General features: G+C 34.9%; 1 protein-coding gene and 1 long non-coding RNA gene across 5 annotated transcripts; both read left to right on the top strand.

The window, feature by feature from the left end:
* Positions 1-37,701: 37,701 nt before the first annotated feature.
* On the top strand, positions 37,702-38,696 carry LOC108330376 (citrate-binding protein). The gene is made up of 2 exons (XM_017564861.1): positions 37,702-37,956; positions 38,301-38,696. The coding sequence occupies exons 1-2, from the start codon at positions 37,702-37,704 to the stop codon at positions 38,694-38,696; spliced, it is 651 nt and encodes a 216-aa protein (XP_017420350.1).
* Positions 38,697-46,317: 7,621 nt separating this feature from the next.
* Positions 46,318-48,917, top strand: LOC108331371 (uncharacterized). 4 transcript variants are annotated; one of them, XR_008248405.1, is made up of 6 exons: positions 46,318-46,540; positions 46,706-46,822; positions 46,923-47,061; positions 47,822-48,001; positions 48,150-48,192; positions 48,624-48,917. It is a non-coding gene; the product is annotated as an uncharacterized LOC108331371 (long non-coding RNA). The 4 variants fall into 4 exon arrangements; XR_001832373.2 differs by lacking the exon at positions 47,822-48,001 and having other exon boundaries at positions 46,318-46,488; XR_001832372.2 differs by lacking the exon at positions 47,822-48,001 and having other exon boundaries at positions 46,318-46,532.
* The last annotated feature ends 23,172 nt before the right edge of the window (positions 48,918-72,089 follow it).

The raw sequence follows: 72,089 nt of genomic DNA, 5'->3' as shown, positions 1-72,089 counted from the left end.
CATGAACAATTTGGTCTTATAACAAGGGCTAATAGAGTTGTCCCTCATGGAATAGTTAATGTTGATGATTTCATTTTCGATGTATCCCATTTGCGTAGTGCTAGAACGAGACACTTACCAACTTTGCGAAGGATCCTGTACGAGTGAATGGCTCTGCCTCTACGCGTGAGAAAAGGAGATGAACGCTCTGCTAATACCCTCCAACAAACCATTGGTCTCGAACAAACCCTCCAACCAAGCGCCCCTATGCGAATCAAGTGACGATGGTGAGCCCCTGCAACCTAAAAACGAAGCGCCACTGAAGATGGCGTCTGCGAATGGCTGTGCGAAGGATGAAGGCGACGTCTGTCAATGAAAGTGTGCCAAGGAGCTTCGAAGCAACCAATTTGGGGGAAAACTGGCAAGGGTTCGCTAGCTCAAAGAAGAAAGAAAAATTATTTGGCTCAAAAAATGAAAGATGGGGAAGGGAAACCCGTTTTGGGGTTTAGTAATAGAGCATCTTACCGACGGTCATATATCCTTCGGTAACTTAATTCACCAAGCCAATACCAACGGCCTAAAAGCGTTCGGTAATATTTTGCCGGAAATCATGCGTTTTCCTATAGTGAATATTACTCAAAAATTGGCGTCCTCTTTGAATTTCGACGTGAACATTACGTCCATTATCTTCCGTATCGACGTTAAGTTTACGTCACTTCCCTCGTACATAAGATGACAAATCTTACTATAAATATAAATATTTATTCAAATATTGAACGTCAATCTCTTTACTAACTGACATAACCTCACTTCGTTGCATAATGTTGACGTTAAGTTTACGTCAGATCTCGATATAATCGACGTCAAATTGTCCTATTAACGTCACCTCGTGATATTCGACGTAAAAGTTACGTCACCCGCTATGATGTCGGTCATAAATTCGTCATTAAAAATAAAAAATAACCGACGTAATACGCTGGTTTTGCACTAGTGTGAACATTGAATGTTATAGAATAAGTTTATCAGTCCATGCGTGATTAGAGAGGGCAAGTTGAGATGATGATATTTTCAGAAAATATGTGAAGTGAGAAATAACATTGGATATTTTCTTATAAGAACGTCTCATAAACAAATGATAAGTCAGCTATTGGAAAAGAATGGGTTACAAAGATTGACCCTTTAACTTTGGTGTAGTTGAATTCAAAAACTGCTGCGTGCTTTAGTGCAGTGTCCCGAGAAGAAAGAGACTGTGTATATTTGTTTTTTTAATTAGATGAACAAATTGACATTCATAATTTTTTTACAGTTCTTCTAAATGTTTGATTTCATATACATGAAAATTGTCCCCGAGAAAATTTGCACTGAATAATTTATTTCTATGAAAAAACTAAAATATTTGAAGGATAAATATAATTCTTAAATAACTAAACAAGTTAAAAAAACTTGATAAAAAATAGTTTAAACACTAATAAATAATTTTAAAATTCAATTAAAATATAATTTAAAATTCAAAGGACTGTTATATATCCACTTTTTTATCGGATCTCAAATGAAATATTGTTGGAATATTTAGTTAAATCGGTTATTTGATGGCGGTTTAATCGCTATTATTCTATTTTCCGTCAGTTTACTCGCCGCCATAGAATTTGATTCAAAACAGTATAAATGTTAGAATAATCATCATTAAATTTGTAATTCTTGTTTTAACTGTCTCTAAATTAATTTATAAAAAAAAATTATCTAGAATTTAATAGCGGTTTCAACTATCGGAAAACCATATTTCTTTTAAAAAGATTATTCAAAATATTTAGTGGCAGTTTTAACGGCCTCTAAATTAATTTTTAAAAATTTCATGTTATGTTTAATGGCTGTTATATTTGTTAGAAAAATCATTATTTTTTTATTCAATATTAAGTGAGGAAGGTAAATGTTAATAAAAATAATAATTTTTATAGAATCAACCTAGATTGTATATTTATATTTTCATTAAAATGAAACTTATTTCAATATATAATAATATTTAATAATAGCATAATATGATATTGTTGTAATAAATAATAAGTTTTACATCTAATTATAAATAATAATCATTATATCAAACTATTTTGATAATTATGATATGTAAATATTGTTTTAATAAACATAAATTTAAGCTATTTAGAATGAAAAAACTTAGTAGAACTTATTCTACTCAATTTTTTAGTATATTTATTTTTTAGTAAACTTAATTACAAAGTTTTAAACTTTTTAAATGTTAATGGAAATAAATTTGATTCATCTTTATTAACATTAGTCATGTCCTTTTAGTTGATATTACTTTTTGTTGATTTAAGTAAGACTGTTTTTCAACAAACGCAATGAAAATATAGGTTAAAATTATTTCTGGACCAAGATTACATAAGCTTTTTTTAATAATATTGACATGACTATTTTAACTTAATAATGTGAACTAGATTTATTTTTTATCAAGATCAATACTAATTTTTTATCAATGCAAATTGATGATGCTATTGAGATTACTTATCTATAGATGTAGGTTAAAATTATTTTTGAGTTAACGTTTGTGAGAACTTTCTCAATTAATATAAGTAACACTATTCTCTTTTTATGAATGTCACCAAAATTTTTATTTTTGTTGTTTTAACTTTTGGTGATCATTTTATGTCTAATTATAATTAAAATATTTTAGCTTATGACATCCCAAAATACAGTGTCAAACCATATAATAGAATAATCACATATTAATAATATTACAATTCAGTTCTGCATTTAAGGAGTACGATTATGGTCGAACGGCCTTACAACATACTACAGAATTTTAAACCTTTATAACTGGAAACACCAGACCGAAAGGTTTCCAACACTAAGCCTAGACCGAACGGTTCTACAAAATAGAATCACTTCTAAAGACCGAACGGTCCTATGACTCAGCTTTGACTTCCACCTCTTCCAAGGCTTCCTCCAGCAAGCACTCTTCCCCCTCTGCTCACATCCACAGGATGATCATTGCAACATGAATAAAGACCACAAAATAGACAAAACAGACAAGACAGGAAACAGGGTAAGCTTATGTAATTTAATTAATGGAACAACATATATATCACATAAGTCTGATACAAATAAATAAGTCAATTGTACACAATCAATCATACATTATTGCATGCAATAATCAACCACTTGACTCTGACTTTCCAGACTGTATGAATTCTGTGTAGCTACGACGTTTGTGCACCCGGGTGATGTAGTAACTAGGATACCCTCCACAGCTGTCAACCGAGGTTAATCCATTCCGTCCAAGTTAACCTTATGGACTAGGACCTCTTGCCATTCCCACACATGAGTTACTCCTCTCTACGTGAGAATGAGTAATCACAGAATATCAGGATAAACGCCAACTAAGCTTTGCCCACATTCATACTTTACCATTCAATAACCACTTATGAGATATTCCTCCCTAGAATACTCTTTCATTTTCATTCTATTTCGTTCGCATCACATTTCAAATTCCAGCAAACTTCATCATCAATATATTCAACTGAAATAAGACCACACTTTCTCATCATAGAACAAGTGTGAATGGAATAACACTCCTTAGAAACTAACATGATCAAGCGCTATTTACCAATTGATCCGCTTCAATGAATTGACCCTTAAGAGTTCAAACCAAACACTACAAAGCCTAAGTCGAATACTAGGACTCTAGGCCGAACACCATTTAATGAGACCGAATACTGTTTGACACCGAATACTAATAACAAACCGAATACTATGAAGAAACCGAGAGATAGAAAGATGTTGAGTACTAATAATACTTAGTTTTTAGTCTTAAGACAGAACACTGAAGAGATCGAGTGCTAGTCTAAGACCGAGCACTATAGAAACCGAACACTATTGAGTTTGGCCGAACGTTCTTATTTTAAAAATGGTAATGATAGATTACTGAGACGAGACCGAGCGCTTGGTTTAAGACCAAGCACCACTTAGACCGAGTGTCGGGTTTAAGACCGAACACTACTTAGCTTATGAATGAAGAATTAAATACAGATACAATAGTGGATTCTTAATGGAAGATATATGTGTAAGTAATATTGAATACCAAATACAAGAGACAACTACACTTAGACAAGCACTTATTTACAAATATACTAAGATAAAACCGATCAGTCATCAACTGAAATTCTTCCCAAAGGAAGGATCCAGTACAAACCGAATGCTCAAAGGAAAAACCGAACGGTCAATAATGACTTTCGGTGACAACAACAGGATTACACAGAGAACTACAAACTTAAGATCAAACCTTATATCAACCCAATTCCTCATCATTTATACTCAAACATTCATACAACCAAAAATGCAGTAACAACCACACATCATATTCATCCAATAATCAAACAAACATGCAACCATTCAAAAAAATAATCATAATCAAATTATATAAGCTTCCCTTACCTCTAAACGTGACCTGACGCTCACAGGTGCAGAATACTGGTTCACCACTACAATTTCTTCTACCCTTAAAATTCACTGATTACAAAACTAGACCAAAATAAAGGACCAAAACACTATCAGAATCACATATAGAAAAGTGATCAATCCATGCAACCAGAATTTGGTTTGCATGTGCCAGAAAACCACACAACTGAGGAAGGAATGAACTTACCAGCTTAAACCCAAAACTTGATCGGTGCAAAGCGTAGCTCTTGGCACCAGGAATACTCAAGCGTGGTCTGAATGATGATCGAAAGAAGAAAAGAGTAAGATTTCTTAGAGAGAAGTAGTAGGTTTGTAGAGAGAAGGAGGAGAGAATGAAAACTCAGAAGGTTGAAGATGAAGGGTGCATGCAGAAAAGTGGCGTGAAATTTGAAAACTTAAGTTTTACTCCTACCGTCAAAACCGATCGACCACTCAGCTTCTCACACCTGTCTTCCACTTTCTAATTTTCAAATACCCCTTCACTAACACATGTAATCCACTAAGCTGGGGTTTTCAGGTTCCGACACTAAACATAAAAGTTAAAGTTAAAAGAAATTGAAGTCTTATTTGAATAAAAAATTAAAAAATGAAAAAATTAATTAAAGTTCAATATATTTAATATTTTAAAAATTTGTAAATTTTTATATTCAAATAAAAACTAACATTATAATAAAAACATTGAAAATTTAAATATGATATTTGAAAAACTTTTCAAGAATCACAATTTCAAGGCTTAATTTCATAAAGATATAAAATAGTAACTGTAAATATAAATGTAAATAACTTTTAAAAGTTTTTTTATAAATATTTCTTATTTATCATATATAATTATTTTACTTTAAAAATAATTAATTTTAAAAATTATTAAATAAATAAAAACAATTAAATTTTAAAAAATATCACTAAATGATAAAATAATTACTTTAGTTTAAAAAGAATTTAGTTATTAAAGAGTAAAATAATAAGTGGATTTCCTTTATATAATAACTAGTAAAAGTCTATGTAAAAAAATGAAATTATAATTATGTAAGCAAATATAAATAATTTTTATAATAAAATATAATTTTTATTTATTTAATATATATATATATATATATATTATAAATACTTATTTTAGTTTAAAGAAATAATTTAGTTTTAAAAGAGAATAATTCAATTGAAAAAAAACAATTAAATTAAAAAAAATCACTTGAAAGATATATAAAAAATAATTTCCTATCAATATATATATATATATATATATATATATATATATATATTATGTGCAGATTATTCTAAAACGTGTTACTCTAATTGGTGAGGCAAATAAATAGGCAATGGACCGACCATCAAGAAACTTTTAAGTACAATCTCGAATTAAGTTTACAAGTTAAGTATATTTATCAAGGTTGCAATTACGACTATAGTAATTGCAAGCCCACTTCGAATCCTATAAATATGAGTTTGAGGTAAGGAGGTAGGTGATTGCATTTATTATGAATTTAAGATATTACTTTGATAAGTAATTGGCTTATTTACTAACTTAAACCGTGAGAGTGCCTTTGATAGGTATTCGCCCATATGGTTTGGAGTTGAAGTATTAAGAACTTAGGAGAACTCAACATGAGAGATCTAGATTAACTTCGAACGAAATGGAAAAAGTGTGAAGGAGTGTTTAATAGTGATCCTCAGCCCCACACCTGAAACAATATATATTTATAATTATAATTATACTTTTATGACTACCTTTTAACTCTAAATAAATATAAAATATGAAATTAAATAATGTAAGATCTTAAAAAATCATGTTTTAGAAGTATGTGTTAAATAATGAGACTCAATTATTTTAATATTAAAAGTTTAAAATATAAATATAATTCTTATAAACGAGTTTAAAAATATAAAATCACATCATATCTCTAAACTTCTTTCTCTAAAGCTCTTTATCCTCTCTTTAAGTTCTCTATGCCTTGTTCATTTGTCTGAAAATCAGAGACTTCCTAAATAATCTTTAAGGTGAGCTCTTTAACTTAATCTGATCAATTTCTACCAAAGAGTAAGTTGGTTTCTATTTTTTTTTCTTAATTTGTATTCTTTTCCGTGCATGTGAGCTACTTTAGTTTCATGTGAGTTGCTTTAATTGCATAATTGGGCTTCTTAGCATACAACTTATTCTTCATAGAATCAACTATTGCATTATACAATCACTACAAAATTCTACAATTTTAGTAGGGGTTATTTTTAGCGTTACCAGATATTTCAAATGCCGAAAAATACAATTCTCGGGGTTGTAAAAACCCTGGGAAAAGTTGCGTCGGTAAATAATTACCGGCGGTTTTTTCAAAACCGCTGGAATTGGCGGGGGTTTTGCGAAAACCGCTGGGAATAGTAGGGGTTTTCCGAAAACCGCTAGAAATGACAGGGATTTTGCGAAAACCGTGGGGAATGACAGGGATTTTGCAACAACCGTCGGGAATGGAAAGAGTTTTGCAAAATCGAGGTTCCAAAACCGTTAAAAATTATACAAATTAATGTTTTTTTATTAATTATGATAAAATCTTCTTCTAGCCTGATTAATATCTTTGTGATACTATTGTTGGGATTAGGAGTCGTAAGAATGAAGCAATAGTGGCAAGAATGATGCAACTAACCCAAATCGAATCTTTGATACCAATAACCATTAAATTGGATTAGATTTTTCTACAATTCGTCCTTATCAAACAATAACACTTACTCTTTTCAATTCATTGATTAATGCATGATAATGAGAGATCACTAGTGCAGAAAGGGCATTTAACGTCTGTTATTTTGGCCTTTTAACGTCAGCTCCAGAACCGACGTCTTTGTGGGTGATGTTAATCAAACGTCGGACTCAACAGGTCCAACGTCTTTATAGACATCGGTTACTCCATGATCAGACGTCTAAAGCGCTCTATAGACGTCAGACATTGCATTAACCGACGTCTACGGTAGCTCGTGTCTTTGGGTAGCGTAGTAGCACCTTCTTCCTTCGCTAGTTTCGTCATAGAACAGGTTGCGTCTTTTGTAGCTCTTATGACATTTCAACCGAAAACCGAATCTGGGTCCTTGCCTAGTTCCATTAAAACCGCCAATGAAAACGAACAGTGACAATAGAACTAGGCAAGGACCGAAGTTTGGTTTTGGGTTGAAACTCTATAAGACATCCAAAAGACGCAAGCTTTTCTTACGAGGAAACTAGCAAAGGGAGAATGTGGTACTACGCTACCCAAAGACACGAGAAAAACTACCCCAAAACACAACAAAAACTCATTTTAACCGGTTCAAATGAAAGATAATCAACCAAAGACTAATATAATCGAAATAAAAGTACGTTTAAATAGTTCAAAAGAGACAAAAACGCACTTGGAAAAGCAATGCCGTGGAGAGAAAAGGCGAGAAGGAAGACGATGAAGTGCTCATAACTGCGGGTTTGATGTCTGATTTAACAGCAAATTAGACGTCGGTTCCCCAGGTAAAGCGACGTCTATTCTAGCCTAGACGTCGGGGCCCTCACTAATAGGACATCCAAAACATTTTTTCACCTACCCTGTCAGGCCATTTAGTCGTCGGATGGTGGGATCCGACGTTTGTACGGCGAAAAAAAATAACTTTTCATCCACCTGTCAGACATATACACGTCCGTTAGGAAGGGCACCGACGTCTATAATATTATAGACGTCGGGGACCTTCCTAACAGACGTCTATATACACACTTATTTACGAAAATGCCACCGGTCAATAATTTACGTTGGTTATTTTGTGGTCCAACGTCTACGGATGACGTTAAAGCCTAATTCTGCACTAGTGGATAAATGTAATAATACTACTCCTTCAAATTCACATATAAGAAATATTTAATCTTACAATCATTAAAGATGTGTGTTTTTTAAAGTATATATAGAAATATATATCTCACAATAGTTCTAATCATATTTTTAATCACATCACAAATATTGTTAGAATAATAACATTGAATTGAATTAATTAAAATTTTAAACCATCAAAAATGTATTTTTATTCTTTTGTTTAGTTGAGAAAAAAATATATGAAATAAAAAGAATTAGCTGACTTTTCAAAATTACCACTATATGAAAAAAATAATAAACCACTTTAGTTGTCATGAAAAAAAAATGAACCCATTCATATCAATAATAAAATAAAAAAAGTAAACAAGACCCAAGTGCATTTTTCTATCAAGGACAAACCAGACTATAAAAAAAATCACCAAAACTGAGAAAATAATGTTAGTTACATTGTAATTCAACGTCCAAAAAGTTTATCAGAATAAGGATAACTAAAATTCTGATAAATAAAAATCAACTCATAACACTAGAACTGATTGACCAAGCTAAACACCAAAAGAAAACAACCAAGTAAGCAACTTTGAGATGAATTCTCTCTTTTTTCGACAGTAATTTCTACTCTTTTTCTCACATATCTCCCTTCTGTTTTATTCTCTCTATTTCTTTCCTCTTTTTTTAGTAAAGGGAGCATAAAGAAATAAATCTAATGGATCTAGCAATTACCCTATGTAAAGCGTGCAAAGTATCTGCAGAATCAGGCATATCATAATTAATAACTATATTAACGTGTTATATGTCAATCCCCCTCCCTACTAAGTCAGTTGCCATGAGAATCCTTTGCTTCCTTTGCTTCCCTTATCTTAAAATAGAATGACTCAATTTCTCACACCAAGATGGGGTGAATTGGGAAAGTATAAAATTTAAAACTTTCAAAATCTTTTTCACCAAAAGAGATGCCTATATACTTTTCTTGAAACGCAAGTTAAAATATTTTCAATGCAGTGAAAATTTAATCGAATGCGTGTAAAGTATAATCGATTGAATGTAACAGAGTACGGATAAGAAAGATCAAACATTGAGTTTTTATATTGGTTCGGCCAAGCCTACATCCAGTGTCCTTCCAACCACAAGAAGTCAATACACTATAATGATCCAGGTTTTTACAACAAGGTTTTTAAAGAGACCCCACGTCAAAAATATAAAACACCTCTCTAACCCTCTAATCAAAATATAGGCAGTATACAAACAGACTAATAGCAAGAATCCCCTATCCTGCAGTCCAACCCCTTTGAGGCACCCTCAAAGTCAAGAACGCAGCACGTCCTTCTTCTTGTAATCACAACAGGGAACTCAACCCAATCTTCAACAGATTGTAGAACCTGATCTTGTAGTAGACACCCAATTGTGCAGATAGATCAGACTTTGAAAACTCAACAATTCTTGCTCTTCAAGAAATCACAATTAGTTGATCACCACGGTCAAACTAGTTTCTTGAAGCTTTTTCTCTTTCTATAAACTTATCATTTTTCTGCAAAAGAATATGAAAATTTTAGAATCACAAAAGTCTCTTACAAAAATCAAATCCGCGTCAATATATAGATGAACTCATATCAGACGCAACATAATCGACTTTGCTACTAATGTAGTCGAATATACCAATTCAGTTATAACAGATAGTAGCAGTCAAAGCACTTAATTGAATTCAAAATTAATGTAGTTGAATAGCATTTAATGCGTGGTCAACACATTTAAAAATATAGCAGTTGTAATCTTTAAACCCCTATTGATGTTTAATCGATTTGATCTCAGTCAAAGTCGATTTCTTGGTATAGCATATTTTAGATTATCCAGTTCCATCCAGTCAGCAAGTTATATTCCTGCAAAACCTTTGCAAGTCTTTCCAGATCAAGCATTTTAGAATCAATGTTATACAAGAATTAATGTGTGAGTATGCAAATGTATGAAAGTAACAGTAATCAATAATTCATTCACATACAAGCACAGTGTAATCGATTTAATCAAGTCAGTTTGGTTCAATTTACTGATATACTCTTTGAATCCCAAATTTGATTAACACTAAATTCTTATTTCATTGATATTAAATCAAAAGTATAATCAGATCAACCAAAAAACAAAGGACAATGGCATATAATGCAAACTACAAAAATCAAAACAGAAAAACATAAAGCTTTAGACTGTAATTGCATATTCATTAAACGTAGATCTTTTTCTTATTTTTCTTCAGATATGTCTTGAGAAGCATGTCACTATTACTTTCTTCAACGACATCTTCTTCCATACTTTTCTCTTCCTACAACTCTTCTGTATCGTTTTGTTTAGGTGTATTGCCTTCCCCACCTGATTCTCCTTCAGTTGCACCCTCTCCATCTTGATTTTTCAACTTCAGATGTTCTTTTATTTCAACAATGTCATTTCTGGTCTGCTGACACATGATCTTAAGAGATTTCATTTCTTTTAGTAGAGTCCTTTCAAACTCTGACCTAGCCCTATCTGGAATTGAAGGGGATCCTTCTACTTCTTCGTCTTCTTCAACAACCTCATTCTTGAACACTCAACCCTCTAGAGTATGCTGCATGCTGATTTTATGTAGAGCAGACTTGTTAATCAAGTTATTTCTGTTGTATGTTTGACATGATTCATCAACACAGTCAACTCCGAAATGAATGAGAATCTTGGAAATGAAAACACAATAAGGCAGCATTGTTGATTCTAGTTTGGTTACTTTTAACATGTCCGAAATAGTTGCAGGCTAGTTTACCTGGATATTTTCAGTTGTGGTCTATGCATGGTTACTTCTTCTAGGCATTAATATCCAAGAGATAACAAAAACATCTAGTCGATCATCCTTCTTCATTCCTCCATTCTTTTAATGAGAGTAATCACAAACATCTTCAGGGTTTCTTAAATTATCCTGATATATAGAGAATTTATGAAATCCATCCATACCCAAATGACACCTTTCTCCTTCTATTTTGAAACTTACTACATCACTCCATATTTCATCTGTAAGTTTGATGTCTACTTCTTTAATTCTTGAGCAGATCGTCCCTTCACTTATCTTTAGATTGCAATAGAACACCTTTACTAATTCTGGATACCAAGGATCGGCCATCTCAACAAATTTCTTCAGCCCTTGGCGTTTTAGCCAGCCTTGAAATTGGAAACCTTCGTTCCTAAAGAAGCTAAGTTTCAAGAATTTATGCGTAGTTAATTTCCTCATTTTCCAGCAATTAACAAACTTGGTTTGAGCTTCATCATCGCTAATCCATCCTTCCAGCTGTGATGGTCACCTCAAGATTTTTAGTGCCCAAGGTCTTTACTCTTTTCCTTTAAGGTGAACTAGACGCCATTTATGTTTAGAGAAACATATTGGTCATAGAATATTAGAAAGGCAGGATTCAAATTGTTAAAAAAGAATGGCTTTATAACTTTCTTGAAACTCAAGGTAAAAGACTTGTTTATGCAGCAGAAATTAAATCGATTGAGTAAAATGAGAAGTCGAGTGAATAAAAGAGTGTATGGATAGATAGATCAAACACTGAGTTTTTATACTACTTCGGTCAAGCCTACATCCAATGTCCTTCCAACCATAGGAAGCCAATGCACTATAATGATCAAGGTTTTTACAACAAAGCTTTTATAGCGACCTCACGTCAAAAATATAAAACATCTCTCTAACCCTCTAATCAAAATATAGGCAATATACAAACAGACTAGCAGCAAGAATCCCCTCTCTTGCCGTCCAAACCCTTTGAGCCACCTTCAAAGTCAAGAACGCAGTACGCTCTTCTTCCTGTAATCACAACAGGGAACCTCAGTCCAATGTACACAAGATTGTAGCCTCTGATCTCTCAGTTACATCCAATGTGCAGATATGACCAGTCTTTGTACGTGCAGTTAACTTGCTCTTCAAGAATCCACAAGTAGATGATCACCACGGTCACTTCTTGTTTCTTGAAGCTCTTTCTCTGTTTCTGTAAGAATGCACTTTCTGCAAAAGATATCACAAACTGTTAAAGTCACAAAAGTTCTTACAGAAATCAAATTCGCATCAATTTATAGATAAACACAACTCTGACGCATTTTAATCGACTAAGCTACTAATGCAGTCGAATGTAGCAATTCTGTTATTGTAGTTAGTAGCAATCAATGTAGTTAATTAAATGTACAATTAATGCAGTTGAATTTCATTTAATGCTTGGTCAGCATATTTAAAAATATAGCAGTTGTGACAATTATATCAAGCATTAACATTTATTCAAGACATAACAAACTAAATCGAATGCAATGCGCATGTAATCGACTTTATAATAGAGTAAAACAGTTTTGAAAACTTTTCTCTTTGAGAACCTCTCACAGCACACTTGAAAAAGTTTGTGCATTGACATGAGTTTTAATCGACTCACCCCATAATGAAATCGACTTAAAACTATTGTTTCGCCATGCAATTTAAGTTCAAAAAAAGTGCTTGTGGTTTTTCTTTTCCAAAAACATGTGTCATGCATTCATGTACAAAATCACATATATAATACAGTGAAAAGCAATGAACAACATAAACAACACAATCATGTTCTCAAAACGAATATAACATGTGAGCATAGAACATGTAACACCAACTACATATGTGTCATTAATTATGTGTTGTCATCATCAAAAACTCAGATATCACTAAGATTGTGGGTTCAGCTAAACCAATGCTCCCCCTATCAACAATCTCAACAATTTGCCTCTTTTTTTATGATGGAGAACCATGATTAATAATCAACCTTGTTGCATAACTCAATATAGATTATCAATCAATCAACCAAAAATTCTCCCCATTTGGGTATTAGCAAAAAAGGTAAGCACATAAAGGTATTGATAGACAGATAATCAAGCAAACAAAGATGCATCAGATAATCATAAAACAAGTAATGATGCTCCCCTGTCAAGAATGTTCACATGAAATTAAGATATTCTCCCCCTTAAATGAAGGCATGTGAAATATATCAATGATATGCAATGCTCCCCCTATCATTATGCATATTTCAATCTCAAAATCCAGATTCACAATGTAGTAAACAGAAATTGTCAGAGCATATATCAGTGTGAACAACACAATATCAGATCAGATAAATCACAGTAATAACATGTAGATACTGATTCAATCAATCAACACATTTCAAACTCTTACCATCTTAGATATTTTATGCAACAGATGAGCATAGAGATATAAGATTAAGTAATCAACATCAATTAAAGCAAGATTTAAAGATATCAAATATTCCAATTTTGGAATCTTTAAACTTCTGTTGATGTTTAATCAATTTGATCTCACTCAAAGTCGATTTCTTGCTATAGCATATGTCAGATTACCCAGTTCCATCCAGTCAGCAAGTGATATTCCTGCATAACCTTTCCAAGTCTTTCTAGATCAAGCATTTTAAAATCAATGTAATACAGGAATTAATATGTGCGTATGCAAATGTATGAATGTAACATTAATCAATAATCCATTCATATACAAGCACAGTGTAATCGATTTGATCTTTTCAGTTATCAATCACATATTTTTAACCCTAAATTCTGATTTCATTAATATGAAACAAGAAGTAGAATCAGATAGAGACAAAATAAAGATGACGTATAGAGTCATCAAATACAAGAGAACACAAGAGAATACACTAATAATAGAAAGAAAACTTCTACAACCAAAACAAACTAAGATTGTGATCACAAAACCCTTAATCTGTTTCATTTGACTCCACAATCTTCTTATCTGCACTATTCTTCTCATTTTCAGAATCATATTCATAGGTGTCACCAAATGCATTTATCCTTAGTGCATAATCCATTTTCATGTGCAGTTCAGTGAAGGATTATTGAAGCATTACCATTTTCTCATCAAGACGCTTAAATCTTTCATCTACAAACTCCTCAAATCTTATTTGAGGTTTGAACTTATATCTGGATGCATCAACATTTACAGGATTCATTTCATCAATACCAGGAATGTATTCATCCTTGAATAACCAATCATTTTTACCTCTTCTGAAACCCACAGAATTCAAGAACAATTTTTCTAAAACGTTTCTTTTGTTACAGCATATTGTCATTTCATTTTTGATATCCACGTTTTGGATTCTTAGTATCCTAGTAATGAAGACAACATATGGTAGATGATATTCCTTCTGCTTTGCACACTTTATCATATAGTCACATATTACTGATGAACAATCTGTTTTTGTTCTAGTTTGCAATGCATACAGTAAATGCACGTGTTCAGCATTCAGGAGAAACTAATCTTCACATCTTGGGAGTAAGATCCAGGTGATCACGTATGCACATAAGCTTTCTTCTTTGCTTAGATTCTCAATGTTGAAGGAGTCATATTTCCCTATGATGTCTAGACTATTTAAGAAGTTGTTGTAAATGTTAGTTTTGTTGAACCCTGGTATCCCTTGATGGGCCTTCGGTCTTTCAGGCTGAAATCCAACAACATATTTCCAAATGGAGTTGTCAATGTGAATAGTTAGACCCTTTACTCTGGATGAGAGATAGTTTCCTTCTATTTTTAAATTTTCATAGAATACCTTTACAAGATTTGGATAGTTTCCTTGGAGTTCAACAAATTTGGTCAGACTGGCTTTGACAAGCCATTCTTGAAACAAGAAACCCTCTGCACGAAAGAACATGATGCTTAGGCATTTGTGTCTGGTCACTTCTTTGAACCCCCACTAGCATATGAAGTCAGTTCGTTGATCATCATCACTAAACCAACCAAAAGGATTTTCTTCCTTGATCGAGGAAGCATGACTCTTTCCTAGGCGAGAAGATGAGGCGGCCAAATCCATAAATAGTTGAATGTGCAAAGACACTTGAAATTTATGCGGGTTTGTGTATCACAACTATGAAGCAGATACAGAGCATGCAACCATATATGTAAGGGCACGAACCACATTGGTTTGATCAGGCCCAATTTACATTTTCAAAACAAAAAAAAAATCCGAAATAGAGACTAACAATCGATTTTCTTAAAGATGAAGCCGATTTAATGTTCTAACAGAGTGTTACCAAAAATAGAGAAACACATAAACACAAATTATTCGACTCAACACTTAATACAATCGATTAAAATTCGCATAATATTGTTTTCACAGAAAACAAACAATTCAAGCATCATCTAGCAAGCATGCATATAGCAATCAGTCATTCAAACACTTATGATGTATGATGCATGAAAACGTTTAGATACAGTTACCACAACCAGTGACTCAAGAACTTGTTTATTTCATCATGATAGTTCATCATTGAGTTGAATACTGTGTTAGCAGCTACTACTCCTTTCCTGCATAATAGTTAAACGGTTATGACGCTGGTACCCATTTGAATTTGGGTCCTGCCTTGTTAGTAGCAGGAAGTTGTTCCTTGGGAATCCATTTGTATTTTCCCTTTGGAACACCAACATTTCTAAAATAGCAGTTTCTAATAGTGTGACAAATTATGTTGCAGTAAAAGCATGCATTAGTAGTAGGTTTACTCAGATCAATAAATTTCTTTGATTTTATCCTATTACTTTTGGCCATATAACCAATACCTTGTCTGTAGATAGCTCTTCAAGATGATCTTAACACAGCATCAAGATTTTCTTTGCCTTGAGTGAATTTTGCTAACGTGCTTGATAAGTACTCAATTTTCTCAACATGTAGAGGACAATTACCACATTCTTTCTCAACAACTTGTACCTCGGTCTTTACTATCTTTGCAGATTTCAAAGTTTGTTCAAGATCTTTTTCAAGCTTTTCATTATCCTGCACAAGATTATCAATTTTGTATTCATAATCTCTTCTCTCAGATGATAATTGATTCACTTTATAATGAAGTCGCATGGCCTCTGCATGAATTTACTGAAATGCATCCAGTTTCATGTGGTACTTGACTTCTATTGGTTCATTTTCAAATTCACGATCATTATCATCATCAGATTATGTAGAGCTTGCCATAAAGCATAAGTTTGACTCCACTTCAACATTACTGTCATCATCACTTGAAGAGTCTTCATCACTGTTTTCCCAAGTAATATAAGCTTTCCTCTACTTCTTAATCCTGTCTGAGGATACTTGGAGAATTCTTTCTGCTTGTTCTTCAAGTCTGGACAGTCAGGCTTGATATGACCATCCTTTCCACATTCATAGCATTGAACAGAGTTGCTTCTTGAGCTCTTGTTTCCTCCTCTTGAGAAACCTGCATTGTTAGTTGTAGAATTTTTATTTTTCATCAATCTGTTAAATTTTCTTACCATCATATTCATCATTTCCGTTTTTGGTATATTTTTATCTGATTCAGTTTTAGGTGTAGGAATCTTTGTAGCTTTCTTGCTTGTGGCCTTTAAAGCAATTGATTTCTTTTCTTCAATTCTTCTTCTTCCTTTAGCCTTCCAAGCTCTAATTCATGTTCTCTGAGTTTTCCAAACAATGTAGCATGTTTCATGCTGTCCAAGTCTCTTGATTCAGATATAGTAGTGACTTTCGGTTGCCAGCTTTTATTGAGGCTTTTCAAGATCTTTATGTTGATTTCTTCTTTATGAAACACTTTCCCGAGAGCTATGAGGTGATTGACTATGTGTGTGAATCGTTTTTGTACCTCATAGATCGTCTCTCCTGCTTTCATTCTAAACAGCTCATACTATTGTATAAGAGAGTTCTTTCTGGCCATTTTTACTTCATTTGTTCCTTCATGCGTGACCTTAAGAACCTCCCATATTTCCTTGGCAGTCTTGCATTGTGATATCCTGAAAAATTCATCCATTGTTAGTGCAGAAGCTATTACATTCCTAGCCTTAGCATCATATGTGCTCTACGGTTTTATCAACTTGAGTCCACAGAAAAGTTTTTCAAAACAATTTTTCCATCCACAATTTGAGTGGGTTCATATGGACCGTTTAGAGTTGCATCCCAAACTCCTTTATCCATGGATTCAAGAAAGATTTGCATCCTAATTTTCCAAAAAGCATATTTTTCTCCAGCAAATAGTGGTGGTCTATTTGTGGATGTAGCTTCACCAAAGGTTTGAAAATTGAAAGCCATTTTCCAGGATCAATCGATTTAATGAAAATAGTAATCGACTAAATTTTCAAATATTTTATGAAAACCAGCTTTTGTGCCAATTGTTAAAAAAGAATGACTCAATTTCTCACACCAAGAGGGGGGTGAATTGGTGAAGTATAAAATTTTAAACTTTCAAAATATTTTTCACCAAAAGTGATGCCTTTATAACTTTCTTGATGGTCAAAAATATAAAACACTTCTCTAACCCTCTAATAAAAATATAGGTAGTATACAAACAAACTAGTAGCAAGAATCCCCTCTCCTCAAGTTCAAACCATTTGAGCCACCCTCAAAGTCAAGAATGCAACACGCTCTTCTTCCTGTAATCACAATAGGGAACCTCAGTCCAATCTTCACAAGATTGTAGCCTCTGATCTCTCAATTAAACCCAATGTGCAGCTATGATCAGTCTTTGTACGTTCAGTTAACTTGCTCTTCAAGAATCCAAAAGTAAATGATCACCGCAGTCACTTCTTGTTTGTTGAAGCTCTTTCTCTGTTTCTGTAAGAATGCACTTTCTGCAAAAGATATCACAAACTCTTAGATTCAAAAAAGATCTTACAAAAATCAAATTCGCGAAAATTTATAGATAAACACAACTCTGACGCATTTTAATCGACTAAGCTACTAATGTAGTCGAATGTAGCAATTCTGTTATTGTAGTTAGCAGCAATCAATGCAGTTAATTGAATGTAATATTATTGCAGTGAAATTTCATTTAATTCTTTGTCAACATATTTAAAAATATAGCCATTGTGACAGTTATATTAAGCATTAACAGTTATTCAAAACATAACAAACTTAATCGAATGCAATGTGTATGTAATCGACTTTATAACAAAGTAAAACAATTTTGAAAACTTTTCTCTTTGAAAAGCTCTCACAGAACACTTGAAAATGTTTGTGCAAAGACACAAGTTTTAATCGACTCACCGCATAATGCAATCGATTTAAAACTGTTGTTTTGCCACACAATTTAAGTTCAACAAAAGTGCTTGTGGTTTTTCGTTTCCAAAAAAATGTGTCATGCATTCATGTATAAAATCACATATATAATACAGTGAAATGCAATGAACAACATAAACAACACAATCATGTTCTCAAAAACGCATATAACATGCTAGCATAGAACATGTAACACCAACTACATGGGTGTTATTAATTATGTGTATTCATCATCAAAAACTCATATATCACTGAGATTGTGGGTTCAGCTAAAGCAGTGCTCCCCCTATCAACAATCTCAAAACAAATGTATGCTAAGAAGGTTAATGACACGCTTCTGTGTTTTAGGTTTTAAATCTAAACAAAATTAAATTTGGAGGGAACATTAAGAATTCATTTTCGCTCTAAAATTCTAATCTTTATCGATTCAATTAGATGTTAAATTTTTCAAAATAGAGAACACACAAAACAGAGATTATTAATCGATTTCATTAAAAAAATGTTGACTTAATGTGTTAACAAAGTTTTACCAAAAACAGAGAAACACAATTAGAGATTATAATCGACCCAGTTAATAACATAATCGATTAAAATTCGCATAACAATGTTTTCACATAAAACAGTCAATCAAATACGATATAGCAAACATGCATATAAAAATCAATCATACAAATGCTTATAATGCATGAAAGAGTTTTGTTATAGTTACCACAATCAATGACTCAAGAATTTTTTATTTCATCATGGTAGTTCATCCTTAAGTTGAATAATGCTTCAACAGCTACTGCTCCTTTCCTACACAACAGTTAAAAGCTTTTGACGTTGGTACCCCTTTGTACTTGGGTCTTGTCTTGTTAGTAGCAGGAGATTGTTCCTTGAGAACCCCTTTGTATTTTCCTGTTGGAAAACCAATGTTTCTAAAATAGCAGTTTCTAACATTATGACCAATTGTGTTGTAGGAAAAACATGCATTAGTAGTAGGTTTACTCAGATCAATATATTTGTTTGAGTTTATCCTATTACTTTTGGCCTTATAACCAATACCTTGTTTGTAGATAGCTCTTCCAGATGATCTTAACAGAACATCAAGATTTTCTTTGCCTTGAGTAAATTTGGCTAATGTGTTGGTTAAGTAGTAAATTTTCTCAATGTGTACAGGACAATTACCACATTCTTTCTCAACAACTTATATTTCGGTCTTCACTGTCTTTGCAGATTTCAAAGCTTCTTCAAGATCTTTTTCAAGCTTTTCATTATCCTGTACTAGATTATCAATTTTGTATTCATAGTCTCTTCTCTTAGAAGATAATCGATGCACCTTATACTGAAGTCACATGGCTTCTGCATGTATCTCTTGAAATGCATCCAATAGCATGTGGTACTTGACCTCTATTGGTTCATTCTCAAATTCACGATCACTGTCATCATCGGATTTTGCAGAGCCTACCATGAAGCACAAATTTGACTCCTCTTCAACATTATAATCATCATCACTTAAGAGTCTCCCTCACTGTTTTCCTAGGCAATATAAGCTTTCCTTTGCTTCCTATTCTTGTCCTAAGGATACTTGGTGAATTCTTTCTGCTTGTTCTTCAAGTCTGGACATTACGGTTTGATATGTCCTTCTTTTCCACATTCATAGCACTGAACAACGTTGCTTCTTGAGCTTTTCTTTCCTCCTCTTGAGAAACATGCGTTGTTAGTTGCAGAATTTTTATTCTTCATGAATCTGTTAAATTTTCTCACCATCATATTCATCATTTCCTTTGCTGGTACATTTGCATCTGATTCAGTTTCAGGTTCAAGATTCTTTGTAACTTTATTGCTTGTGGCCTTTAGAGCAATTGATTTCTTCTCTTCAATTTCTTCTTCCTTATTTAGCCTTCCAAGCTCTAATTCATGTTCTCTGAGTTTTTGTTCTCTGAGTTTTCGAAATAATGTTGCCATGTTCATGTTGGTCAAGTCTCTTGATTCAGATATTGCAGTGACTTTCGGTTGCCAGCTTCTATTAAGGCTTTTCAGGATCTTTATGTTGATTTCCTCTTTGTCAAACACTTTTCCAAGAGCCATTAGATGGTTAACTATGTGTGTGAATCTCTTTTGTACTTCATAGATAGTCTCACCAGCTTTCATTCTGAACAGCTCATACTCTTGCATAAGAGACTTCTTTCTGGCCTTTTTCACTTCATCAGTTCCTTCATGTGTGACCTCAAGAACCTCCCACATTTCCTTGGCAGTCTTGCATTGTGATATTCTTAAAAATTCATCCATGTTTATCATAGAAGCAATAAAATTTCTAGCCTTAACATCATACTGAGTTCTTCGGTTCTCATCTTGATTCCACTCTGAAAAAAATTTCAAAACAAATTTTCCATTTAAAACATGAGTTGTCTCATATGAATCGTTTAGAGTTGAATTCCAAACTCCTTTATCCACGGATTCAAGAAAGATTTGCATCCTTATTTTCCAAAAAGGATAGTTTTCTACAGCAAATAGTGGTGGTCTATTTGTGGATGCACCTTCCCCAATGGTTTGAGAATTGAAAGTCATTTTCCAGGATCAGTCGATTGAATGAAAATCATAATTGATTATGTTAAAATAGAATGGCTTAATTTTCTACACCAAGAGGGGGGTGAATTGGTGAAATACAAAAACAATATTTTCTTTAAATCTTTTTCGCAAAGTAAATGACTTTAAAAACTTTATGAAACACAAAGAAAAAGATTTTTAAGTGCACCGGAAATAAAGTTCATTAAACGCAGTACAGAGTCGATTAAGTAAAAGTATAGGGATAGAAAAATCAAACACTGCTTTTTTACACTGGTTCGGCGGCCAAGCCTACATCCAGTGTCCTTCCTCACCAGGAAGCAAATGCACTATAATGATCAAGTTTTTACAACAAGCCTTTTATAGAAACCTCCACGTCAAAAATATAAAACACCTCTCTAACCCTCTAATAAAAATATAGGCATACAACACACAATGACCAGCAGCAAGATGTCCCCTCTCCTACCGTCTTCAACCCTCTGAGAAACCCCTCAAAGTCCAGAATGCAGCACGTCCTCTTCCTGTAGTCAGAACAGGGCAACAACAGCAATCTTCCTAAGATTGAATTCCTGATCACCAAAATAGACACCTTCAGTGCAGATTTGATCAGACACTCAAAGCACACAATCCTTGCTCTTCAAGCTATCTCCAAAGATGAACACCACGGTCTTCTTTAAGAGTTCTTGGAGGTTTTCCCAAATCTGTAAGAGAACACTAATCTGAAAATTATCACACAATTCGTTAGATTCTCAAAACTTCTTAATGAATTCAAATTTGCGTCAATATATAGATAAACACATCTCAGACGCATTTTAGTCGACATAGCTACTAATGTAGTGGAATATCACAATTCAGTTAAAGTAGTTAGCAGCAATCAATGCAGTTAATTGAATATAAAATTAATGTAGTCAAATCACAATAAATGTTTGGTCAAACATATTTAAAAATATAGTCGTTAGACACTTTAAGACAAGCATTAACAGAATTTCAAAACATAACAAACTTAGTCGAATGGCTTGCGCACATAATTGACTTTGTAACAGTTAAAAACATAGTTTTGAAAAACTTTCTCTTCAAAAATTCTCTAAGCACACTTTGAAAAAGTTTGTGCAAAGCCACGAGTTTGAATCGGCTTACTTTATAATGAAGTGGACTTAAAACTGTTGTTTTGCTACACAATTTAAGTTCAACTAAAGTGCATGTGGTTTTTATTTTCCAAAACAATTTGCATGCAATAACAAATTAAATCTCACATATATAACATAGTGAATTGCAATGATCAACACAACACAAACATGTTCTCATATAATCATAATATTGAAAGTAATGAACATGTAACACATAAACACGTGTTATTAATTATGTGTTGTCATAATAGAAAACCAGAAGCTTGGAGATTGTAGGTTCAATTAAACCAGTGCTCCCCTATCAACAATCTCAATAATCTTCCCCGTTTTTTATGATGCACAACCATGATTAATAAACAACCATTTTGTACACAACAATACAGATTATCAACCAAATATCAATCCATATATCAATATAATTCTCCCCCTTTGGGCATTAGCAAAAAAGGTATGCAAACAAGTATTGATATTCAGATAATCAATTATTTCAGAGATGCATCAGTAAATCATAAAGAAAACACAGATGCTCCCCCTATCACAGATAATCACATAAGAAAGAATGTACTATCCCCCTTAAGTATAGGCATGTGAAATATCTAAAAAATATGTAATGCTCCCCTTGTCATTATGCATGTTTCATATTCAAAACCCAGTGCACAATGTAGTATTCATGGAATATAACAGATCATTTATTGACATTTGATAGATTTGTATCAGTTAGAAAACATGTAAGCATATCAATGCAATATCAATACAACAATCTCAGTATAACCTCTCAAACATTTCAATCAATTATAACATAGAGATATAGCAGATATAAAACAATCAACAATATGTAATCAATAAAGAGATAACAATATTCCAACTCATGGAATTTTTTAACCCCTGTTAACCACAGTCAATTGTCCCAAATTCATAATCAACTTCATTGCTTTTTATTAGAGTTGAATCTCCAGTATTGTTTATCCAAAAGCAATGTTCCTACAAAAACCTTTCAAGATCCTTTCCAGATCAAGCATTTTAGAATCATTGTAATGCAAGAATTATTACAGTTATAATATGCATGTGAAAATGTATGAATGCAACAATAATCAGTAATAAATTCAACTTCATACATAACACAATTGATTATAATCAGATTAAGTCACTATTATAGTATTGATTTATGACAAACAAAATATTTGATTTCATTAATATTGATCTGTAATTACAATCAGATAACCAAAACACAATATGGCATAAGAAGTCAACTACAAATTAACACGAAAAACATTATGCAAGTATCTAGAAACACACAACCTAAACACAAGACAATCAAAATGTATGACACTAGACTGTAAACACAAGACCCCTATTCTGTTTCAGATGACTCTACAATCTTTTCTTCAACACTGTTCTTTCCACTTTCAGAATCAACAATAGAAGTATCTCCAAAAGCATTTATTCTCAAATTGCAGTAAAATACTCTGACAAGTACAGGATACCATTGATCAGCCAATTCCACAAACGTCTTTACACCCTGGCGTTTTAGCCAGTTTTAGAACTGAAAACCTTCTTTTCTGAAGAAACTTATCTTCAGAAATTTTTCTATAGTAAGACTCCTCATTTTCCAACAATCAATGAATTTTGATTGAATGTCGACATCGCTCATCCACCCATCAAGCTGTGAAGCTCTTCTTATGTTCTTGATACCCACGATTTTCACCCTTTTTCTCTAAGATGAGCTTGAAACCATTTGTGGACAGTGATAGCAAGAGCTTGCAGAAAATTTAGGAATAGAGGATTCGAATGCAGTAGAGAGAGTACATGACAAGTTATCTCGTTCTAGGTTTTAGTAAGCCGAAAACAATTTGGAGGGAACGCAGAAAGATTCATTTTTGCACCAAAACAGACATTATCAAATTTCAAATTTTCAAAACTAAAGAGAGCACCTAACAGAGAATTTTAGTTGATTTTATTTCTGCAAAAGTTGATTCCATGTTTCACTTGATATTTCAAAATAGAGAAACACAACACACAGAACATATTTGACTTTACAAATAATTGAATCGATTAAAAGTTGAGCAAACTCATTTTCATAAAGAATGGTTACTCAATCAAGACATGCAACACAAAATCATATTAACAATTATGATGCATGATGCAGTAAAATAAACACTTTTGTTACCCCTTGCAGAATCTCATTTTCATTTGATTTCTTTAATCCAGTTTCATCTTTGAGTTCTGCACTGCTCCATCTGTTACTACTTTCCTGCAAAACAATCATAAGGTTTTGATGATGGTACCCATTTGAACTTGGCTCCGGTCTGGTTAGTTGCAGATAGATGTTCCTTGGGAATCCACTTATATTTCCCTTTTGGAACTCTAACCTTTCTGTAGTAACAGTTTCCAACAGTGTGCTCTATGTTATTACAGTAAAAACATGCATGTGTAACAAGCTTACTGATATCTATAAATTTCTTTGTATATGTTCTGTTACTCTGAGCTATGTAGCCAATGCCTTGTTTGAATACAGCTCTTCCAGAGGCCTTCAGTACAGCATCTAAATTGTCTTTGCCCTGTGTGAATTTTGCTAACGTGCAGGTCAAGTAATGAATCTTTTCAACCAATACAGGATAGTTTTGGCATTCTTTTTCAACATGTTTTGACTTAGCATCACTCTTCTTTGCATACTCTAATGCATCATTTAATTTCTTTTCCAGTCTTTCATTCTCCTCAACCAGATTGTTGATTCTATGCTCAAAGTCTCTTCTTTCATATATAAGTCGATTGACCTTATATTGCAGTCGCACAACCTCTACATGAACCTCTTGAAACGCATCACGCAACATGTCATATTTGACTTCTATAGGTTTATTTTCGAATTCCTCATCATTGTCATAATCATTGATTGCAGATCTAGCCATGAAGAAGATGTTGGATTCTTCTTCAACATTACAGTCTTCATCACTTGAAGAATCTGAATCACTATTTTCCCAAGCAATATATTCACTCTTTTATTTCCTGCTTTTCTCTTAAACCAATCTTTTGTTCCCTTTCTGGTTGGCTTTCAGATATGGACACTCAGGCTTGATATGTCCTTCTTTTCCACATTCATAGCATTAGATGGCAGTGGTTCTGGACTCCTTTCTTCCTCTTGAGAAACCTGCATTGTTAGTGTAAGAACTATTATTTTTCATAAAATGATTGAATTTTCTTACCACCATACTCATCAATTCTTTGTTAGGCAAATCAGTCTCTGAGTCAGATTTTGGTTCAGTACTCATTGAAGCTTTTCAGCTTGTGGCTTTGAGAGCTATTGATTTTTTTTTTCAATTTCTTCTTCCTCCTTCAGCCTTCCAAGTTCTAACTCATGCTCTCTGACTTTTCCAAACAAGGTTGTCATGTTCATGCTGGTCAGATCTCTTGATTCTGATATAGCAGTAACTTTCGGTTGCCAGCTCCTATTGAGGCTTTTCAAAATTTTAATCTTGATTTATTCCTTGTCAAATACTTTTCCTAAAGCCATAAGATGGCTGACAATGTGTGTGAATCTTTTCTAGACTTTATAGATTGTCTCCCCTGCTTTCATTCTGAATAATTCGTACTCCTGAATGAGTGAATTTTTTCTGGCTCTTTTCACCTCATATGTTCCTTCATGAGTTACCTCCAAGACTTCCCACATTTCTTTTGCTGTCTTGCATTGTGATATCCTGAAAACTTCATCCATTGTTAGTGCTGAGGCTATTACACTCCTAGATTTAACATCATACTATGCTCTACGGTTCTCATCTTGATTCCACCCAAAAACATTTTTCAAAACAACTTTTCCATTCAAAACATGAGTGGGTTCATATGGACCATTTATGATTGCATCCCAAACACCTTTGTCCAAGGATTCTAGAAAGATTTGCATCTGATTTTTCCAAAAAGCATAGTTTTCACCAACAAATAGAGGTGGTCTATTTATTGATGCACCTTCACTAAAGGTTTGAAAATTAGAAGCCATTTTCCCGGATTAGTCGATTTAAAAGAAAACGTAATCGACTAGTTTTTCAAATATTTTATGAAAACCAGCTCTAATACCATTTGTTAAAAGAGAATGGCTTAATTTTCAACACCAAGAGGGGCGGTGAATTGGTGAAATACAAAAATAATGTTTTCTTTAAATCTTTTTCGCAAAGTAGATGACTTTAAAAACTTTCTTGAAACACAAAGAAAAAGATTTTTAAGTGCAGCGGAAATAAAGTTGATTAAACGTAGTACAGAGTCAATTTAGTAAAAGTGTACGGATAGAAAAATCAAACACTGATTTTTATCCTGGTTCGGCAAAGCCTACATCGAGTGTCCTTCCTCACCAGGATGCAAATGCACTATAATGATCAAGGTTTTTACAACAAGGCTTTTATAAAGACCTCCACGTCAAAAATATAAAACACCTCTCTAACCCTATAATCAAAATATAGGCATACAACACACAAAGACTAGTAGCAAGATGTCCCATCTCCTGCCGTCTTCAACCCTTTGAGAAACCCGTCAAAGTCTAGAACGCAGCACATCCTCTTCTTATAGTCACAACAGGCCAACAACACCAATCTTCATAGGATTGAATTCCTGATCACCAAAACAGACACCTTCAGTGCAGATTTGATCAGACAGTAAAAGCACACAATCCTTGCTCTTCAAGCTCAGTAGTAAAAAATTAATTTATTACAGCACACATTATGCATCGATTCACCAGAACCCGAAGCATAATATTGCGCGGTGGCATTTTTGAAATTATATCGACAGTTTAGGCCTCGATTTCAACAGAACCGCGACCGTATATGCCTTTCGGCCTCGGTTCTGAAAGGAACCGCGACCTATTGTCCCTGCAAAATTCTGACATTCCCACCAAGTCAGTCCTAAAATAAATTTGCAAGGGAATATGCCTCGAATTTGAGGGGAACGGCGACCTATTGTGCTTGCAAAATTCTGACATTCCCACCAAGTCAGTCCTGAAATAAATTTGGAGTCAGATCGTCATGGAATAGGCCGCGGTTTTAGGGGAACCGCGACATATTGTTCCTGCAAAATTCTGACATTCCCGCCAAGTCAGTCCTGAAGTAAAATTGGAGTCAGACCTTCACGGAATATGCCTCGGTTTTGGGGGGGAACTGCAACCTATTGTCCCTGCAAAATTCTGACATTTCCCCCAAGGCAGTCAGGTAATAGGCCTCGGTTCTCAGGGGAACCACGGCCTATTCCCTGATCTTAACAAATTTTAAATATTTAAGCGAATAGACCTCGGTTAGGCGGGGAACCGCGACATAAAGGTTGAAAAAAAAATTCAAAATTGTCATTTCAGATCAATTTTAATTTTTTTTAGGAGAATAGGCCTGGGTTATGTTGGGAACCGAGGCCATATCCCCTCTATTACCGCGGTTTTCTAATGACCCACGGTAGTAATATTTGATTAGGTTAAAAAAATATTACAGAGAGTGAACAGTTTCGTCTTCCTCGAACGCGAACAATTTTCTTCTCCAGCGATTTTCTCTAGAACTTCTTCTTGTCACCGCGATCTTTCTCCCTTCTTCCTTACGCCACTGTTGTGTCGCGGTCGTCACTGTAGAAGGACTTCCTTCCTCATTTTTCATCACCTACGTTTGTATTGGATCAAATTTAGCTTTGGTCGTCGGAGTTTTTTCGTTTTTTTTTAGTTTTTGGGCTGGTTTGATACATTTTTTTATTGATTCGAATTATCAAACTTACGTTTTGTGTTATTTTTTTGTAGGTATTGTGTTTTTTCTTTTAAATTTGTTCCGTTTCGGACCGCAGGTTGTTCCATCTTCTCCATTATTGTGTGGTTTTTCACGCCCCAGGTTCGTATTATTCTATTTATTAATTTTCATTTTTTTAATTTTTAACTTTTTATAGATTGAATATGAATAATTATGTATGATTGAATGTTTGAATTGATAATTTGAATGCTTATTAATTGTTTGATTGTATTATACTGTTTATTAATTTTTATTTTGTTAATTTTTAATTTTTTGTGTGTTGAATATGAATAATTATGTATGATTGAATGTTTGAATTGATAATTTGAATGTTTATTAATTGTTTGATTGTATGATTGAATTGATTGTATGTTGAATATATTGTATAATTGTATGATTGTAATTTTGTAGAATATTTACGTATGGATCGAAATTGGATTAATTTACAAGAGAGGGGTAGAGGAATTTATACAATTTGTGCAACGTAATGAGGGTAGAAGTGATGATGAAGTGAAGTTTAGATGTCCTTGTGTGAACTGTTTGAATGCGAGAAAGTTGAACCAACCCAAATTAGAGAACATCTTATCTATAATGGTTTCCTAAGATGCTATACAACATGGATATGGCACGACAAAGAAATGCAGTTTCCGACTGACTCCCAAACTGAAAATGTTAATGATTCCACCATGGAAGAAGATCGACCGGATGAAGACAAATTAAAGGACATGATCCGCGATGTTGGCGCAGAAAATTTTTCCAAAGCTCATGTGTATGAGACGATGTCGACTGATGCGGAAACACCTTTGTATGTCAGTTCAACTAAGTTCACATGTTTGTCAGCGGTGTTAAGGCTCATGAATTTGAAGGCGACTAATGGATGGATTGATAAGAGCTTCACATAATTGTTGACGTTGTTGAATGAAATGATGTCAGCTGGAAATACACTACCCATTCGTAATTATGATGCGAAGAAAATTCTTTGTCGATGGGTATGGAGTATAAAAAGATACATGCTGGTCCCAATGACTGCATTTTATATAGGAAAGAGTTTGAATTTTTAACAAAGTTTCCAAAATGTGGGTTATCACAATACAAGTCAAAAAACAATAGTGAAGATAATGGTCAAATAGAAAAAAAATGGATTTGCTTTGAAAGTTGTTTGGTACCTTCCAATTGTGCCCAGACTTAAGCGTTTGTTTGCGAATCCAAAAGATGCTAAAAACCTTAGATGGCATGCAGATGAGAGAAAAATTCACGGGCTGCTTCGTCATCCAGTTGATTCAAAGCAATGGAAAAATATTGATCAACAATTCCCCCAATTTGGTAGAGTGTAGAAATCTTAGGCTTGGTTTAGCCACTGATGGAATGAACCCATTTGGTAATCTAAGTACCAATCACAATTGTTGGCCAGTTATATTGATAATTTACAACTTATCTTCTGCATTGTGCATGAAGAGGAAGTACATGATGTTGTCTATGATGATATATGTTCCAAAGCAGCCTGGAAATGACTTAGATGTTTATCTAAGCCCACTAGTTGAAGACTTGAAGTTGTTGTGGATGGATGGGGTTGAAATATTTGATGCATTCACTTATGCAACTTTTGTGATGCGTGCAATGTTATTTTGCACCATTAATGACTTTCCAGCTTATGGTAATTTGTCAGGATACAGTGTCAAGGGTCATAAAGCATGTCCTATATGTGAAGAAAACACTACAGCTCATCAATTGAAACACGGAAGAAAGACGGTGTATCTGCGTCATCGGAGATTTCTAAAATGTAATCATCTATATCGAAGGTTAAAAAAAGCATTCAATGGATATAAAGAGAGGGACGAAGCACCAAATCCACTTACTAGCCTTCAAATTCTTGAAAAAGTTAATAAAATACATCATGTATTTTGGAAAACATCCAAAAAGTCATTTGTAACGACCCCTTGGAAGAAGAAATCAATATTCTTTTGATCTTCCATACTGGTCAAAGTTAGATGTTAGACATTGCATAGATGTGATGCATGTAGAGAAGAATGAGTATGATAACTTGATTGGTACACTACTCAACACTCAAGGAAAGACAAAAGATGGAGTGAATGCTCGTTTGGATTTGGTTGACATGAATATCCGAGAAGAGTTGGCACCTAGGGAGATTGGTAAACGTACTTATTTGCCCCCTGCGTGTTACACAATCTCTAGACAAGAGAAGATAAATTTTTGCCTTTGTTTAAAGAGTATCAAAGTACCACAAGGATACTCTTTAAATATGAAGAGTTTAGTGTCGATGCAGGACTTAAAGCTTGTTGGCATGAAGTCTCACGATTGCCAAGTCTTAATGCAACAATTGTTACCGGTGGCTATTCGTGGAATTTTGCCCAAAAATGTTAGGCAAACCATAAACATGTATCCATTTTTCTCATCAATTTGTAGTAAAGCCATCGATCCTACAAAGTTAGATGAACTTCAAGGCGAGATTGTTATCATCTTGTGTCAACTAGAGATGTTTTTCCCTCCATCTTTTTTTGACATCATGGTACATTTACTTATTCATTTGGTTAGAGAAATCAAGTTGTGTGGACCGATATACTTAAGATGGATGTATTATATTGAGCGTTATATGAAGATTTTGAAAGGGTACGTTAAAAATCCATATCGTCCTGAAGGTTCAATGATTGTAAGGTATGTTGCTGAAGAAAGTATTGAGTTTTGTTCAGATTACATGACATCAACAAATCCAATAGGAGTTCCTCGCACATCATGGTTGAATAAATGTTCTACAAGTAAAAGCATCTGAGGTGTGAATATGGTGACAAAAGATCGCGAAGAATTGTTGCAAGCATCTAAGTGTTTTATTAATATTACATGCTATTTATTTTGACAGATATATGGCTGACCATCCACATTCATCAGGGGATGAGGCTGCCCCATCTAGACCTACTAGAGGACCCACCAGAATGAAACATTTTTTGGTCAGAAAAAGTAGTGGTGAAAGAACACCCGTGAATGTTAATGTGATCACGAGTGTGGCATCTGGCCCAAATGCAGATGACTTCCGATCATACCTTGGAGTAGTGGCGCAATATAGGATTAATATTCTTATTCCATCTTTTGACCATGTGTCCTAGGTTGATCGGAACATTATATGGAACGATATATTGGTAAATTAATTAATATCATTTGAATAACAGTTTGTTTATATTGATAATTTTGTACTGATACAACTTTATTATGTTTATTTCAGATGACATTTGACATTCCAAATGTCACAACACTTAAAAGTAAGTGTTTATCAACTGTTGCTGAAAACTTCTGGGTGTTTTAAGAGTAAGTTGACCTCGAGATATATACTTGGAAGCAAAAAAAATAAGTCTCCATGTCAAACATATAAGGCCATTGATGAGGAGACTTAGCTCCTCTTTGTACAGAGTCGGACATCAGATGAATGGTAGTTTAGTATAGTTGATATTATTCAATTCCTCATTAACAAATATATATATCATATGAACTAATTAATTAAACATATGTGACAAGCAAAAAGAAGCAATGCACAAGGAATAAGTGCTCAAAATAAAAAACCCCCACCTATTATCTTGTGGTGGGTATAGGAAGCTTGAGGAGAAAATCCTCAAGCAAAAGGTAGAAGCTAGACCATCATCTGAGGGTGGTAGCCCTAGCCTCCTTCTCCACCTCCTCGGCATGAGAAATGGAAGTTGGCTCATTTAAGATCATCGAGCGCCTACTCTTCTGACACTGCACGGGAAATATCTAAAAGAATTTTAAGTTATCACTGTTCCTAAAATAATAATAATTTCATTATATATACTACCTTGAACTTTTTTAAGAATAATGGTGCTTTGTTATGTTACAGCACTCCTTGGTTGAGCAGAGCTCCCAAGGTCAATTCACTCTAGAGGGTCGCCAGGATATTCTTACCACTGCAATTAGACAACCTAAGCACCCTGGACGTGTGCGTGCTGCTGGAACTGGAGTACGCATTCGAGATTATTTTGGGAGTTCTTCTCGTCAAACTTCATATGCATACAACGAAGCATAAGAACGAAGGTTGACACAAGAGATCAAGAAAAAGCTTCGAGTGAACCTTAGGGAGGAGCTTAGAACGAAGCTTAGGACAGAGCTTAGGGATGAATTGTATAATGAGGTCACTATAGAAGTGACTGACAGAGTTATGCGCCACTTCCAGTAGCAATTTGAGAGTTATGGCATGCGTCTGATGCCATCTCCTATACAGGAACAGGAACATGTTGTGCCTCCCATAGGTAAAATTAATGAACATTATGTTCAATAATTTATATGTTTAGTATAATCTAACATTTACTCTAATAGGGAGAAGCGGGAAAGGAAGTTGTTCAACACCAACCGTCCCAGGGGATGACATGGACGATGCTAGTCCATGCCTACTATACATTTTAGATGGTACCGGGACGATGCTAGTAGCTCTTGGAACAGAGTTTCAGGCAGCGACTGTTGTTCATGGTATGGAGCTATCAGAGGATGAGGTGAAGGTCTTAGTAGACGACATTATCATACTAGATGCCTTAGTTCCTCTGTCCACAAATGAAATTTTCACTGTGGCACATGCATTCCAGTCTTTTATCGCTTGGCCTAAACACTTGGTTGGTTCGGTTTCTGACCCTCCGGTATGCAATTCTACTTTTCACTTCTCAATTTTAAAGTTTACATGTTATTGATGTCAAAACTTATCTTATTTTTCCATGTAACAACAAACGCATGCACAGGAGAAGATTCGTTTATCTGAGGACGATCCTCTTGGTGCATTGCAGCAACTTGCTGACATCATTGGAAATAAGCTTTTGGAGGTTAAATATGATGCTAATGTATTTTGGGAGAGGCTCTGAGGTCCCAATATACCTGCATAGCCAAGATGTTAGAGAGCTTGCGTCGGGAACAAAAGAGTTGAATATTACATTAGTTCAGCTATGGATGATGTAAGTCTATAAGCAATTATTTATATAAAATTGATTTATATATCAAGTATACTTATATCGAAGGTAATTTTTGATTTCAGGTATATGTTTGGTGTCAGTAACAACTTGGGGTACAATGATATCTATGGGTTCATTGATCCCAAAGTCATTCACGAAACAAATGATTTTGATGAGATCACAACATATCTCACAAGCAGATTTGCAAGCGGGAAGAAGATACCTTTTATTCCTTATATATCTGGGTAAGTGAACTTTGTTAACATAATAAAGTTCCATATGTGATTTTAATATATAATAATTAAGTTATTATGAATTTCAGGCGCCATTGGCAGCTACTTGTTATTTCTGTACAGGAGAGCTATGCTTTATGGTTTTGCTCATTGCACAAGTCTCCTCCCAAACATCTCAGACAAGCAGTTGATTGGTAAGAATCTCAATGTTTGGACTTTCTTTGTTATATAAATGAATGTTAAAACCTTTCTTTTATATATAGTTCTATTTCAGCAAGTATGATGTTGGTTGGGATATCAATTGCTAATAGTAGAAAGCTTGCATGGATTGCTCTCAAGGTTTGACATATGCTAAAGCCATACTTTCTTATAGTTGTTTTGTTTTAATGATTTTCACTAACTATTTACAACTGTGATGATATATTGTAGTGTAACAGACAGAATGGGTCATATGAGTGTGGATACTATGTAATGTATTGGATGGCCCACATTATTCGTGCCCATATCACAAGAGGCTAGGAAACGGTAATATTTAAATTTAATGAATTTTGATTTTCTCCAACATTTGGAATTCATATACACTAATTAAAAAAATTGTCTTATGCAGAGATTCAAGACTCCTACTCCAATTCCTGAGAAGTCACTTACATTCCTGAGGAAAGCAATTGCAAAACATTTAGTTAGATTATATAATAGTTCATAGTTATTAGATTTAAAATACATTAGAACATGTTGATTATAGTTAATAGACTTTGTACATTATGTTATGTAAATTTTGATTATTATGTTGAATCTGTGTTGTTATGATATTGATTGATATTCAGGTCTTTTTTTGTGATAGTGGATATCAATAAAACAGACCTGCTATTAAAAAAATAGCAGGAGAATAGGCCTCGGTTGTGCCAAAACTGAGGCCAAAGCTTACACGAAAATTTAAAATAAAAATAGGGTTTTGGCGGCGGTTCAAGCAGGAACCGATGTCATATCCCCAGGTTATTACCTCGGTTGTGGTAAACCCGAGGCCAAAGGTTACACGAAAGTTAAAAAATACAGGGTTTTGGCCGCGGTTCACGCAAGAACCGCTGTCATATCCCTAGGTTACTACCTCGGTTGGAACCGCGGCCTAATGTGTCAGACCTTTTTACCTCGCCTGTATATGTCGCGGTTCTAAAACCGAAGCATATATTAAAAAACAACCACTGTTGTTTCCCTTCGCTGCACTAGTGGCTATCTCCAAAGATGAACACCACAGTCTTCTTTAAGAGTTCTTAGAGTTTTTCCCAAATCTGCAAGACAACACTAATATGAAAATTATCACACAATTCGCTAGGAAAAACTTGGTTTCTAAGCATGTCCAATTGTGACTTACCTCTTCTTCCTGGGAGCTACTTGGAAACATTTTTTTACCTCTAGAATCTCTTTAGAAATCCTTCACCAAAAATAAAGAAAGATTGTGAAAACCTTTTCACTCATTACTTGTGCAAGTTTTTCAAAACCTTGTGAAAACCATTTTTACATACTTGACAAGGATGAGTCAATCTAGTGTTCAAGGAAGTGTGAGACCTAAAAGTGAGAGCTTACAACTAAGAGAGGAATTTAAGCAAAAGTTCCAACAAAGGGACAAAGAGATAAGTGAGCTCAAGGATATGATTGGTCAACTTTTGATCAATCAAGACAAGGGTAAAAGGAAAGAAGGGTCTACACATAGAAAAGGAGAATACCTTGGAGATACATCCTTTCCACCTAGTGAGCATGAGCAATATAGTATTCATCACAATGATGACCACTATCAAATACCTCCTAGGAGAAATCATAGAGAGAGAGAACATTACCCAAGGGAACCCAAGATTACTCTTCCTCCCTTCCATGGAAAAGATGATATGGAAGAATATCTGGAATGGGAGATGAAAGTTGAGCAGTTGTTTGAGTGTCACCAAATAGATGATGAGAGGAGAGTAACAATGGCCTATTTGAGCTTTCAAGGCTATGCCTTATATTGGTGGACTGCCTTGGTTAAAGACCTGAGATTGAGACACCTACCTTCCATTAGGTATTAGAATGAGTTGAGGTCTGCTTTAAGAAGAAGGCATGTACCAGCATATTATGATAGAGAGTTAGTGGACAAGCTCCATAAACTCCAACAGAGAAACATGAATGTTGAAGAATATAGGAAAAAAATGGAATTACTCATGTTGAGAGCTGGTATAAGAGAAGAGCCAAGGATAACAATTGTCAGGTTCCAAAGTGGACTCAACTATGACATAAGAGATAAGGTAGAACTTTTACCTTATAATGATCTCAATGAGTTAGTCCAACTTTGTGTTAGAGTAGAGCAATAATTGAAGATGAAAACTTCCTCTAAAAGAGACTACTCTGATTCTTCCTACCCTAGGAAAGAGTCCAAGAGGGAGGGTGAACCCTCCAAATCAAAAGAAGAGGGACCTAGGGAAAAGGAAAAGGAAAAATATTCCTCTAAAGAATCTTCTAAAAATGATAGGGTAAAAGAGACCAAGTGTTTTAGATGTGGTTACAAATGGCACTATGCTTCTAAGTGTCCTAATAAAAGGTCTACTTATATCCTAGAACATCAAGATGAAGAAGAAGATTCTTCTAGTGATTCAAATACTTCCATATCTGAGGAAGAAGCCTTACCTTGTGAAGGAGAGTTGTTATTGGTGAGAAGACTTCTTGGAAGTCAACATATAGAACTAGAACAATCACAAAGAATCTATTTCGCACAAGGTGCAAAGTTTTTGAAAACACTTGTTCATTAATTGTGGATAGTGGATCCTCTTTTAATTGTTGTAGTTCTAGAATGGTGGAAAAGGTTGCCTTAACTACTATTCCTCATCCCAAGCCTTACAAGCTTCAGTGGATAAAAGAGGATGAAGAAATAGTAGTCAAAACACAAGTAAACACACCTATCTCCATTGGAAACTATGAAGAAACAGTTTTATGTGATGTTGTGCCAATTGATGTTGGACATGTTCTACTAGGTAGGCCATGGCAATATGATCATAACTCCACTCATAATGGCTACACCAATAAGATAACTTTTCTCCACAAAGGAAGTAAAATAACTTTGATTCCTCTTACACCTCAACAAGTGAAAGAGGATGAAATAAAAATAAAAATGAAAATTGAAAAAGAAAGAAAAGAAGAAGAAAGGTTGGATAAACAACCTTCTAAAGGAGAAAAGAGAAAGGAGAAGAAGGTATGCATGCTTTTAAATTCTTCATCCAAAGGTAAATACCTTGAAAATTCTTCTCAAAAACATCACTTTGTTTCATTATATAATGAAGGGGAATGTTCAAAACAAAGTGAAAGAAAAAATAAAATAAAGGCCAAGGACACTTCTAAGAAAATCTTTTTCAAAGATAAAAGGCCTTCAATCTGTATTCTTTTATTTGGATACATCTTTGTTATTTGCTGTAGATATATCTTTGATCTAGGAGGAAAGTACTAAACAAAAGTTGTACTTATTTACCTTTCCGATTTGAGGACAAATCGTTCTTCAAGAGGGAGGGTATGATGGAAACCTAATTAGGCAAGTCATCCAAAGGAGTACTAACTCATGTTAAGCCTAGGAAAGGGAAGTTGAACAAGAACTTTTAAAGGATCTTTCTTGATTTTCTTTCTCTATATCTTAGAAGGATTCATCTTTTAATATTATATGGTTGTTTATTTTGTAGGATACAATAGAAGCAAGAGTCATGGTCAACCAATCAGATTTGGGAAAAGCACTTCAAGGGATCAGCACCAGGGCCGCTCCAGCGCCCTCAAACAGGGGCACTCCAGCTTAGATGCACCAAATGCACTTCCTAGCTCACGTGCGCTCCAACGCCCTCATACAGAGGGGGGGGGGGGGGGGGGGGGGGGGGGGGGGGGGGCTTCAGCCCCAGTGGAGCAGCCTGAAGTACGTTTTGGCAGCACTATCCATGTGACCCAGCATGCTTTCCGTGACCCAGTTGACTTGGCCTTCAAGCTCATCTTTTATTTTGAATTTTGGAGGGAATTTAGCTCAGGGAAAAAACTACTGATATGTAAAACAAGAAAAAAGTATCCCTAGATAGTTAGAGAGTGTCTAGTCTCTCCCAATTCCCAACCAATAGAGCCCTCTCCTCCACTATCTTTCCACGCCTTATACCCCTACAACAGAATTACTCCTTTCCAACTGTGCCAGCTCAGCAGTTTGTTACATGGAAGGATTTTTCTCATTCTCTCTCTTGCCATGTTGATCCCCTACTTTGATATTTCTTCTTTGTTTAACATACACCTTAGATATTTTGGGTTTGGACCTAAGTATTTTTGGGTTCCTATCATATCTACTTTATACTTCTTTTTCTTAATAAATACTACATATAATAAAATAATAATTGTACATTGAATGTAAAAAAATAGGAATTAATCATGATCCTTTTAAAAGGGATCACTATTCAAATGGTACGGAGGTCCAATAGTGCCTAACTTTTAAGAAAACAATTTGACATGCTTTGATACCAATGAAAAACAAAAGTGTGAAAATTGATAAGATAAAATTATCTCATAAAAAAAAATTTACACTTGTACTTTATTTTATTATAAGGCTCTTTAAGTGTAGTTTTCTTAGCTTTGAAATAGTATAAGATAAAATAAGAGATCCACGTGAATGACAAAAATTAATGTGTTTATGTCAACAATTTGAGTTTGAATCTTCTATAAATATTCATGTCTATTAAATCTTACTCCAATACTATATATCAAATGAACATTTATTGGAGGAAAAAGAACTAATCATCTTCATCTGCAGAAATGGTGTCCCAACCCATTTTCCATCAAGCCCTTTTGCCATTTCTTTTCTGTATCACAACTCTTTCCTTGGTTGTTGCCGATCCCACAGATGGCTTCACCCGTCTTCCATCACCTAGCTCCAACTTTCAGATCCAAAAGCATTACGATCTTCCACAAAACAAGTGTTACACCTTTTCAAATGGAGTGTACAGATTTTGGGTATACACGAACGACACGTCTAGCACCGGAACTAGAGCACGATGTGAGCTTCGTATCGTAAGACTCAACTTTGACCTTGTTTTAATAATTCATTCATTAGAAATACTGTTACTTTATTTCATACCCCTTTTTCTGTTTTCTTTCTTCCCCTATCCATTTCCACTTTTTCTATTTTTTTTCTATCAATTTCCATGAAGATATTGATTCTTGATAATCATGAATCATAAACATCTTGCAGGGATGTATATATATGTTGCAACCAATGCAGTGAGCTTCAACATTTTAGTGACTTTAATGTCATAGCAAATCGAGTTCTTTAGAAAATGTTTTATGAAGATAACTCGTCATTTACATTCATTTACGTTACAAAATAAAAACCCTAATTAGATTTGGCTTTGCAGGGGAACTATTATACATCTGGTGTGTTGCAATTTGAAGGGTATTTCTACATTCCCAATGGCACAACCGGGACGACCATCCATCAAGTAGTATCCAGTGGAGTCTCCGCTGCCGCTGCCACTGCCACAACCTCTCAGAGTACGGTCTATCATGGATCTCTCACTCATTTCTTATCACCTACTCTGGAAACAAACATCTACGATAAATGGTACCGTTTTAGTTTGATCCATGATGTGGGTGCCAACAACGTGAAGATTTTTATCAACGGGGTGCAGAAATTTAACGGAAATGGTCAAGTAGCCGGCTCTCACTACATGAAGATAGGGGTTTACGCACATGAGGGTGCTTCCCACTACGTGGAATCTCGATGGAGGAATATCAAGCTTTTTACAAGATAATAGAGATTGAACGAGCTTTTCTTCTGTTCCAAGTTCTATAATAAGGCAAGTAATAAAGAGCTTGTTTAATTAGCTATATGATCCTGAATAATTTACTTGGACTCAGAGAAGCAATGTCTAGAAATCTACATCCTATTCCTAGGTTACCCCTCTCTACCCAGTCATTGGTTGTTTTCTTGTATTGTGTCTGTCATTTCAAGCTTATATATTTCATAATTAACCGTTCCAGAGAAGTATGTGCTTGTCATTCAAAACTTTCTCAATGAACATTTACATTTTCCAACACTGAAAACAAAACAAAAAAAAAACTGACACACACAATCGTATTATAAAAATAAATTATACTTTTATTAATAATAATTTTACGATCATATGAATACAGATATTGTTGATGTTAATTTCATTATTATAAATAATATTTTCAAAAGCTTTAATATTGTGATTTATAAAGAACAATATATACTAAATTAAATAAAAGATGAGAAGAGAAAGAATGTTTTTTACAAACACGTTATTGCAGTTAAACATATTAATTATACTTAATAAATTAACTTGTCAATCTGGTTCACAATTAGAACCTTAAACAGTTCAACTTCATTCGAGAAAAGCAGTACATGAGGTTGAACACATAATTGATTGACGATAAAAGAGTTACTATGATTTTTTAAAAAGAAAAATATGTGATTGAACGAATCATACTCTGAGGATAAAACATTTAATAGTTTAATTCCAATTGAAATATCATTAATCAAATAATGATAAATAATAATAAGTGTTAAAAACAAAATATTACAAGTTTATCTATACTCATGTATAAAGATTTTTTTTTAGTGTTCACACTTTGTTTGTCAGATTTATTTTTTAAGTAATTTTTCTTAAACTAAAATAATTATTTTAGAAATTTTTTTTTAAATTTAATCTTTTTTTAATTTGATCATTTTTAAATTAATTATTTTTTTAATTATAAAATTAGCATTAAAATAAATAAAAATTATTTACAATAAAATTATAAAAAGTTCTCTATATTTAATTTTATAATATAATAATTACAATAATAATAATAATTTTATAGTTATAATAAGGAGTGACCACACGTGGACTGTGTTTAATTAAATATGTTAACAACATTTAATATATATTTATACATGAATGTGAACTTAAAGTAACATATATTGTAATATTTAAAGTTGAAAGTTAAGGAAATGGGTTCTAATACCATTTTTTCCCCTTATTCATGTTTAGGGAAATCTTTGTACTAGATAACTCATTATCTACCACTATAATGTAAGATATTCAGTAAAGCGTAAAATTGATTACAGCAAATACATTCAATAAACTAGAGAATCCTTTAAAAGAAAAAAATAAGTATAACAAATACCTATTTTTTACAAATAATTATTATGATTCTATTTTCAGAAAAAATAGTTTCTTGTAGTGAAAGAGAGAGGCAAAGAATCCATGATTCGGCCCATTTCAATCTATTGGGCTATCATTCAGAAGAAAATAAACATGTATCATGCACACAATTTGACAATTGCTTGCTGCACACTCCATCAGTTCTTTCTGCACCCATCAATATAAGGAAAATACTTAAATATTCTTCATTGCATCACGCACCCACTTGCATTGCCGCCACCATTGCCACCATAGTAACCGTACTGGAGAAGAAAAATAAGAAAGAAAATGCTAAAAGAATCCATTCTGAAAAGATTTTTCCGGAAAATATTTCATATGTTGCCGAAAGTTTTTTGCAAAACTTATTGCATGTGGGGATGCGCCAGAAAATTCATTTCGGAATGTGTAATATGCATTCTGGAAAGTGTATTTGGGAAATCTGTTCCAAAAAGTATGTTCCAGAGCATATTTCATGCATTCTAAAAATTTCATTTCGAAAATTTTGTTTCAGAAATTTTGTTCCAAAAAATTTTGTTCGAGAAATATAATCCCGGAAATTCTGCAAATCCTGAAAATCCTGTTCTGGAATTCATAATCCGAAACTAATTTTTATAAGGATAAAATGATCGTTTTCAAAAATTGATAAGGTGTAGGAAGAAATTGCCATAGAATTTGCTTGACTTCCAACCTTTCACTAGACAAGTTCAATGTCAGCGTTTTACAAGGTAACAGCATCTTCACAAAACCTCACCATTAAATTAAAATTGTACCTATTTCGGCAAATTGATGTAAAGAGATTTCAAATGGAAGAAAAGTGAAAATCGAGAATTCTATTAAAAAAGATCTAGTGATATGTATATATATTACTCTTAAAAGTAACTCCTACAACTTTTATTTCTGCAAATTACGTTATCCATATTTGACACAAATTTTATTTGTGGTAGTTTGGGAATAAGTTTTAAATAAGGTATTAGTTTGTAAAAAATTGATAATCATTATCTAAATAAATTGTATTTATTGTTTTTAATGCATAATGTTTATATTATTCATTTATTATTTTAGAGCAAAATTTTGTCCAATTGGGTTCAAGATTTGATGGCATACTCTCAAGCTATGGACAAACATATTCAAGAAGCCTTGAAGTCATATGTGGAAACATGGACCCAAACTCTTATCATCATGGATTATCCTTCGATTATTAGTAGATTAGGTTTATTTTAGTTTTGTATCATGGTCTAAGTAGTATAGCAATTCTCTTTTGGACCTTATATAATAGGTCAAGTAGTGTAGAGTTTTGGTCAACTTGCATCAATAAAGGTTAACACCTAATGTTGATCCAAGAGAAACTCATATTCTATAGTTGACCACATGAGTCAATTGTCTTTGTCTCGGTGAGCAAGGGAGAAGAGTGACTGACCTTTGGAAGAGAGTGACCATGTGTCATGCTCTCAATAGGGAGAATTTTCTGTAGGTTGTGGTCATGTGTCATTCAAGGAATGAAGAGGATTCTCCTATGTTAGTGGCCATATGTCCTCTTCCTAACGGAGTTGAATTTTACCTTAGTCTCCAAGCTAACCAAGTTGAGATTTTTAGGGGTTTGCTTGTAAAATTTAGAGATACCTTAAGCCTATATATTGAGGTGTTTCCCCCATATAGATTAACCTTTGATTTGAGTATCAGTATGGTGTCAATTTTTTTGTCATATCACTAAACTTAAGTCACCAAGACTAGAGCACCCCTTATAGGTCTCCTCTAGTTACCATTCCTTAAGAGTTGGTCCAATCTCTCTTAAGAGCACACCAAGCACAACCATAGCCTCTCCCCTTGCTTGAGTCATGTAGCTTGGAGGAGTTGCCACCATCTAACCACATCAAACGCATCATATGTGCACAATATTCCCATCACCATTAAGCTTTTACAACTACCAACCTATTTAGAAGTCTCCACTTTGCTTGAGTCATATAGCTTAGAGGAATTTATTTCATCATTTGGTAATCAATGGTTAGGTAATTTTTGTTTGCCATTGTGTTTTCTTAACCTTGTCTTGTTGTAGCTATCTTGGAATGGTCCAAATTATCCTCCCTTACACACAAAATAGTTGTAACAGTAAATGTTGACGATTTTCAAAATTAAACTACATTTAGCTCAAAGATACAAGAAATATGTGTCTATAGCCAAATAAAATCCTTTTGAGCCTAGTTTCTAAAGAAAAAGGATTCATCTCATATAGAGTTTTGTAAAGAAAGTTATGAGGAAACAAAGTCAGCAAAGGTCCAAGTTTCCATAATGTTGTCATCAACGTTTTCCAGGTTCTATTTTTGGTAGTTTTAGCTACTGTTTTATGCTTTCTAAATTCTCCTTAATCTGTTGGATAACATGTTTACATGTCCCTAGCTTTCTAGAGTCTTTTCTTCATATTTTCCATTTGGTCATATCATATGTTTCGGTCATTTTTATGTTCAAATAATTTCATGTTGTCAGAGTCATGTCTAGTCTTTTTTATGTCTCTACTTCATAGTTTAACTTTGAAAAAAATATATGTTCATTTTCAAAACTTCACCATATATGTCCCTTTGAGTGTTTTTATTTTGCATCTTTGAGTTCATACTTGTTATTAGTTTATTAGCAAGTTTATAGAGTTAGGTTTCCATTATTTTTGCTTGAGTTTCATATTCTTTTGATTTTAGTAGGTTTATTTCCATTTTGTTTTGCTTTTTGTTTGTGTGCAAAATATATGTTGAATATATGTTGTAGTGGTTTTGTTTGGGTTTTAGAAAAATATTGAGAAAAATAGAAAAAGAAGTTCATAAAAAGAGCAAAGGAAAAATCAAGAAAAAAGTGATCAAAATGAGTGCACTAGAACCATTACTACTACCTTCTTTTGGGTGTTATATGTTTGCATTTGAAACTGTTTTAGGGGCTGTAAACTTTCCAGTGGCTTATTGTCTTGGGTTTGAGCTAAAAGAATGACTATACGCATCGTTAGCATTCAACCAAAGAGAACAAGAAGCATGTCAATCATTCTTTAATAAGGACTCTCGACACTAGACAGTTGTGTGATAACTTGATTAATTAAGACTTAAAGAAAACGAGATCATTGGTTTCAGATGCAAGGACAAAAAATTAAATATGAATACAGTTTGATCAATAGTAGAATAGCACAGTGATGAACGAATGTTGTTTTTAATATGGGATGAGTATGTTGTTGGGGTTAGATTTCACCAAGTTCCCTCTCATGTATGTAAGAATTCTTCTTTATGCATTAATGTTAACGTCACTCACTAAATCACTTAAACCCGATCCCTCGGCGAAATAAGACTGTCCTTAATAACCAGTTCATGCAATTCCTAGCATTCCTAGTAATTAAATGTGAAGATCAAGAGCTTAAAGACGACCAAGACTCATACCCTCATCCCTGAGAAATATTACTCTTGGGAGTAATTCAACAAGAACCTAAACTGTAAGGAACCTCCCAGCACTCATGCAATTCATACATCACGCTATGAATGAGTTAAACAAAGCATGTAATAAGCACAGATGAATTACTCTAACAATTAATGAAAAAGCATATGTTATTAAGAATGAATTCAAATACATGAGAGTTCACAAGGTTACATCATCCCCCAACAACAAATAGAGTTTAGTTCACCATAGACATGGTGAAACTAGATGAACAATGGAGAAGAATGAGACAGAAAAACACTAAAGTAGAAGATGAAAGCTCTCGCATCCAAATCCGCCTCCAGAGAGTGAAAGAGTGTGTTGCTGCGCTCCTCAAGCCAAAGATACAAAAACATAGGACGTCTAGGTCCTTTAACTAGAGCGAAGACATAACATAAACAAGGCCCAGGCTCGTGTCACTGGCGCTCAAACGCCCCACTTAGGGCGCTTGGGTGGTGAGCGGTAGTTCCTGACGCTTAAGCCTCAAAGATGACGCCCAAGCTTCGTGCTTCTGGCGCTCAAGCGCCCCAAAAGGGGCGCCCGGGCGATGAGCAACACTATTCTACGCTTAAGCCTCAAAGATGGCGCCCAAGCTCCGTGCTTCTAGCGCTCAAGCGCCTTAAAAGGGGTGCCCGGGTGGTGAGCGACACTCTTCTACGCTTAAGCCTCCAAACGAGGCGCCCAAGCTTCGAGCATTCCTCCCTTCTGGTGCTTTTCCAGGCCTTTCTAAGCTCCATCTCCTTGGCACTTCATCTCTACTTTCCATATTATCTCATTTCCTGCCAACACAAGGGAAATTAGTCATAAAACCATCAAATTCAACCTTAACTCTCTTATTCACACAACTTAACATAAAAACATGATTCCAAGCAAATTTCTAAGCAGAAAAGGGTGCATTTAGTATAAAAATCACATCACAGATAACGGTATTTTCAACCGTTATCATTCATCTATTCTAGTTCCTTTCCTTAGGTTTTTCTTTTGTGTGTTTAGACTTTGTTTCAAGTCATTAATTTATTAATCGGCTTTCTAGGTTACTCAAGGTTTTGTCATATGAAATTCCTTTTGACTTTAGATTTAATTTTTTCAAGCTTTTTCTTGCTTTAGTCTTCTTTGGCTTCTTGGTTTTGGTGATTATTTTTTTGTGTCGACTCTCTTTGCAGGCAAACCAATTCCTTAGGCAGCATCTTAGGGGGTGGAAACCTTAAGTGGATCCCAAGCCTTGGTGAGGAGACAAGAAGATGATGGGTGAAACACTTGGAGAGGAAGAGCTAAGCTTGGTAGTTGTAATCTTTTGTTTGCTTAGGTGTCTTGGAGAAACCTTTGGTGTTTAATCTCATCTCCTAATTAGAACCTTATACTCTTTTAGTAAATCATTTTTAATTGGTGAGTGCTTTGGAGGTTCTAAGTGCCTTTTAACCTTACCATTTGACCGCATAACTTAGTTATTTATTTTTCTTTCCTTAAATTGTTTTTATTTGTTTATAGTTTAGTGTGAGTATATCTTTCTTTTCAAATTTAATTCCCTTTGAGAAATTTGGTACCATAATGCTTGAGGTAAACTTTGGCAAGGTAAGTAATCCTTAGCGATTTACCTATCTTTCTTACAAGTGAATTTGAGTGTTCTTGCCTCCTTAATTCTCTTAAAGAATTCCTTTTGAAGAAAAAGTTTTTGTTTGCTTCTTAATACAAAAATCCTATTTTTGATGCATAAGCATGTTTAGGGATTCTTCTTACCAAATTAGTAGTGTGATGAGTATATATTTATGCCCACGTTTTAAGTTTAATTTCGAAATTTTGATGGAATTTTTGTGTTTAAATGATTGATTTGAATAAAATTTATGACAATTGGACTTATCAAGTTTGAGAATTAAAAAGTCTTAAAAATTGATTTTTTTTGCATAAATTATTTTTTAATATTCTAATATTTATTGATGCAATTGAAGTTAAAGTTTGATTCAATCAAGACATGAAATTAAATTGTTTCGAGTTACAAAATAAGTCCAAAATTAGTAAATTTTAGAAAGAAATATACAAGGAGATGAATGCACCCCTAGTTTCACATATACATTCTTTCAACAATGGGCTATTTTACTATTACACTTCTCTATTTGTCTATTTTCACCTTTCCTATCACTCACAAAATCATATTTAACTAGATGTTGCCACGTGTCCATAATCAACCACTAACAAAACAAACCAATGAGATGTAGACATGTGGCATGATCTTTGTACACACAAGAGAACCAACCAGAATATTATGCCACATCACCATCCTTTCCATCTTCATCTTCAACCTTTCTCCAACAAAACCCTAGCCCCTAACAACGATGCCAAATTTGATATGTTGTTGTTGACGCTATCAAATTACTATTACTTAAGAAGACAATTTTAGTATTCCCAAGTTAGTAGTTAAAAACTAGATATAATTACTACAAGAAAAATAGCCATTATCGACCGATATTTATATACGAATTTTAATCCATATGTAACATAAATATTATATACGAATTTTACATAAGATCCTGAAAAATGAATTATATACAAATTTTATATACAGATTTTATCTACCAATATATCCATATATAAAATATGTATATAATATTGATGCATTTGGGCGGGAATTTTACCCAAAGATAATATTCGTATGTAAGAAATTAAAATCTGTATATAAATCCAAAAATTATTACCTACCCAAATTAGATACGGATATTTATAATTAGTTATTAAAAAAATATAAAATAAAAGTAAAACTTTATTTTTGTTTTCTCCCTCCTCAAAATTCTACCTTTCTTCCAAATTCTCACAAAGCATGAAACCCTCGTAGGGTTTCTTCTCCTTCTTCACGCAAACAACAACAACAGCCTCCTTTTCGCACCTTCCCAAGTTAACTACGGTGCCACCTCCATTGTTGTTAGGTCCCTCATCATTGTCGCACCTCTCCCGGCTGGCCAAGGTCATCGTTGGCGACATCGCTCACTGTCGTAGTCTCTAACCTAGGTTTTCATGTATCTAACCCTTATTTCTTCCTTTCTCGTCCGTTCCCATCATCTAGGTTTAATTTATCTAACACTTCTTTATTCCCATTGTTCCCTAAATCCATAAGTTCTCCATTCAAACTCTCTTATCTGCTCATTCCCTAAATCCCTAAACAACTTTGGTGAGTTTCGCAGGTGGGATGCTGGCGATGCTCAACGAGCCCCATCTCTCGCTTAAGCTTCACGTGCACTCCAACCTCAACAAATTGGTCGACACCTTCTGGCCGAGATCTCCACTAGTCGGCCTAAGATGTGAGCATTCTCCTTTTTTCCTTCAATCTCTGCTTTTTTGCGAATTTGGATTTGGGTTTTGCGTGTGCTTTTTGTTGACACTGAAGCTTCTCTGCTTAAGAGTGGAGACAATTTGTGTGCAGTTGTGATTTGCTTCCAGCACCAACCTCCTCGCAACTTGGTGGCCCCTTGGTCTAGAGTGCACTGGAGCTTCTCTGCTTAAGGTTTGAAGGAGTTGCAGAGTTTCCTTGAGAACTTGGGTAATTGAGTTCCTTCAATTTTCTTCTTTTTGAGGATTAAGATTCATTTGTAATTGTAGGTGTAGTATGCTTGAGAGAAAACTTTGACTGTAACATATGCCATCTAGTCAACATTTAATTTAGTTCTTGGATGTTTAGAATCACTACCACTGTCTCTGCATCATTCTTGTTACATTTCTGCATAATCAGTACGTATGGTTATGTGATGCATTTCAACAATCTTGTTCTTTTTAATTGGACTATTACATGGTTCAGATTAACTTTTATGTAAAACAAATTATTTTTTAATTAATTATAATAGGCTTCTAGAAATTGCTCATTTATTTTAAGTTTATAATAAACATATATTTTTAAAATTATAAAGTATACTTTAGATTTAAGATAAAAAATTTAAATTATGAAACATGGTTCTTTTAATAGTTGACAACTTAAAAAGACTACTAAAATTTACTTTAGAAATTAATATGCAGAGATGTATGAGTGTAAAGTGAAAAATATAATTAAAAAATGTAATTTAGAATGGTTGAAAGAATCCTGTTAACTAGTTGCAGCGTGGAATGTACTTCTAAATCAATGAGAACAAGCATATTCTCATCATCTAATTAAAATAGAAATTTAAAACTATATGTTTTCATTTACGATATTTAGGTTGCTTATATGAGGAAGTTGTCAAGTGGTAATTCTGGGTTCTATTTTTTGGTTATGTAATTTTTTTTAAGTTACATTACATGACGTATATGATTTAAAATTGGAACTGCAGGTGGTGTTATGATTATGTCATTGGCATAATTTATATTAAGTTTGTATTGGCAGAGAGGAAAAGAGAAAAGAGATTGAATCATTTTGTTGGTTTGGTTTGAGAGTTAACGTGGAGTGTAATTTGGCAAAGAGGAAAAGAAAAAAGAGATTGGGTCAAAATTGGGTGATTACTAGTATAAAAGTAAGGGTGATTACTCTCTACTTTTGAAATTTGTTTGCTTCTTTATTAGTCCCATCACCTTAGTTTGATGTGAAAAGTAGTTATTGTCCATTGGCATGCTATATCAACTTGAGTGTTTTTTATTTAGCTTTGTATTGTTGGTTTGCAGGATCTTGTGGAACTGTGTATATCATGCTTTGTAGTATGGATTGGTATGTTCTTTCCTCTTCCTGTAATTTCTGTTTTAAATTTCATCTTCCTTAACATGTTTTAAGTTTTTTGTATACATTACACTATTGGTTATGTTGCAATTCAAATTACTATCATTTAAAGTCCTTTTTTAAAGTGTTCAATTGAAATTTACTTTGTGCATCATCAGACAAAAATATATTCATGTTTCTTTAGGGTGTTACGGTTAAGGTTTTCTCAAAGCAAGAATATTCAGATGATGTACCTATTATAGAAAGATAATGCCTACTCAAGTTCTTTGGCTTGATTCTTCACAGCATTAGCAACCTCTATGGCTGATTGCTTTGATGGCTCATTTAGATGGACCAAAAATGTTATATTGTCATGCAACATTGTATTTGCATTTTATTAGAACTAACTATAATTATGCCTTTTCTTATCCCTTTGTTTTCAGATTGCCATCAAACTTGAAAAAGGTCTTCCACCCAATAATTATATGTGCAACATTTGCAGAGCTATCAGCAATTGCTTTGGAGTTCCTTTCTAAGTCAGGACTTGATTTTGTTTTAGGTGTAAATTATAGTTTAAGTTAATATTCAACTCTATATTATACAAGGACCTGTTTGTTTTAGATTTAAATTATTGTAAAAGTTAAATTTGAGTGTTATGAGATATTAATATTAAGTAGTTGTATTTATTTCTTTGAACTCTCTTTATAGAGTATTCAAATAAAATTTTCATGTTTTAATTATTTGATTTTCAACACAATTATATATTATAAATTCTTAACATTTATAATCTGGTAGTAATTATTTAAAATTTTATGAGAAGTTTTAATGTGTAAAATTTTTAATATTAATTATATAACTATTAGAAAAAACCAATCTAATTAAATATGTTAAATACGTTATAAACAATAGATACATATGTACATACGAATAAATCTGTATGTAATTATATACGGATTTATTCGTATGTAATATTCGTATGTAAATTACATACGGATTTATCCGTATGTAATTTATATACGGATTGTATGTAACTTAGCTACGTCTTTTTTATATACGGATTTTTGTTCGTCTATAATTCGTATGTAAAATTATTTTATATACGGATTTTTGATGTTATATATGGATTTTGACGGTATGTAACAGTGATTTTTCTTGTAAGTTAATCTTAAGTTGTATCTAAACGAATATAAAATTGTTTTTTAATAATTGATTCTTATGAAATCTTACTCAAAGGGTTAATAAAACACAATGCAAAAACTAAAAGATAAAAGTAAATATCTATCCTCATGAAATTAATATTAAAGATTTTGAAGTGTGGATTTAATAAAATAACAAATAAAATACTTTAAAACAATTATAGTAAAAATAGGCCAATTCACTTTTGTAAATTAGTTTCATCATCGGTTATTCACATATTATTGTTCAATTGATTATTGTTTTTCATTTCAAATTACTTAAAGTACATTCTTAATTAATTTGTTGGCGATCCTACTTTTAACCAAAGTAGATTGTCAATTAAAAGCAAGATCGTTTTAGATTATTCATAATAAATTCAGCCAAAGTACATTCTCAATTAAATCCTATTATATTTAATCATATCTATTTTTTTATCTCTTAACCAAATTAAAAGTTAATGAATCAAAGTACATTATTGACTAATTATTGTTAAAGTTTTTACCACTAATAAAAGTACATTCACAATCAAAATTAAAGACCTTTAGACTCATATGATCAATACACATATACATAAAAACACCTCGCTTATTAGCTACCATGTAAAAACCATTACTTTTTACGTTATTGAGAGATAAAATACATAGATGAAAGATAACCCAAAGCAATAATAAAAAGAACAAAGATATTATTTCAACCTAACCTCAGAATACATGATGAAATTATAGAGGAAAATCCCTTAGAAGCTTAGCCTTCAATGGATGGATTGGAATACAGGATGAATAAAAATAAAAGTAAGAGAATGAGAGATGTGTGTGATGACTGCTACACCAAAGCAGAGTTGTTAATGTCTCCTTTCTGCTTTCCCTTGATCTCTTATATAAAACTTGATTGAGCTTGGATTCTTGTTACCAATGAGAAGCATTGGTACTTTGAAGATAAAAGATTTTGATGATGCTGCAAGTGATAAAACTCGAAGAATCAAGTTATAATTGTTTTAAAAGCAATCTCGTAGTTTGCAAATGTATTAGGAAAGATTTCAACTTTTAAACACTTAGAAATCTCGTATCTTTAAGTTAGTTACATATATAATCGATTATATGGTAGAATAATCGATTATCATGAGCCTTCTTGAAAAACCATTTTGCTCTGAAATAATCGATTATTACTCCAAATAATCGATTATCAGTGGTCCTGATGAGAATTGCACAAGTCCTTGGAATAATCGATTGTTCCTTAGAACAATCGATTATCACTTTTTGAAAACCCTGTAACGTACTTAAATAATCGATTATCACTAACAATAATCGATTATCACTAGCAGTTGTAATCTGTCTTTTCACTTCAGACCAATTGTCTATATATAGTTGTCTAAAAAGTTGGTTCATTGCATTGCCTGGTCTCGTGAATAGGAGAAGCTCGCGCTTTGTGGGTCAAAAGTCAGAGCGATTCTCTTCGAGTTGGCAACGTTGCTGTTCTTACAGTTCGTTGGTCGAAGGAAGATTCTGACTGTACTGTTCCGGTTCGTTGGTCGAAGGAAGCACCCTTCCGGTTCGTTCGTCGAAGGAAGGTTTTATCTTTCTATTTTATTCACTCTATTATAAATCTGTGAAACTGATTTTTAGTGAAAACGTTAATCACTTTTTATAGTGATTAACAACTGGACGTAGAATCTTTTGATTCGAACGAGGATAAAAATTCTGTGTTGAATTAATTCTACTCTCTACACTCTTTACATTTTTCTCACATCAACTGTTCGATACATTTTCTCTAAGAAAACCAATTTTATAAAAATGGACCATATTAACTTAAGTTGTGACCGAACACGCTTTCCGTTTATTTTAATCCGCTACGCAACTCTAAGATACCGGTTGTCCTGATACCGATAATTCTGACTTTTCTGTTGATCGAATCTCTTATATGATAATATAATATCTCCTAAATATTTAACCGATTTAATTACTTTTCAAAATATTTGACTGATATATTTGTTGATATTTTCATATATAATTAAATTAATTATTTTGTATAATATATAATAAATTATCAACAACTAAATCTTATCCAAAATTTCAATTCAACCCTTCTTATTTTTTTGAAAATTATCGACAAAACCAGAAGATTTTAATATTTGCACTTTAGTCTGTCTGGTTTGACTAGCTTTGAAATTTTGACTAGGGTTAATCGTTTGACCCAAGGAAGACTTCACAATGAGGGACTGCCACATTGGAGTTCCTTCTGGAACCTAAAATTAGGGTTTCCATGCTTGTTGAGGGTTTTAGGTGGGGCTGCCTTGGAGGACATGAAGTAAGGGGGATGAACTGTGTTAGGGTTCTATGTTGCTGTGTCCTGATTTGGATATTATGCAGGTGAAGCTCGAGATTTGGATATTATGATATTGCAAATAAGGAGGCAAAGCCAACGGTGGTGTGAACTGGTGTGAGGTTGCTATGATGCATTCCTTTTCATCTTTGGTTGCTGCTAGTGTGTCACGATGGTTAAATGACGGAGGCACATTTTGTAAGACCTAAGGAAAATGTAGAAATTGGAAGTGATGATGTGATATGAATTATGTATATTATTAATTATATTTTCATGTTTTCACAAATTGTTGTGTAGATTAGTTAGGTTCAAAACTTTAGATACATTGAACCTAGACCATTTTAGGAGACATGACTCTAATTAAGGTAATTAGGCAATCATAATATTAACATATATTGGCAAAAACCAACATTAGTTTTGACATTAAAGCTAATTAAGAGTGAAATAGGAAAATAGGGATCTTAGTGTTAATGAACTAAAACAAAAAAGGAAAGGGAGGATGGTGAGTGATCAGGTTTTGAGAGAAAAGATATTATGATAAATGAATAAGAGAATGATAACAAGGGAAAAAGGGAGTAACATTTTGGAAAAGGAAAACCTACGTGAAAAACTGAGAGAGCGGCTAGAAATTTGAAAGAATGAGTGGTAGACGGCAACAAGGACATGAGATTGGAGGAGGAATTGGATGTATTGTGAAACCTTGGGCAGAGCAAAGATATTAGAGTCGTTAAGGTATGAGGAAGTTGACCATGTCTATTTCTATTGAATTGGAACATGTTATCCTATTTTCCTTTTTGTAAAATCAATATATGGGTATATTGTTTGATCCTGCTGATGTGATATTTGTGTTGATGATTCTGAATTGATACACTGGATATATTATTGTAGGTACGTTATTTATGATATATGATTGAATGTGGTTTGTTGTCTTGCATTATAATTGAAATTGCAATGCTTGTGATATTATGAACAATGTGTTTAGACCTATGTTTCTTGTCTCTAACCATGAGTGTTGGGGAGAACAACTAAGTTTGTACCATCCCTATAGTATAATAGACTCTAGTATATTTTCTGTGTAGTAGAAATTCTCCTAGTTTGCCTGGCCTAATAATTGTCATCTTTTGCCACTGATCTTAGTTCGAGAATTATTTCAAAGGGACTGGTTTGGCTCAAAATATGTATATGTTGAGGTGTAGAGTGTGTTAGTTTTCAGGGGATATTTTTGGGTAGATTAATGACTCACTAATTCACGTTAATTAGGTGGTTCTAGTATGGTTATTTTTTCAATGACTATCTTAACACTCTTATTATATTTATAATGGGAATATGGCATGGTTAAGATTCTAAATTTGCTGGGGTTTAGGGTCTAGATTGGTGCACATATAAAATGTTTTAGCTTATCAAATTTAGAGCATAGACAAGTATGTGTGAGTGAGATTTTGGCCTTATAGGTTAGCAAACCTGGTGTTTAAGTTAGAGCTCTTCAAATCATTTAGACCCTTGCATCTATTTGGTCTGTGGTGGGTTAATGTTGTTTTACTTGTTGGTTTTAGGGTGTGATGTAAAGTTAGTGTAATGAGAGCATTGTTTTAGTTATTATAAGGTTTTGTTTTATATATTAGTTGCAATAAGGTGTATTTCTCTAGTAGTTTAGTTGTTGTAATGTGTTTCTGCAGTGTTTTCAGTTGATATAAAGTGTACTTCTAGTGGTTTAGTTGCTATAAGGTTTTTGTTTAGTGTTCAGTTGCTATAAGATGTACTTTTTAATGGTTTAGTCATTGTCATGTTTCTTTGCAGTGTTTCCAGTTACTATAGAGTGTATATTCTAGTGAGATATTTGTTATAAGGTTTGGTTTCATATGTTGGATGGTATTTTCTAGTGTTTAGTTTTTGTAGTGGTTGTTTCCCATTTCTGGTGTGGTGTTACATGTGCTTAAGTCCTCTTCCATGTGTCCAGATTATTAAACTAAGTTAGCAGAGTGCCCAAACAGTGGATCCAACCGAGCTCCCAAGTGCTAAAATCGAGCTCCTAAGCGTTGAAACTCAGTTTACACTATTAAAATCGAGCTTCTCTTTGTTAAAACCTAGGTTCTCTTTATCAAAACTGAGTTGTCCTTTGACAGGGTCGAGCTACTTTGGGTCTGGGTAAAGTTGTGTTGTGTCAAGGCAAGGATGGGGTGTTGAGACTAAGTTGGCTAGGCTAGGGTGTCAGGCTGTGTAGCAGGGTTGTTTGGCCGAGCTCACTCAATTGTTTCTTGACCTCAGTTTGGAGGATTTAGAGCTCAATTTTCCACATGGTATATGTCGTTTTAGGGGTTTTTGGGGTTGACCGAATTGATGGACATGGTTGCCGAGTTGTTTAAGAAAGAAGTTGAGCTTCTTGGTTGATGGTTGATTTGTCTTTTCACTAGTGCAAAAACAGCGTATTATATTGGTTATTTTTTACTTTTAATGACGAATTCGCAACCGACGTCATAGCAGGTGACGTAAATTTTACGTCGAATATCACGAGCGACGTTAATAGGACAATTTAACGTCGAGTAGATTGAGATCTGACGTAAACCTAACGTCGACATTGTGCAACGATGTGAGGTTACGTCAGTTATGAAAGAGATTGACGTTCAATATTTGAATAAATATTTATATTTATAGTAAGATTTGTCGTCTTATGTACGAGGAAAGTGACGTAAAGTTAACATCGATACGGAAGATAATGGACGTAATGTTCACGTCGAAGTTCAAACAGGACATCAATTTTTGAGTAATATTTGAATAAATATTTATATTTAAAGGAATATTTGACGTCAAGTATAAGGGGATGGACGTAAGGTTAACGTTGGATTTGTCTATATGGGACGTTACTGTCGATGTTTGAACGTCAAATGGTGTATACTTCGACGTTAGCTTCAGTGTTTTTTTTTAGATTTGATTCGGTTTAGCTCATTCAACCAAACCTGAAATACAAAAACTAGTTTTCCAATTCATATATATTCACAAAATTAATTAATTTAAACCATGTTATCATCAATTCATCAATTCCAATTAAATAGTAAAACTAAAAGACGCTAATGCTATTATCAAAACTTTAAAGAACCTAGTTTTCCATTCATCTATTCACAGTATTCATCTATTCACAATAATCTATTAACAGTTTAAAAGCTGAACAAGTAACCAAATGCTACTATCATTAAAGGAAAAACCTAAAGCTATAGCTATTTAAAATGTTTATTCAAATATCGTGCCCAATCCTCTCTTATCGTCGTTATTACTGAAGTGGACAATGGAGAGGTAGTGTTGAACCGCTGCATAATCAAGGAAACTTTACTATTTTATTCATTTTAATGTCAAAAGTTTATTGATATTTGTAAGATTTTCAAATGTAAATTTTTACCTTAGTCCATTCCCCTCTGATTTCTTCTCGGATGATTGCCTTCATCCATGACATGATGTAGTAGCCACATGCCCAGGAATCATTCTGCTTATTACACTAAACATGTGAAAGAACTTAGTCAAATGTAATGGTTTAAATTTGGCTACGAAAATTAAAGGTTAAAGATCAACGAATTCCAACTCTAAACAAATTTGAAACATTTGAAACATAAGTTAATATATTAATATCACAATGAATTGATAAGAATGAATGTAATACTTACGTTTGTATCAAGGACTTCAACTCCGCTTTAATCTTCCTATGAAGAGAACAAAACAATACAACTTGTGCTTTTTTTGGAATGATCACCATGAGTTGCCAATGGCCCCTGTCATGTACCAACAATTAGTGAGTTAGTTTATTAATTAAAATTTGATAAAAGTTGACAATATTGAGAAACACATACGCATCAATGTATGGCGCGATATATATCTCTCTGTTAGACTCAGTCATCCATGTTTGAATATATGATTTTCTGAAATCTAATGTGTTTCCAGATGGTTGAATGGTCTGAGGTTCAAGAAAGCCATAAACTGACGCCCGACCTGATTCAACTACGATGGTGTCCATGTAGCTGTAAGAACAAAGTTAAGTATATTTATTAAAAAGTAATAATACTAATATACAAATTGGAAAATAACAAATAAAAAACTTACATGCACCATAGTTGTATGCATGAAATGTTGAGCATTTTTTCTCCACCAATGATCGCATAAGTGTAACGCCCCGGCAACTCACAGGGAATATCGACTGCCCCCACACATCACGAGGCTTTCTAATGTGCTTTGTCCTCACTCGCACACTTTCCGGGAAAACTTCCCAGAAGGTCACCCATCCCTAAATTACTTCAGGCTAAGCGCGCTTAACCATGGAGTTCTTATGGGTTAGGCTACCGAAAAGCAAATGCATTTGGTGATATGAGTAGCCAAATCAATCCCTTTAAGCTATCCTTCAACCGTATAGTCCCATACCTATACAGTCTCTAGATCCCTCTCATTCCGGTGTATGTTCGATTCGTCCATGTGCCCCTTCCACTCGAAGCCTGCCAGGAGTCCCTCCTTGTCTGTGCCCCTTGCACTTCATGCCTCTTGCACCGGCGATCACTCCCCGGCCTCGTCAGTGCCCGGGTGTCACACTTTCTAGTGGAGCTTTTCCTCTTGAGTTGTTGCTCCACCCTCATAGAAAGTTGGACTAATTCATTGAGATCATTGTAAGGTAAGAGTTCTACCTTATCTCTTATGTCATAATTAAGTCCACTTTGGAACCTAGCAATTGTAATCCTTGGTTCCTCTCTTATCCCAGCTCTCAACATGAGTAACTCCATTTTTTGCCTATATTCTTCAACACTCATGTTTCTTTGTTGGAGTTTATGGAGCTTGTCCATTAACTCCCTATCATAGTAAGCTGGCACATGCCTTCTTCTTAAGACTAACCTTAACTCATTCCAATACCTAATGGAAGGTAGGTTTCTCAATCTTAGATCTTTGACCAAGGCTGTCCACCAATATAAGCATAGCCTTGAAAGCTTAAAAAGGCCATAGTTACTCTCCTCTCATCATCTATTTGGTGACACTCAAACAATTGCTCAACTTTCATCTCCCATTCCAAATATTCTTCCACATCATCTTTTCCATGGAAGGGAGGAAGATCAATCTTGGGTTCCCTTGGGTGATGCTCTCTCACTCTATGATTTCTCCTAGGAAGTATTTGATAGTGGTCATCATTGTGATGACTACTATAATGCTCAGGTTCACTAGGTGGAGAGGATGTATCTCCAAGGTATTCTCTTTTTCTATGTATAAACCCTTCTTTCCTTTTACCCTTGTCTTGATTGATCAAAAGTTGACCAATCATATCCTTGAGCTCACTAATCTCTTTGTCCCTTTGTTGGAACTTTTGCTCAAATTCCTCTCTTAGTTGTAAGCTCTCACTTTTAGGTCTTACAATCCCTTGGACACTAGATTGACTCATTCTTGACAAGTAGGTAGAAATTATTTTCACAAGGTTTTTAAAGACTTGCCCAAGTAATGAGTTAAAATATTTTCACAAACTTTCCTTGTTTTTGGTGAAAAATTTTCTAAAGAGATTCTAGAGGTAAAAAAAATGTTTCCAAGTAGCTCCCAGGAAGAAGAGGTGAGTCACAATTGGACAAGCTTAGAAACCAAGTTCTTCCTTAACTAGAGTTTCCTTATAGTTATCTTTTACCTTAGTTTCTAAGTAGAAATTCTTCAAAATATTTTCAAATGATAATGAAATGCTCCTAAAATCCAAAAGAAGGTTTAGCTATATGTTATGCAATCCTATATACCACGGAGACTTAAAACAAAAAAAGCAATCAAGCAATTTAAAGAAAGCAATAAAGATGCAAAATGTAAATGCTAGACGGCCCTAAGTGAAAGTGCAAGTGACACTTGGAGCCCCTTGACACACTTCCACACTAAGAAAATGAAATTGTACTATTACAATGTTTAAATATGATCTTGGAATTCCTTCAAGAGCATTTTCCCAAGTCACTTAGTCAAAGAAACGAAAATCAACTTTAAACAGCAAAGGTTCCATGATATGTGGTGTAAACAAACTTAAAATAAGGCCTAAAACTAATGTAAGCTTCACTCTCTTGCTGCTGTAGATTGCTACTCCAAAACAGGTTGCACTTCAAGCTTTTCTGGTGTATTTCTAGCTGATAGAACAACAGAGTTGCAGTTGCTCAAAATCTCCCTTTTTACTCCCATTTCAGCCCCCTTTTCACTTCCTCATATGCTACCTCAGTAGGCGATGGTTTTTGCTTCTGGATGCCTCACAATAGCTACCACAACACCTCAAAATTTTACTCAAAACACACCAAACAGAATTAGCAAACTGCACCAGAATTTAAAACCAGATTTTTGAATGTTTGACAATTTGGAAGCCAAGAATGGGGAAATCAAATGGGGACAGGGATGGAATAACAGAAAGCACTCAAAAGGAACCTAATATTGACACTAGCATATATTAAGAAAGCAACAAAAACAGAAATAGCAGATCACAAACTCGGCCAGACCAAACTGTTTGATATTTTACAAAAGTGTTTGATAAAATGCCTCAATGAAATTCAGATTTTGAGTTTGAGTTTTAGGGCTTGTAAACTGGATTGCACGGTTCTTTAAGTTTTTTAAATCTTGATATTACTTCTTTTGATCATTCATTTTCATTTTCTAACATTGAACCAGCTTTTTCCACAATCCAGAAATGAATTTGCACAAAAAATACCAAAATGGTGGCTGGAAGTGTATTCTACACCAGAAAAAGTGGACTAAATTGGTGGTTTTAAACCCAAAATTGATTGGAAGTGATTCAGCAATTCAATTGATGCATCAAACAACTTTGTATCATCATTTTAAAGATGTTTAAACATTGAAACAGCTGGAAAACAGATTGCAATGTAAATTCACTGGTTCACTTCCATTTCAATTCAAAAGATGTTGGTTCAAAATGTAAATCTGCATATATACTAATAATTTACCAAATGAAAAATATGAGCAACTTTCAATCATCAATTTAGACTTGCTCAAGCTTTCCAAAAAGATAGAAACATCAAATTCTGAAAGTCACCCATGCTATATCAATTTATGCAATAAAATACATCAATTAAACCAACCAAATTCAGTTTTCCAGGGATTCAAGGGCTTGAAAGCAAAGAAATGACTCAAGAAGATGTCATTGCATAGAACTAAGCTAGAATTAAAGTGCTTAGTATGATCAAACTCAGAATGGACCAAGCAAAGATGTTTAGCACAGTGAAAAGCTATAATAAAATCTGAAAAAGTGGAATGTTAGTGTTTATGCACAACCAAGCTATTCAAATTGCATTTCATTGCTTGTAATGGTTTGCTACACTATTAGCCATGTCCACTAACATAAAAAAAGTTGTACAATGCTTCAGAGACAAAGGAAATTAACTGGAAACAGTTTTAAAGATTTAAAACCAGAAACAGAATTTTGCATCAGAATTCAAAACTGAAGTGAAACCAGATTTTCTTTTTTTTTGTGCTTCAACTTGTATTACCAAGGCTAGATCAAGTCTTCATTACCTTTATTGGTAGATATACAACTTGTCTAGCATTTGAACTCAAGCAAAAACAAAATGAACCGGCAGATATGAATACCAAACAGAGACAAAATGAAAACTGCAACTATAAAGTGCACAAGACTAAGACACTACTGAATTTGAAAATTAAAGCTAGAATTGACACAAACAAGAACGATTCACCGTTTCAAATGAGTAACAAACATGTATGAACACTGAAAACACAAACACAACAACAAGAAACACGAAATCAATGACTGGAAAAAACAAAACAGAAGCAAAAAAATTACTCAAAACAGAAACTGGAAAACTGAAAAAGGAAGCACAACATAATGCAGAAATGGAGTGCAAAGATGGAGGAATAGCTTAGCTCTTGGTGCGTGGACGACCTAAGTCATGATACCACTTGATGGAGACTAATCCTAGCTGGAAACATGCAGGCAGAAGCTTCAGACTAGAAGAAATCAGCAGTGATTGAAGGTGCAACGGAATGATGAAAACAATGCAGTTTTTGAAATGTTTTAATGGAGGAGAGGTGTATGGGTGAGGCCTCACAGCTCAGAAGGCCTTCCTACATAGGAAGGAAGCTTGAGGAAGGAAGAAGAAGTAGAAGATCAGAGGTGACTTAAGAGCACAAAAGCTGGAAAGCAAATTTTGCAGCATATCATTATTAAATGCTTTGAATGCCTCATTTTTTAAAGTGAAAAAGAATATTCATGTATATCTTGAATAATCAACTATCACAAAAGCATAGTAATTACCTCCAAAACTTTGTCCTTGAAGGACAGAATAAATTCATGTGTAGTAGTTCTAAAAGTTTTGATGTAAAAATAACATTTTTAGTTTTAAAATATGTTTTTACTTGTTTTTCTTTTTGACATGATGCACAAAGTTATCTTTTTTAAATTTCAGTCTTGCCAATCTCACTACTATGTCTTTTGATATGAGTTTATTCAAATGATTCATGTGAATATGAGTCATCGTTTTATACCAAAACCATAAATCATGTTATTTTACAACTAAACATGTGATACTACTAGATGATGCATGATCAATTTATAAAATTATTTTTATTTTTTTAAGGGTACTTTTATTTTATTAAAAGTTACACTTACATAAATTTAAGTTTATTACTTCTTTAAGATAATACTACAAACATTTTATAATGACTTTTTGGTATAATTTTAATTTTATTTCAACTTTATTTTATATCTTAACAATTTAATTTTTGTTTGATTGCTTTTGTTAATACTTTGATGTTAACTTAGCTAAGTTTTTGGCATCTTTTTAGGCATCATGTCGGTCCCTGCTCCCTGAGAATCCAGTTTCATGTCTTTGCGGAAACAGATGGGCAAAGCATCTTCGTCCAATAGAGCTCCTAGGCCCGCTCCTCTTAGCAGGGCCCCCGTGGGCACTCCTAACTGCTCGCCTTCTACCGGAGCGGAGGCGACCGGGGTCGCCGAGGTCACTCAGCCTCAATCGCAAGTTCAACCTCCCCCTATGATTGTTCTTTAGCAATCATCCGAGGCGGCCACTCCTTCTGTCGTTCCACTGGAAAGGAAGAGGAAGGCACACAAGGAAGGGGATAAGTCTTCGAAGAAGAACCGAAATGAGATAGGCACCCGCTCGCCCTCTCCGAGGAGACATTTTCAGCACGGAGTTCAACGTTAGTCATAGGACTAACTTTCACATGAGCTCCCTCTAGCGGACGGTAGTGGAGCCGCTGTCTGAGGTTGAAGTAACCAACGCCTTGTTGGAGCTATCGACTCGGGCGTCCATGCTAGCCTGGTATCTTCGGGAATTTACCGACCGATGCGGAGTCAAGCATGTGCAGGAAGAGTTGGTGGCCGAGAGGAAGGTCTCCGCTGATCTTCGGGATGAGGTCGAAGCGTTAAGAGTCACCCACGAAAGGTGCGAGAAAAAAAAAGGTGACCTTCAACTTGAGCTCGATGAGGCCCGTCAGCAACTAGGCCAGACCGCCGACTTTTTAAAGGATGCTCGGGCTAGGAATGACCGCCTGACCGAGGAGTGCGACCAGTTGAAGGTGTCGGCCACCAAGCAAGCCGAAAGGGAGGAAGAATTGGTCTTTGAGACCAAGGCCCTCTAGGGCAGGCTTGAACGGGCAGGCAAGGAGATCGGTGCCCTAAATGACTCTGTCGTGTACGAGCATGAGGAAGGTTTTAATAAGGCCTTACGTTAGGCGTCCTTCGTGTTTAGGGTTACCGACCAGTTCGCTACAGGTTTCAATATCGAGAAGCACATTATCGATGGGGAGTTCGTACAACTTGAGGTAGCACTCGTCGACGAAAGGTAAGGTTGAAGATGATGAAAGGTAAAGTTGAAGATGATGAACCCTAATTTGGGTTTCAATTCTCAGAATTTTTTTTTAATTATATATTCCACGTATAAAGCTGTGAATGTCACGTTTAAAAAATTGTCCACATCAATGTTCTAGGTCATGGAAAACTTATCCTCGTTAAGCCATTTTAACGACAATGGCCCAATTGAGTCAATCTTTCATTAGAAAGGACTAAATTGATGAAACAGATAAGACGGGGTCCTAACCGGGAAAAACCCACATAAATAGGGACTTCCGAAGGGGTTTAACCTTAACTAAAATAAAATTTCAAGTGGGATGTGTTCCATGTGTTCGAAATTGGATGTTCTTTAGGATGGACGAGGCGGTAAGCTCCATTTCCAAGGCCTTCTTTGATCTTGAAGGATCCTTCCCACTTGGCTGCCAGCTTTCCATGGGACGCCGTCCGGCGTGCTTCCCCCGTGTTTCTTCATACTAGATCTCTTACTTGGAAGCTTCTATGTCGCACCTTGGTGTTATATCTTCTTTTTACCATCTGCTTGCATGCCTCAGCTCTTAACGTCGCCCGATCTTTTTGTTCCTTTAGGGTGTTCAGTTCCACCCTTAACTCTTCCTCGTTCAAGTGGGTGTCATCTAGTTGTCGTTGTAAGGAAGGTTCTCCAATTTCAACCGGCAACATGGCATCAGTGCCATATGTCAGGTTGAAAGGTGTTTCATCGGTTGTCCCATGTGGAGTGCATCTGTATGCCCACAAGACTTCTAGAAGCTCGTTCACCCACTCTCCTTTTCTCTCCCTTAGCCTTCTCTTCAACTCGGTTACGACTTCTTTGTTTGCTGCTTCCACTTGAACTTTTGTTTGGGGATGTTCCATGGAGCTAGTCACGTGTTTTATCCCCAACTCTTAATAGAATTCGCCCAGCTTCTTATCAATGAACTGCCTGTCGTTGTCTGTTACGATCATTCAGGAGAGTCCCAACTGGCAGATGAGCTTCCACACAAACTTTTTCACCAGTTGGGCCGTGATGGTTGCCACGACTTTTGCCTTTGCCCACTTGGTAAAGTAGTCAACGACGACTAGTAGGAACTTTTTTTGATCCTGTTCGGGGGGAAATTGTCCAACAATATCCATCCCCCACTATGCAAATGGCCACAGGGAAACCATGGTATGCAAGGGGGTCGGCGAAATGTGGACGTCGTTGGCATGTTCTTAGCACGCCGGGCACCTTTACACAAATTGCTTGGTGTACTCTTCCATGGTGGGCCAATAATACCCGGCCCTGACAGCTCGGGCCTTCAAAGCTTGTCGGCCGGTGTGGCAACCACATATGTCATTATGGATCTTGTCTAACACGTACTATGCTTCAGATCCAGACAGACACTTGAGGAGGGGAGTTGAGAAGCCTCGCTTGTAAAGGTCTCCTCCTTTTATGACGTATCGAGCGACCCTTTTCGCATCAGCTAGCCGGACGGTGTTCGGCGTTTTGTTGCTCCATAAATTTTTGAATCTCCGCTGGCCAATCATTATAGTCTGTCATCGTTGCGTTCAGACATTCCACAGAGGGTTCTGTTAGTATTTGGCGGATTATGGTGGTTAGCTGCCCTTTGTCCTTACTACTGCTAAGCTTGGAAAGCATATCCGCCCGAGAGTTGTCTTCCTATAGGATATGTTTGATTTCAACATGCTCAAAATTTTTAACCAAGGCAGAGGCCTTATGGATATATCTGAGGAGATGGTTGTCTTTGACTTGAAAATCTCCGTTCATTTGTCCTACTACCAGTTGTGAGTCCGTCTGGCACTGTAACCTCAGAACGCCCATATCTCTTGTCAATTCTAGTCAAGCGATGAGGGCTTCATACTCAACCTGATTTTTGGAAGTTTTAAACTTAAACACCAAGGATTGTTCTAATAAGAAGCCGTTTGGCCCCTCAAGGACAATTCCTACCCCACAGCCCGCCTGATTAGATGCCCCATCCACAGGCTCCAATCACACGCAGGGGCGGTTAGGGGTGATTCCACAGCAAAATCTGCTAAGTGTTGACCCTCGACGGATCCCCTCAGCTCATACCATAAGCCAAACTCTGATAGTTCAACGGCCCACCCAACCATTCCGCTTGTCAGGTCGGGTTTTCATAGAATCTATGATATGGGGTGGTCAATACGGAACACCATCTGATGATGTTGGAAGTACGACCATCTTAGAGAACCCAACTCACAAAGTAGACAAGTCTCAGTTTCGACTTCTCTTGAATCAGCACGGGGCTGATGGCGTCGTCTGACACGCCTAAGTATATCTGAAGATCTTCGCCTTCTAGCGGTCGGTTCATGATCGGGGGTAGGTTAACACCACCTTCACTTCTTCGAAGGCCTTCTCGCATTCTGAGTCCCATTTCGCGGCCGACCCTTTCTTCATCATTTTCAGGATCGACCGGATACACATGGCCAGCTTGGGGACGAACCAGGAGAGGGATGTGAGACGCCCAACTAGCCTCTGGACTTCCTTTAGATTAGATGGGCTTTTCATCTCTAGGATCGCAGCACACTTGTCCGGGTTGGCTTCTATCCCTCGGGTTGTCAACAAGAATCCTAAGAATTTTCCATCTGCCACCCTGAAAGTGCATTTGGCTGGGTTTAGCCTCATGTTATACCTCCGTACTTGCCTAAAGACCTCTTCCAAGTTTTTTCGGTGTTCTTTTCCGAATTTCGAACGAACCACCATATCGTCAACATACACGCTCATGCACCTCCCAATCTGATCCGCAAAGATTTTGTCCATTAACTGTTGGTAAGTCGCCCATGCATTCTTCAAACACAACGGCATGACATCGTAACAAAAATTTTCCTTTACCATAATGAAGGCAGTTTGCTCTTGATCGGGTGCGTACATTGGGATCTGGTTGTAACCGGAATAGGCGTCGAGGAAGCTGAGCATGTTGTGACTGGACACCCTATCAATCAAATTGTCAATGTTGGGCAACGGGTGTGCGTCCTTGGGGCAAGCCTTGTTTAGATTTGTATAGTCCGTGCACATGCGCCACTTTCCACTGGCTTTTCTAACCATTACCACATTGACAAGCCACGTAGTATACGTTACTTCTCTAAACTTCTTCACTTCTTCCACCGCCACCCTTTTCTCGGCACCTATCCTCCTCTTTTTCTGAGCGACCAGTCTTGCTTCCTTGAAAAGCACTAGTTCATGCGAGATGATTGAGGGATGGATCCCTAGCATATCGGTCGCAGAGGGCTCTAACGTGCTGCTTTCTAGCGGAGGCAGATGATCCCCCACCCGCAAACCCGCCAGAAATTGAATTGCTATGATCTCACAGAAGTCGGTCATTGCTCCTGGTGCGACTTCGACTCCTTCTTTCTGATCGGGGACGAGCGTTGGGTCGATCACCCCTCCCATATTGCGGGCGACTACGATATTCTCTCATGTCCGGACTCTTTTGTCGAGTGCTCCGCAGTGATCATTGTGTGTGATCCACTAGTCGTTCAGCCTTAATGTACTTCTTGAGTCGACCCGGTTGGATCAATTTTTTGATTCGATCTCTTAGGGTCACACTCTCCTATGTCGTGTGACCCATGTTCTTGTGGTATAGGCAGTGCTTGTTTCCGTCCGTCCCAAGTAGCGTGAGACTGGTACTCAATGCTTCTTATAGTATTTTAGCTCGGGGGACGTTTAATGTATCGCCCCAATTTCCAGGATGTCACAGGTTATTCAAAAATCGGTCAAAATTTCAAACTTTAACGTAATGCGGAAACGTATTTTCGAAACCTCAATATTTAAAAGTCCATAAAACATAATAGTTCCAAAACACTTGGCTAATGAAAATAATGAAGGAATTAAAATAACTTCAACTATATTGTCTCAAAGTTCAAAAGCAATAACTATAAATAAAATCTCAAGTTTGTCCCCCGTCATCTCTCGAATCTATAATGCTTCAACACCATCTACAACATCATCTGCTCACGTATAACATCACACATTATACGATCATCGCATTCACATGCACACACACAAACATGTACGGGTAAGCTATCGATAAAACAATCATAATAACATGATATAAACATATTGATTAAATCAACAATAATAAAACACCCCTTACATAATAGTAATAACAATAGGATTCCTAATCCTCTAACATAACAAATCAGTCAAACAAATTACTCAATCATCGATCCTCGATTCTCAATCCTCGATCCTCGAACTCCAACTGTTAAACTAAATTTTGGTCGCACAAAATCATAACAAACTAGATTTCCCCACTAATGAAGTATAGGGACAACCTAGGTATCAATCCTCAGACTTGGTACAATTAAGCTCAAAGTGTTTGGTTAATTCTTGCTTTATTTACTAACTAACTACTAACTACTAATGCAAGGTGGGGAAAGAAATTAAACAAAGAAATTAAAACGAAAATAGTAAAGAACAAGAATCTGCTTAAAAACAAAAATTAAAGATATAAAATGTAAAGAAATAAAACCTACACTAAAGTAATGAACATATCGAGTCTAACTAAGCATACAAATCAAAATAGTAGCTAATCTAACCTAAGAATACTATGAAACAATGATACAAGAAAAACTGGAAACAATTGAATATGAAATTTAATGGAAACAAAGAACATTTAAAGAGAAAGAAGAATTTATGCATATAACAGAACCAGAATTAAAGAATCAGAGTAAGGAAAATTGGTTAGAATAAAAAATTAGAATTAAATTCATATAGATTCAGTGTATAGAGTGATTGATCATATATCAGGAAGACATCCTGTTAAAATAAGCCCATCACAGGGTCTTAAAGTTCATTTTCAGAACTTAACAGTCAATGATCTTCACTCAGTTCATCCAAACTACAATGAATCTAAATCCAATTCATGCTTCTAATCAATAACAGAGATGGAATATATTCTAATGGCAAATAAAACCTACAATCTACTCTAAAACATAAAAAATCCTAATTAAAATGAAATGACAGAAAAAAAAAATTACAATATATTTTTCTTCATTAGACTCATCTCCAAACTCGAGAAGACATCTCGGTAAGTCATGCTCACTATGGAGTCATGTAATTCCAACTATGTGGAGTCACAGATTTCAGATTTTTCAAGAATTGACAGAAGAATTGAAGTCATAGGTGAAATGCACATTGGATTGAATATAAGAGTGTTACGAATTCTCAGGAAGACATCCTGTTAATGTGAATCCCACTACGGGGTATTCTAGGTCATATTTCAGAACCTAATTTGATTCTTTTCCACTCATTTGTCCAATCAATGTTCATTAGCATATTCATCAATCCAAAATTGATAATCAAATTCAAGGAAACATAGAACAAAATTGAAATCAAAATAGAACTGAAATCGTAAACCAGAAACAGAATAAAAGCATTGAAATTGAAATTTTATTGAAAGTAAAATGAAAGATACAAAAATCTGTACTAGAAACTGCCAAAGGAGAACCGCGGACTGTCACTGATCCTTGATCCTCTTCAAAAAAATCCAGAATCAGAGAATTCTAAACTAAGAAAGCGATAAACCTAGGTTACTCTCCATTCTACTTTGTCTCTATCCAAAACTGTGAAAGTAAAGTGTGTAGTCAAAGTATCTATGTACATGCCCTTTTATAGGGTCAGAGACAGAGGGAAAGGGGAAAAGGGGAACCTTGGCAGCTTGGACGCTTCGTTCTTCCCATCGGACGGTCTTCGTTTTTTCTTTGTGAGCTCAATCTCCAACCATCCGATCATCTTCAACCTCTATGTCGATTCGGACTCCTCCACACGTGCACCGGTCTGTCAACATTACTCCGAGTAAGTGGCACCAAAGAGCTCCTTTCTTCTCGCACTTTACTCTGCCCTAGCTCGAGCAAAGACCCCTAAAGGCAACAGCAAACTCAGCACCAAAACGTTGTGTTTCAATTATGCTCAGCCCATGCAGCAATAGCTCAATGATGCAATTAAATCAATGTTGGCCCATCTGAATTTCACCCATTTCAGCACTTAGAGACTTCAGCCACTGTCAGCGGATTGTAGTGCATTACACTTCTTTTCCTTACCGCACAACATCGTTCCCATTCAACTCTAACAGGCAAAGGCCCAAAAAAAATCTTCATTCCATTCCCTCACAGCAGCCTCATGGGCTTGTGGCAGCTACTGCAGCCCAACCATCATCACAATGGTGCAAATATGCTCTCCAAGCAGTGCTGGCCCATTAGTGACCTGGCCCAAAATATTTTCTTCAGCATCAACCCACTTTTATTAATCCCTACAACATAAAAAAAATAAACTGGTAAAAGAAAATGAAACATAAAGCCAAGAAAAATGAAATTTTATTTTTAATTTTCTGAATATTTTTTCTAAAAGTGAAAACACCTATTTTATTTAACTAAAAAGGAAAAAATAACACAATTTGATGGAAACCTAATTAGGCAAGCCATCTAAAGGAGTACTAACTCATGCTAAGCCAAGGATAACAATTGTTAGGTTCCAAAGTGGACTCAACTATGACATAAGAGATAAGGTAGAACTTTTACCTTATAATGATCTCAATGAGTTAGTCCAACTTTATGTTAGACTAGAGCTACAGTTGAAGAGGAAAACTTCCTCTAAAAGAGACTACTCTGATTCTTCTTACTCTAGGAAAGACTCCAAGAGGGAGGGTGAACCCTCCAAATCAAAAGAAGAGGGACCTAGGGAAAAGGAAAAGGAAAAATATTCCTCTAAAGAATCCTCATCGGGCAAGAGATTCAAGACTACAATATTCAGAAGGAAGGAGAAGGAACCAGATCAACCCTATTCCAACAAGTTCCTTTCCTGTAAGCATGAGCAACACTTCCTCATTGTCTAAGATAGTATGGCGAGAGGAGCAGGCACAACCCAATAGAGCTGGAGCAGCTGAAGCTCCAACTATGAAGGAAGAGGATGAGGATGATAATTTTGAAGATGCTGAAGAAGGAGAGGAGAAAGACTCTAATTATAGCATGAGTTGATAAGGAGCTGAGATAGCATCTACTGATGGATACTATCAGCACTAGAGCAGGATTTTTCTTATCTTTTGTTATATTGAACTTATTTGCTTCTATTTTTAGAATAGGGTTGATGTACTCAATTTGAACTTTTTCTGTTATGATGGTTTGCTTATGACTTATTGCATGATGAGTATTGCTTGATGATGTTTGGATCTTGATTGATGATTGAGAATGTGCACATTATATGCTTATACAGGTGGTTCACAAGCCTTGTGAACAAATGCATGATGTTATGATTGTGATTATGATGTTAAGCATGATGTTTATGTGGAATGTGAATGAGCTTATATGTGAGATTTTGAGCTCCAGAGTTGTTGCTGAATACTATTACTTTGAAAGCATGAATGACTTTGCCCAGGTTTTCTATGATTGAATCACTTGCTTGTTTGCATCATATAATTAAGGCCATTTGTTGGTAACCCTTTTGTTAGCCAAACGCATGAATTTAGCCCACTAAAAGAGAGCACTATGTGTTCTATCCTTTGAACCCTTAGCCTTGAACATGATTTGAAAACCCTTTTTGAAAAGTTTTACCTTGAGTTGAGTTGAAAATATCTTGTGGTATTGATATATGTTCGAGTTTGGGGTTGTTGGGAAGTTTAGAAAGGGAAAACGAAAAGCATTAAGCTAAAAGTTAAGCATGTGAAAAGAAAAAGAAAAAAAAGAAAGAAAAGAAGAAAAAGAAAAACTCAATGCAAAACAAAGTTGGGAATAAGTAAGAATGGTTGTGTTTAGATGATTCTCTTAAGTCAAGGGTTTTGTGATCCAGAAAAACCAATTTTCTTGTTAGCTCAGCCACATTATAAGCCATAGAAAAGTCCTTGTGATGATGCTTGCTTGTAAGTTTTTTTGATTGTGGTTAAATGAAAGGCAAAGTTGATTCATGTGACATTGTGATAGTAAAGTGAATGAGTGAATACCTCCTATACACTTGTGTGTTTGAGTGAAACACTTTATCTAGTAAGGATAGATTCCATGAACACATAAGAACATCTATGCTTAGTTGATTGATCATTCATGAAAAGAGCATTTGTTGGATATTATGTGATTGCGGGAACACTAAAGCATGTGCACATCTTGATTGAAGTCTTTGTGATGAGCTAAATTGAGTAATTACTTGTCTTGAAAGAAGGATTGTTGAATGTAGTGAACCATTGTATGGATTGGTGAAAGATTGAGTTACATCTTGTTTGCTTGAGGACAAGCAAAGTTTTAAGTTTGGGGTTGTGATAACGGTTGAAAAATCGTTATTTTTATACTTAATTTTGATAATCAATCAACCCTTTTTAACTTAGAAACTTGCTTTAACTCATGTTTTTGCTTTAGTTTTGTGAATAAGAGAGTTGAAGGTGAATTTAATGGTTTTGTGCTAGATTCCCTTGATTTTGTAGGCTAATTGAATGGTTTGAAAGAAGAGTTAAAGTACCAAATGATTGGAATGCAAAAAAGTCAACCAGAAACTAGAAAAGTCAATTACTCAACCAGAAAAATCAACTAGTCAACCAAAAAAGTCACCAGTCAACCAGAATGCAGAAAAGTCAACCAGAGTGCAGAAAAAGTTGCAACCGAGTGGCGCTGAGCGGTAATTTCCGCTGAGCGCCAGTTTTCAAGTGTTGAAACCACCGCTGAGGGGCAAAAACAGCAGCTGAGGGGCAAAATTGAAGACCCGCACTTACCGCTGAGTGGCGTTTTTATGGGCCTTGGGCCACTTTTCTATAATTTTTATGGGTTTGGACCTGGTTCCTGTTATTTTTATGTTCTATTTAAGGACTTGCACGTCCTAAGGATTGTATCTTTGGTTGGAACGAAGCAGAAACACACTGTTCACCCCTTGGGGGTAGAATTGGAGATGGTGACGGCTCTCCTCTTCTCTTTCTCGGGTTTTTCTATCTCTTCCATTCTTTCATTCCATTGTTCATCTAGTTCTTCCATGACGATGGAGAAGTAAACTTTTATTGTTGTTGGGGAACCAATGTAAATCCTTTGAAACTCTCTTGTATGGAATTTGTTCTTCAAGATCATTTTTATCATACATGCTTTCTTTCATTAATAGTTAGGGTTTTTCCTCTTTGCTCAAAGCATGCATTGTTTTACTCATTTGATGTCATGATTATTGGTTTTGTCGATATGGACACATACGGGAAAATCTAGATCTGGGGAATCTCTCCCAATAGTATATTACAAACCTAGACATAGGAGTATGATAGTTGGTTGCCTTTAAGCTTCTGTTCACTATAATGCATGATTAATTGCTAGGGAGACAAGACATTGTAAACTAGTGATTATGATTAGGCTTTCTTCGCCGCGACATCGTAATTTAGAAAGTGGCATTAACATTAATGAAAAGAATGATGAATTCCTAAATACAAGAGAATGGATAGGATGAAATTGATAAACCTCAACAACATATTCATCCATATATTTCAATTCACGTGTTTTGTTTCTTCTTGCCCATTGATCATCACATGCATACATATTTACTTTTCAGTCTTTTGCATTTGAAACTTACAACAATTTCTTCACAAGTCTTAATTAATCAATAAATCACATAATTGTCTAGGTCGTAAGTCCTTTGGGAGAACGATACTTGGTCTTACAAAGATTATTACTTGATACGATTCGGTTACACTTGCCGAGGGTTAACAAGTTTTTGACTCCATTTTCGGGGATTGAAAATTTGATCCAAGAGGGAAGTACTAAACCAAAGTTGTGCTTCTTTACTTTTCTGATTTGAGGAAAAATCGTTCTTCAAGAGGGAGGGTATGATGGAAACCTAATTAGGCAAGCCATCTAAAGGAGTACTAACTCATGCTAAGGCTAGGAAAGGAAGTTGAAGAAGAACTTTTAAAGGCTCTTTCTTGATTTTCTTTCTCTATGTCTTAGAAGGATTCCTCTTTTAATACTATATGGTTGTTTTGTTTTTGTAGGATACAATAAAAGCAAGAGCCTTGGTCAACCAATCAAATTTGGGAAAAGCATTCTTCAAGGAATCAACACCAGGGCCGCTCCAGCCCCCTCAGACAAGGGAGGCTCCAACTCAGATGCATCAAATGAACTTCGTGGCTCACGTGCGCTCCAACGCCCTTAGACAGGGGGGGCTCCAGCGCCACCGAAGTAGCCTGAAGCACGTTTTGGCAGCACTGTCCATGTGACCCATCATGCTTCCCGTGACCCAGCTGACTTGGCCTCCAAGCTCGTCTTTTATTTTGAATTTTGGAGGGAATTTAGCTCAGAATTGAGGCCCTTCTTCACCTATAAATAAGAAGGCCTCCCCTTTGTATTTTCTCACTTTTGAGCTTAGTGAAATGCTGCAGAAATTAATTTCCAGCCCTATTTCTCTTGAGTCACTCTTGATTTTCTACTTCTCCATCATTCCTCTAGCTTCCTTCCTTCGTAGGAAGGCCTTTTGAGCTGTGAGGCCTCAACCACACACTTCACTTCACCTTTAAACACTTCAAACACTTCAATATTTCCATTTTCCGCTGCACCTATTTCCATGGTTGTTCTACTCTGGTTTGGAACTCCTCCTTGCGTGAATCCAGTTGGAAGTAGCTTCCATCACAATTTTTATCAA

Source organism: Vigna angularis, chromosome 4 (assembly GCF_016808095.1).
Source record: "Vigna angularis cultivar LongXiaoDou No.4 chromosome 4, ASM1680809v1, whole genome shotgun sequence".
Classification (NCBI taxonomy): Eukaryota; Viridiplantae; Streptophyta; class Magnoliopsida; order Fabales; family Fabaceae; genus Vigna; species Vigna angularis.
The sequence above is the reverse complement of the archived record's forward strand: the minus strand, read 5'-3'. Positions and strand labels throughout refer to the sequence as shown.

What these genes read in the sequence shown, in the direction of transcription:
- LOC108330376 (XM_017564861.1), top strand. Translation starts at nt 37,702, where the DNA reads ATGGTGTCCCAACCCATTTTCCATCAAGCCCTTTTGCCATTTCTTTTC. An exon ending in CACGATGTGAGCTTCGTATC is followed by an intron (nt 37,957 to 38,300) that starts GTAAGACTCAAC and finishes TTGGCTTTGCAG; the next exon opens with GGGAACTATTATACATCTGG.